A 72089-nucleotide genomic window follows, 5' to 3' on the forward strand; every position below is an offset into this window, starting at 1 on the left:
AAGACCAATTGAATGTCTGTTGAACAGGGTCTTTCCTCCTGTTTTATTTCTGCCTTCTTAAAAAGAAGGCGACTGAATGTCCTTTTTAAACTATTTGCTCATCTCCTTACTTGATGCATGATACAAGCCCCATGGGAAAACAATGTTGGATCCATTCTATTTTGAGCTGGGTAGTAGAGAGCCCTGATACCTCGTCAAGCAAGGATCCAAACTGATCCTGCGACTGTGACAGAAGCTTTCTGACTGTCCATATAGATTATGAAAACTTGTTACATCAGAGACTACAACCTAACGCCCTTATAAAAGGAAATATGTGAACATAATGCCAGTCAACATATCTTCAACTTCAAAAAAGTTTTCTAAGTACAAATTCAGAATAAAATATAATAATCGTTAAAAAATTATCATTTAACAAATTGAGTGTGAACGATATAGAAATAATAAACATTTTGCACAAAACATCTGGTCATTAGAAACCTTGTTTCTTAAATAAATTACAATTACAACATAAGCATAATATTTCAATCTATAATTCATCCTGTTTTCAGTAGTCTGTGGTACCTTAAAACTTTCTCCTTTTCAAAAAGCACTTTGAATAAACTTAATTACAACTAAACTGCACTTTTCTGTTGGAAGTTCAGTGCTGGCCTGGACTGTTTGATGTTATAAATCTTAAAATCAGAAGTAGATAACATTTCCTAGGAGCAGAATATGATGTGCAAAATAAGACAACGTTTATTGTGCTTTGTTCTGAGCTATAATTATCACATGGACTTAGTTACTCTGGAGAAAAAAAAGATTCTGTACAGTGTTCAGTCTGATATGTGTCAAGTAAAACCCGTGCCTTTCATAAAGAAGATAGGTTTCTTTGCTCTTCGAGGTCAGTTAATCAATGTGGGAGAGCACAGAGGTTTTGCACAGTTTGGTCACGAGCCTAACATTTTATCAACAATGGAAATACAGTTGACCTTCTCTCTTGTTCTAGGTCCCATAGTTTTTGGGTCAGTGAAAAACACAGAAACCATCCAGCAAAATATATAGCCCAATCAGGGGTTAGACAGTGCCTTATCTAGGGACAAATATTCCTTTAGTATAGCCCGCAACGAGCTTGTCTATTTAACTCATATGGACATCCACAATAAAATCGTGTGGATTTTAATTTGATCCCTGAAGTAGGAGAGCCCCAACGCTCTGGCAGGCAAAGGTGAAGCACCTACGTGGCACCAAGAGCCACCTTGCTCCACATGAGACCACAGACGTACATTTACTATTATAAATTGTCAGCATCAGTATCTCTTTTATTGACTTGTCCCCTACTTTGGAGGCACATCTCAACATAACCTCAATGGATCAAGAGGACTGTTGAGACCTTATGGTGTATAACTTGCCTCATTCAAGAAAAGAATGGAGTGCAAACCCTAAGTAATCAAAAGGTGTGGTCCATATATCATTGTGTATGACTTAGTTAAATCCTCCAGATGGCCCCGGAGACCATTGGCAGTCCTAGCCATCAGGACTACACCATCCTTTTACAGTTGGATGGTAATTGGGCAATGGCTTAGCTGCTGTACAGCTTTCCCAGTGCTCACTATGTATTTCCCAAGCCTGTTAATGTACAGATTGACTACAGATATCACCAGGACACAGCCTTGGTGCATGCCTCTTTCAGACGTAATAGGCCCTGTACACTCACCATTTAGACTACACATACCCTTGCTGTAACGTTAGTGTGCATGGTTCAAAGTAGGGAGATTAGGAATTTCTCCACTTCTTTTTCAGCCTAATGGACCATATCTTTGATCTTTTGACTGTATCAAAGGCACAGCTCAGGACCATAAATGCCAAGGGGCTGATTCACAGAACTAATCTGAGACAAAATTCTAAACTTACCACTTTTGGTATTCACAGAAGGCACTTACTACTTTTGGTATTCGTAGAATGCACTTACGACTACTAACTTTACGTCCGCAATCGGGCCGGAATTTCCACACGTGGGTCGGAATTTCCGCACCCATAGCGGGAATTCCGCATTTGTGCCGGGATTTCCACTTCCGGGACCGAATTTCCGATGCAAGGCTGGAATTTCCAAATCCGGGCCGGAATACCCGCACTCTGGCCGTTGATCATTTTCCTCATGGGTAAACACCTGTCCAAGTGTCTACCATCCCCCACCATGCATCAGCTGACACACTGCAGCCAAACCCAGCCCTGCAGCATGTATGAATGCAGAGCAGACACACACAACCCCTTTCAACACGTCGCTAAATTTGTTTGTTGCTCTACCCCTTGCCATGCGACAAGAAGACTTGAGGAGGAGGAGGAGAGAAGAGAGGATCTTTAGACAAAGGATCAAACTTTTTGGGATGTCCAGCCAAGATGTCAGGGCCAGATACCGTTTTCCTCCAGAAGTCATCTTGGAGATGGTATGTGAGTGGGAGCAGGAACTTGACTCTGTGACCTGCAGCTCCCATGCCATTACATCCTCTCTCAAGATCCTTTCAGCTCTCCATTTCTTTGCCACTGGGTCATTCCAAAGGGTCTCCAGTGACCATGTGCGCATTTCCCAGGCAAGCCAGTCGCGGTGCTTGCATCAGGTACTGAGATGCATCACTGCAAGAGCCCACCACCACATACGAATGCCCCATACACTGGCTATGAGACAAAGGGCAGCTAGAGATTTCTGTCTCATTGCTCGCTTCCCACATGTGCTGGGTGCAATTGATTGTACCCATGTGGCCCTCCAACCACCCCGTCGCATTGAACACATCTTCTGAAACAGACATCCATGGCATTCTATCAATGTGCAAGCTGTCTGTGATGCCAGTGGGAGATTCATTGATGTGCATGCGGTGTTCCCAGGCAATACCCATGACAGCTTCGTATTCCGCATGTCATCTCTTGCCCGGCGGATGGCTGCGGGAGAATTTGGCAACATGTGGCTACTGGGTAAGTACCAAGCACTAAAAATTAGGGATATGTGCAATTGAAGTGTCTGAATGCCACCTTACATTAACAACTATTGTACAATAAGAATCATAAAGCAACATACACGGTCTCAACAGACACTGCATGTACCAAAGTATAGATCATGTCCTGTGTAAATCAAAGAGGGAAATGTAACCAATTGCCCTTTCTTCCCTCCTTAGGCGATGCTGGGTATGCACTCTCCCCACAACTCCTCACCCCTTACAGACGTGTAAATACTGTACCTCAGCGTAGGTACAATAGGGCACATATACAGACTCGAGCCATCATAGAGCGCACTTTTGGTCTGTTGAAGTCGCGATTCAGATGACTTGACCGTACAGGGGGTGTGCTGCTGTACTCCCCTGAAGTTGTGTGCAAGATCATATTAGCCTGTTGTGTTTTGCACAACATAGCTTTAACGCATGGCTTACACATACCTCTTGTACATCGGCTAGCTCTGAATCTGGGAACCGGGCCATTGCACATAACCTAGGTCAGGGTATGCAAGTCTGTGATCAGCTGGTTGCCACGTTTTTCACATGAGCAACCTGTTGTGTCATGGACAAAATGTGGTTTGTAGTCTGTTGTCAATGATGAAAGTTGGACAACTAGGACTCTGTCCAAAAATTCCATCCTGAGACTACTTTGCAAACCACACTAACTGCATGTAAACCACAGCTGTTGACAGTAGTCAAAAGACTGACCATGCTTCAAATTATGTTCCCATGTCAGCGATCAGTGTGGTGGATGTCTCTAAGGAATCTATTGACGCAGAGGAAAAACTGTACATGTTCAGAGAGACCTCCTGAACCTTACTGGGATGGGTTCCTTAATCACAAAAGTGAATAACTATTGTATTCTCAGTGCTTTTGCCCTCAACAGATTTGACTCCCCCACAAACGATGGGCCTACAACATGAGTGACAATGTTATGGGTGAATCAGGCACAATGTGTCTGTGATACACAGCACTGCTTCCCCCCAATTTTCTGTAACACGACACACAACTCGTGCTGAGCACTAAATATGGACTACATGAACCATAATGCAAAGTAGGAGAAAACTAAACTGGGGTTTGATGTTATGTCAGCCTCCCTTGTCCGAGCCAAAATGTCATTAAGTGGTCTGTTCCCCCTTTTGTTACATGTCTATGATTCTCTTTTGCACTGTCATGTCAGGTTTTTCCACTACAGAACAGCAGGATGGCAGTGGATTTGATTTGTGATTGTGGATAGATCAGAGTGAATACAAAATGGCTGTCAACTACTTCCTGTGATGTATTTCCTGTCTCCCACTTCCTTTATATCATTTCCTGTATGAAAGAATGAATTCTGATTCAATTTCGAAGGTTACAGCCTGAAAACGTAGTTTCCGGTTCCGGAGTGTGCAACACGCATGCAGCCCCAACGCTCCGGAACCTGAAATTACGTTTTCAGGCTGTAATCTCTGAAAATGAACCAGAGCACATTATTTTATACAGGAAGTTGTTGACAACCATTTTGTGTTCATTCTGAGTCATCCACTCTCACAGATCAGATCATCTGCCATCTTGTCTTTTCAAACTTATTTCCCCCCAAAAGGCTGAGGGTTATGAGGAGAAAGCATCCCATTTTACGGAAAGGGAATTAGACATCTTGGCTGGGGGCGGTGCTGTCCAAATTTCCTCAGCTATATGGGGACCAGAGTACCAGCTGAGCAATGCATCCCAGGCCAGGCTATGGGCTGACATTGGTGAGCGCTGCAGTGCAGTGGGCATTCACACCAGGAATGTGAGGGCATGCGCCAAGCGCGGGGAGGACTTAGAATGCTGGGCCAGGCACAAGGCTGAGGAGTTACTGGGGCAGTCTTCCCAGCACCATGTGCATCATCCTCGCCTCTCCCCGCTATACAGGAGATGGAAGAGCATGAGCAGCAGATACCTGGTAAGTGCATTATACGCAATATGTGTCTGGAAGTATGATGTGACTGAAGACAGAGCTGTAACATTGTGTGTCCCATGCCTCCATTCACCTATTGTGTGTCTATGCAGCAGTTATCATGAAGCAAAGGGCTCACTCTGGCATATGGACTGTACAGGATAGAGTGCATTCTGGGAGTTGTAGTTTCTTCATGACAAGTGGGGAATTGAGCCACACACCTGCATTTGTACTGAAATTTGCACTGCCAGCACCACTAACAGTGAACCAAGGGAATCATAACTGATGTGTGCATTGGATGAGGAATGGTATAGACACTGTCCAGTGTGTGTAGAAGAGGCCAATGGGTATTGGATGCTGTGACTTGCATTGCATTTGTTGGGTTTGGGTTCTGATTGAGACAGATCATCATGTGCCATGGAGTCAAGACAGATTTTGAGATCCTTGCCTCACTCTTAAGTGTGTCCAATTTTGCCAAGTGTGTATACTGACACACGTCTTACCCTCAGTGGCTTGTAAGCAATTTTTCCTGCACAGGTAGCTGTAACAACGACCCACTACTGTTCACTGGTGCACAGCACTACCTTATCAGTCACCGGAGGCAATATGTAGCACTGGATTGTCAGCTTTTTTGAGGAAATATCAAAAGGCTAGACTCACAACATAGCAAACCAAACAGCCTTGGCCTTTGTGGACGTGTGACCCACAATCGGGATTTATCTTGCCCCATACAATGCTACACAGCAGATAACATTTGTCTAGACGTAACAGTGCTGAGACTCCATATCACAGGCCCTTTTCAATACCATCTGGACTCTCTATGATCTCCTTTTGTAGACTGGGTTTGGAACCTGCCCATTTAGCAGTGACAGGACCCACATGTCACAAGAATGCCAAAGTTGAGGGTTGTCCAATACAGTTGTGTAAGCCACAAATAATCTCGTGAGATGTCTATGTCAGACTCAAATCAGGAGATGACAGTGAACATACACGTGATGTAAGCTCATAAACACTGACAACTGTATAGTGTGAACAGAGGAAAATAAAGTCCGACCTTGGCTCATCTAGGTATGTGTCTTGTCCTGACATGTACAACCACTACATCATGATTTTTCTTACATTTCAGTGGGCACAGCTGGCCAAATGGAACAACAGCAGGACCAAGTTCGGAGCAGGAGATCTTCGGTGCGACGGCGGCTACGACCTCTTTCCAGTAGTGGGGAAGAGGACGATGAGGTGGGACTCTCAACATCAGGAGGCATGGGGATTGCGCCCACCCGGACTGACCCGGAAGACAACTCTGGTGCTACGGACTGGGTGGAGGCTTTGGACACTGGATTGGGGGGGAAGAACTGGACACCTCTGGCCGTGGGCGGAGGAGAGCTACTCTCCCCCGGACCATTCACCTGTAAGGTCTGTCAAGGAGTCCCCGGGGCAGGCCACTACACAAACTGGGCCTGCCATCACCCCCCCCCTACCTCTAGAGGCCCCCATTCATTTGGGGCTTCCAGCTGCATCCCCTGCAACCTGTCCCCCTCCTCGTAGCTGCCAAGTCAACCCCAATATTGGCTCCGAACCTGAGGCACCACACCCCTCATGTTCCACCCAAACTCCTCCCTGTGTTGTTCCATCTGTGGCTGTCCCAGAGGAATTGATTTGGGTATGTGAGGGTCAGCCAGGCATGACCTCTTGCATCATGCTGCATATGTGTCTAGAGCTACGCATGATGCGAGAGGAAATTGTCGGAGCTCTGGCCACCCTCACTGCCAGTGTTAATTCCCTGACTGCAGCCATGTTGTCTTTTGTCTCCCAACCTCCTTCCCATAGCACTCTCAATGTCTCCCCCTATCTGTTGCCCCACACTGTTTCCCCTCGTACTCCTCGTGTGTCTCGACCCCGTGTGGTGCCTGTTCCTGCACCGGCCGGCCATGTGTCCGCATCAGATTCGAAGGATCTGGACATTGTGGTATTTTTGGGTAAACAAGTTCGGTTGGCTCAGAAAGTGCAGAGCCTAGTAAGTAGGCCCATAGCGATAACATACTTTTAAAAGATTGGTGGCAAGACTGCGGCTAATTACCTTATGCTTAATATGTATCAACTACTGTTGCGCCTGTAGTTATTGACGTGTTGCCACCGTCTGGTAGTAAATGCAGTTTCAATATTACTGCATTAAAGGGAAAGACACATATGCTTGTATTAGAAGCTCAATTAAGTATCCATAAACATATATAGTACAAGTGGTATTCAATAAGTCAGAGAAAAGAAGGATAAAAGGCGCAGGGTCACAATTAGAGGCCCAGTCTTATGCTATATTGCGGTCGAATTTACCCGCAAAAAATCTCTTTCTCCTTTATTGTACTTGCCCATAATCTGACTAGCATCCACTGAGCAATTTGTAGCGTTCATATATGATGTTTGAGCTTTTTACAAGCCATATGATAAAGAAATAGAGGTCTAGAGGGATATTATTTATTTGTTGTTGTTTAACTTTTTTAACTTCATTGTGAATGTCTTGTACAAAATATGGACATGTATTTTGTGAGTCATCTGCTCTGCACATTATGGCTTGTTGCAATGATGGGGTTACACTTGTAAATGTGTCACACACACACATACATCCTCATATCTCTAGGCCACCAAAACTGGTATACATCGGGACAATGTACGCCACAGAATTTTGACTTGTGAGGATATTTACTTTTTATTTACACATATTCACAGTGGTCAATTCGTTTTTGGGATGTTGTCAATGGTGATCGTGCTTGCGACTTCGCAATTTCAGAGATGATGATCGCTGTGAGTGATCATGTCTGGCTTGTCGCCTGCGTGTAGGTGGGTGTTGTGCATGTGTTTGTACAGGATGAAGTTCAGGTGCAGGGGCAGATGGTATATGTACAGTTGGTGTTTGTGTGTGGACAAGGGCTGGTTGTGCAGGTGGTGGGAGTGCCTGTTCAAGGGTGGTGGTGGTTCTGCATTTTGTGGGAGCACCTGTTCAGATGGTGGTGGTGGTAGTGCACGTTGTGGGAGTGCTTGTTCAGGGGGTGGTGGGTTGTGCACATTGTGGGAGTACCTGTTCAGGGTGCGGTTGTGGGTGTGTACCCTTGCTGTGGTCCTGTGCAGTTGGTGGTACAGGTGTGTGGGTGTGATGTGGTGCAGGCAGATGTGATGGCTCCCCTCCCTGCGTTGATCGTGAAGGGAGAGTTTAGATCACTTTCAGCAATCTTGGACATGTCTTGCCAAGTTCTATCCATCCTATCCAAAACCTGGGTCATTCTGTTCACCACCTGAGGGAATTGGAGCATGTCCTGCAGGGATTCAGACATGTCTGACAGGGTCGCCTCTATGGCACACATGTCCTCCCTCACATCTGACTGCTGTTGGAAGAAGTCCTGCTCCCACTGGCCACCATAATCAGGTGCAGGCCCTCTTTGCAGGGGTCAGCCATGGATGAGAACAGCAGGTCCAACAGCAGTGGGGTGTGACAGGTGTACGCCTGTGGACAGGAGAATGGTGACCAGGGGATACCTGCACCACAACAGGGTTGGTGGAGAGGATGCCTGGAATACATTGTATAGGGAGGAGTGTGTAGGGGAACCACCATGTCTGTCCCGGATGTGAGGGCTGTGAGGGAGTGATGTCTGTGTTGGGATGCATGTCAGCTATGGCTGGTTAGCTCTATGTTGGGGACAGGCACTCTTAAGTTTTGGAGGAGGCTGAGGCACTTTGCTGGGCGGAGGGTGTGATGTCTTGCAAGATCTGGGCAATATGGTAAGATTTCTGTCCTTGGCATCAGAATCGTCATCCCCGGAGAGGATGGATATATAGTCACCATCATCTTCCAATCCTTCATCCTCAGGTACTTACCCTCCTCCTCTTGCGCAGTCCTTGCAGCCGACATAACTGCCTGGAGGAGCAGTGAATTTTCCCCTCTGATTGCCCATCGCCTAACACTGATGGAAGGTCCTTCCTCCTCATCGTCATCATCCCCTGGAACACAGAGGTTGCAACCGTATTAGTAATTGACCTAGCATAAGATGTGGTACAACACAAGGGTTGGATTAACTGGACTTTGCATCAACAGATGACGTACATATGACCTGGTTTGGGTACCCCTACAAATGACAGCTCACACCATAGCACTGAGGTGTTAAACTTAGATGTACGTTGCACAAGCAGACTCACCAGCTCCAGCCACAGCGTTCTGTCCCTTTGCAGTACCCCCTGATGTCAACTGCTGAACCATGCTCCTCATAGGTTTTGTTGACAAAGCCGTCCCCGATCAAGCAGCTGTAGCTGCAGAGGGAAGTGACATCATTCTCAATGATCTGCATCACTAATTTACAAACAGGCACAAGTGACACTTATAATATGTAATAGTATGTAACTTTGTAAACAACGACTGCTGATTCTATGCAGAAGGGGGTTTTGATCTTTGTCATGGTTTAGTAATCTATGATAGGGAAACACTTCACGCCACATTTACCTGATGGACAGGTGCGAGAGGGTTTCACTGCTGCAGCCAGGATGTCTTGCATTCCCCGGGATGGTGTTGTACGCTGCACTGGTGTCATCCTGTCAGCAGCTGTGGTGAGACATTCATGTCCATATTTCAGTACACCAGATGGTAGCTATGAGCTAACATGTATGTGTTATTCTCAATGACCATTGATAGGATATTCCTGGACAATGTGCAGCATGTTTACCTCATGGACTTTACATGTGGGCCCCTGCTGACATACAGCAATTGCCAGCTGTTAACTCCACACCGCACTGACATCAATGAGATGATACAGCAACAAACAAACTTGTATGAGATGCTTACTGATATTTCAAGGTAGAGGATAAATGATCAGAACTCCTCTGCATTACATTGCTTACACCTTCACCATTAAGACTAACATGTTTCATGAGTATAATGTCTGTTGACAAGTCAAAAAGAGTGTACATCACCAGTCTGACCAGTATGACATTTGCACAACAGTTCAAACATTGCATTGCAGGGTTCATGTGTGAGTTGTGCAATGGTCAGGTACAGAATGTGGCTCATTTGTGCTTCCCTACCTATGAAGTCACAAAGCTCATTTTGGAGTGAGAGATCACACATTTTTTATGTCCATCCTTTGAGTTTGGATACTCCATTTCCAACATCATGGTAGTACTTAGCTGACAACGGATGGTGTTTTGTACAGCAGACATCCTAACCTCATATGTCAATCACTCACTTATATATGTGAATACAGTAGAAGAGGAGGCAAGCAGAATGCAACATTTGACTAGGATCCCACATCGTGGGTAAGTGGAGAAGCTTTGATGGTTGCACTGGATTTGCGTTGTGCTTTTCAGCCAACTGATTTGAAATTTCACTTCCTGAAGATTCACCTTAGCAGCAAATACACCCATCTCAAAAGAACCCAACTGGCATCAGTGCGAGCCTCACCCACACCAATTTCAATATGATATCACCATTGATATTTTGCAAGAGAGTTTTCATATCATTGAATTGCAATCCAGTAGTGTGGAGGACACTTCATATGATACAATGTACTATTTAATGTCCATTCTTCACTCACTTGTCATACATTTTGTGTCATCCTTTCATCCTTTTTAATCTTTATCTTAAACCCCTCCTGCACTCCTTGAAAAACAGAAAAGTAATCATTTTTAACTACGCTGACTATTTGCAGCTGATATTCCCCCTCAACTCCCCGGATTCCGTCGAGGAATTCCAAAAGACCATGCTGCATATCCAGAGCTGGATGGATCGGAACCACCTTAAGCTAAACCCAGGAAAGACTGAGTTAGTACTCCCCTGTGACAGCGCACTCAGCTGGGGACCCCACTTCTGGCCACCTTCCATGGGCACTCCCCCTTCACCATCCCAGACAGCGAAAAGCCTTGGGGTCACTCTCAGCGCCGATCTCTCTCTGAAAACCCAGATCGGAACAGTGATCTCCTCCTGCTTCTTTCAACTGAGAAAAATTGGAAAAATCGCTTATCTGTTGTCTCACTCCGCACTCATCCAGGCAGTACTCGCGCTAGTCCTCTCGCGATTAGATTTCTCTAACTCGACCTACCTCGGCCTCCCCCTCACCATCTCTAAACGCCTGCAGATTGTGCAAAATCAAGCGGCCAGATTAATCTTCAGGAGCAACCGCAGGCAGTCAGCCAAACCTCTGTTAGCCTCCCTCCACTGGCTCCCCATCACCCATCGGATCATCTTTAAGACAGGCTGCATAATTTTCAAGGCTCTTCACGGAAAAAGCCCTAGATTCATCAACCAACTTATTATCAAACATATCCCGACCCGTGAGCTTCGGTCCGCCCACCTATTCCTTCTCAAGGCGCCGACCTTTAAAAAGAAAAGACTCGGCGGATCCAGCTTCGCACACCTCGCCCCAAAGACTTGGAACTCTCTGCCCTTGTCCATCAGGAGCTGCTCCAAGCTGATTGAGTTCAGACGTGCATTAAAGACCTGGCTATTTCAACAAGCGTACTGCTAGAACTCTACATCCTCCGAATCCTCTTCTCTGTTTCTCTAGCGCCATGAAACCCCTGGGTGTCCGCGCGCTTAACAAATTCCGCATAGAAATAGAAATAGAAATAGCCACCATGGTCTGATCTTGTATGTGGTTAAATGCCATATGTGAGCAAATTGTGATGCAGGACAACAGTGTTGTACAACACATACAACATACAGTGCAGATTAAAGGCACATTTCATGAGCATTCAGGTACATTATTCTTGGGTTTACTTACCAGGGCCCCGCACCTGCACAGTGTGTGGTCCCTGACCAGATGTCACAGCCAACCTTGTAGCATAAGTCAATGTGGGTGTTGGAATCTGGGGGGACATCATTGGACCTACAATGATAAGTGTATTTTCAACTTTACATTTCTACTGCCACATGTGATGCACTCAATTTCCGGCACAAAGGATAAGCACAAGCAGTTGTGGGCACTACCATTGCAGAAGTGTGTAGCACTAAATATCATGAGTGATCCCACATTTAACTTATAATGGCCCCACTGCCTAGAAGCAACGTTTATCAAAATGACATGACTACAAATCCTGAGGTAAGGTCCACTATCGTGTTTTGTTAATGGCCAAAAACACAGGCCATCCAATGAAAACATATGGAACCAGCTGGGTGGACTGGGCAATTTCATGTATAGTAAAAAATTATTCTAAGTTGGACAGTGGATGCATTCTTAATACTCCTGACAATAGCATCTCACTTCTTGTTCATTATTGTCATAGTTGTTAACATTGGATTTCTTGATTTGGTCTACAAAAACAATTACAATATAGTGGGGACTCCTTTTTGACTTGTTGTGGCACCCGATTCCAGGATTGAGTTCCCAGTTCTGGAACTGCTGGTGGAATACATGAGTGATCCCACATTCAACTTATAATGGCCCCACTGCCTAGAAGCAACGTCTATTAAAATGACATGACTACAAATCCCAAGGTAAGGTCCACTGTCGTGTTTTGTTAATGGCCAAAAACACAAGCCATCCAATGAAAACATATGGAACCAACTGGGTGGACTGGGCAATTTCATGTATAGTAAAAAATTATTCTAAGTTGCACAGAGGATGCATTCTTAATACTTTGACAATAGTATCTCATTTCTTGTTCATCATTGTCATAGTTGTTAACATTGAATTTCTTGATTTGGTCTACAAAAACAATTACAATATAGTGGGGACTCCTTTTTGACATGTTGTGGCACTCAATTCCAGGATTGAGTTCCCAGTTCTGGAACTGTTGGTGGAATACATGTAATGTTCCCACATTACAGAGGTATGATGAGGCAAGATATATTATATTTTATCTTTTGCTATTCACAAATGTCATTTGCTAAAGGTAAATGTCCATTAAGAATTCCAATAGTTGTAAAGCTAGTTTTTCCTCTCCGGTTACCTTTGATATTCGGGCCCTATATGTCCCTCTGTTGTCTGCTGACAGTGTATGCATTTTGACCATCTCCTGACCAGATTGACTTACCAGTGAGTGAGGGTGGTCTGCGTTGCTCTGGATGATATTGTTTCCGCCCTGACGATGCAGGGACCTCTGCTACAATGGTTGTCTGTGCTCTGGCTGAATGTATCAATGGGTGAGAAGAGAGAAAAGTAACCGAATGGAAAATGTACATGTATAACTTGTCAGACATTTCCTCATATCTTCTGCATGCTAACAGTACTGTGAAGTACTGCCACAGCGGGTGCAGGTAGGAGCAGTGTGGCATTGGGGATGTACTGGCGTGGCAGGGTGGGAAATAGACAACGGAATATGTGAATGAAATGTTTTGAGATAAGGATTCTCTCACCTTCTGCTTTGTGATTTTGGCTGGTACAAGGTGAGTTACTTTTTGGATAATTCGTATTTATTTTCCCTATTCTGTTGTCAGTTGATTTTCCTCTGCACCGCAACCCCCGCCCCATTACATTCTTGACTGACCCAGCAGCGTCTGGATGAGTAGAAGGGGCACTTTGTCAATTGCTACTTATCAGTGTTAGGTATAAACAGCAGCAGTATTGGGCCATGTTTTCAATAGTGGGAGAGGGATTTGTCATTTTTAATACAAAGGATTGTGGGACTTGTGGTGCAACATACAGAGGGAAACACATGAGCCTCTGACTGACTATATTTTATATAAACTTTGGACAACTCCCTTACTCACAATGGCAGTGCAACACAGACAATCTTTTCATATACTTATTCTTGTCATCCAATTTACCTGGTACTACCTTGCGGACATCACTCACAGGCAGCCCATGGAGCATGTAGGGGTGGATTGTAGTGAGGATATCCTCCTCTAGTGGGTTGAGACGGAGACAGGGTTTAGAATGTGAGGCAGGGAGAATCTTGTTCAACTCGATCTTCGAGTACTTCTCCTTCACCCTCTTCTTTTCATTCTGCCACTTCTTCTTGATGTCCTGGACTGTGCGCCTCTCTTCCCCAAATGCTATGACAGCAGTCGCAAATTGCTGCAATAGAGCTGCCTTCTGTGTGCCACTGGTGCAGTAAGGTGGGAGACCATATAGGTGTTGAACTCCACAATCATGGTGGTCTCCTCAGTAGTGAATTTCTTCTTCCTCCTCATTTGGTACATTTTCCTCTGGAGATGAACAGCGAATGACACCAGGAACTATCTGTGGCCAAACCTGTTCCTTGTATGTGTGCTGCTTTCATATGGTTTGTGGTGCTGGTCTTCCAGTTAATGTTAAGTGACTTCAGCTGGAGCATGGTGGGGGATGGTAGGCACTTGTAATGATCATCAGGCCCAAATGCAGGTATTCTGGCCCGTATTTGGACGTTCCGGCCCGGTATCAGAAATTCCAGCCTGGAAGCGGAAATCCCGGAACAAATGCGGAATTCCCGCTCCGGGTGTGGAAATTCCAGCCCGAGTGCGGTAATTCAGGTCTGATTGCGGACGTAAAGTTAGTAGTCGTAAGTGCATTCTGTGAATACCAAAAGTAGTAAATGGCTTCTGGGAATACCAAAAGAAGTAGGTTTAGGATTTTGTCTCAGATTAGTTCCGTGAATCGGCCCCCAAGTGTACCATGCCCCCATTTGCATTTTTGTATTTACCAATTAGCAGGTATAAATATTGTTTAATATTTCCCATCCTCTTGTGGAAACCAAACTGGGTCTCTGAAAGGGTTGAGTTCTCTGTTCCCCAGAATTTCAGTCTGGCTAACAATACTCTCTCTGTAATGTTGACAGCTGAGTAAAGCAGGGAGATTGGTCGATAGCAGCTAGGGTTTCGCCTGTCCCTCTTTAAAATTTTGGGTCAATTGTGGTCTCAGGCCAGGAGGAGGAACTTCTATTTACCATGGCAGTCTCAACAACATATGTTAGAGTTAGAATTTGCCCTTTCTGCAGGGTCACCCCCAAACCTTTTAACTTTCTCTTCCCCTTTTTGCTGAACTTGTTTCAATTTGCTATATGACTCTGGGCACTTCACCACTGCTACCCAGTGCAAGTGCTCTGTATTTAAAATGTAATTGCATTTGGTTTCTCCATGATTGGCATATTCGATATACTGATACGTCCCTAGTACTGTGCACTACCAGTGCTCAGGGAATGTAATTCAGATGCTACAAGGGGGCCTGAAGCACCGACTGCGCCACCCACATGAGTAGCCTGCAAACATGTCTCGGGCCTGCCACTGGAGAGCCTGTGTGTGCAGTTTGTTTTAAACTGCAATTTCAATCTGCCAAGATAAACTACTTATCAGGCCCAAACCTCCCTTTTTATTACATATAAATCACCCTTAAGGTAGGCCCTGGGCAGCCCTAAGGTCAGTGTATTTAAAAAGTAGTGCTTTTAAATTGTACAAGTCCTGGTAGTGAAAAAGCTATTAAAATCATGTTTCACTACTGCAAGGCCTATATCTCCCATAGGTCAGCATTGGAGCTGCCTTTTGACATTTGGTGCCTCTGTAATGACAATTTCAAAACATATCTTGTAGTGAGGTTGATTTTTGAATTACAGGTCTGAAAATGTAACTGTTAGAAAGTTGGCTTTTCTTACTTTAACCATTCTGTCCATTCTTCCTGTCTCTAGAATACATGTCTGTGTTAGGTGACAGATGGGCTTTGTGCATTCTCTCTAGACAGTCACATACAAAGGGAGCTGGGGTGTGCCCTGTATATCCTGATGGCCGATCGCCAGGCTGATGGGTCTTCCTGGGCTAGAATGAAAGGTAGGAGCTCACACCTGCACCTGAATAGGACCGTTGTCCGACCCCACATAAAGAAATGCTTACCCCCCTGTAGTGTGTCTGAGGCTAGAGCAAGAAAGGCTAGGGCCTTGTGCACTACAAATACCTTTCTTTGAAATCTACCTACTTCAAAGGCTAAAATGTGTATAAGCGCTGGATCTCTGACAGAAAACACTTCTGGAACTGATGACATTCTACCAGGAAGAAGAGCTGTTGTGCTGCCAGGAGGGACTGCCACTTTGCAGCTTGTTTTGCTGTGTTGTCCTGCTGCCTGCAGCCTGATGCTTCTTGCTTGTGAGTGAGAGGACTGAACTTGACTCTCTACATCCTGCATTTCTAAAGGTTCTCCAAGGGCTTTTTGTGCTTGCCTCCTGTTCATGAAGTCTCAGGGATTTGAAAGACTTCAGCTGCATCTTGCTGCCAGCACCTAGGCTCCACTGCTGTGAGTCCTGCTCTGCCAAGTAGTGCCAAATCCAGTCCTGGGCCCTTGGAAGTGAGTGTTTGGTACAGCAACCCAGGAAACCAATACACCAACACATCCACACTGATGCATCGATCAGAACCAGTACATTTTCCTGCGATATCGACGCAGTACCACTGCCTGAATTGAAGCCATGGCCACCGCTCGCTGACTGTGCTATGCAACGCCCTTGACTTACAACACAGATCCGACTTTGCCGACGCAGCGTCTGCACCTCACCCGATCCCCGATGAATTCCTGGCCCTATGCTTCTTCACAACAACGCATCACCTACAGCCCAGCGGTTCAACAGTAACACATCGGCCTAACACACAGCGGTCCTGACATTAATACTTCAATGACGTTGCCCGACTTCGGAAACAACACATTACCTTAGACAGCGATGCATCCCATCCTTTGCACTGTGCACCGGCCTGGAGCTTACACGGATCTAAGGTTCTGTCAGCGGGTCTGCGTGACTCCTGTATCCAGCTCACACTCCATCATGGTTGGACTGAACTTCTGGATTTGCCCTGATCAAGCGTGATCATATAACCCCAGTTGGAGCTATTGATTTCTAAGTACTGCATTTTGATGTAATCTAGCAAAATTCATAACTGCACTTGTATATTTTAGATTTTTTATCGTTTTTGTCTTGCTCTACTCAGAAAAATATTTTGGGCTATTTTTCTAAACTGATGTGGAATGCATTTGTGGCGTTTTCACTGTGTTACTGTGTCTGAGTGCACAAACACTTTACACATTGCCTCTTGAGTTTAGCCTAACTGCTCTCTGCTACGCTACTAAAGCGTGAGCACAGGTAAGTTTTAGTGTGTACTACACTAACCCTGACTTGGATTGTGGTCGCAGCTTGGACAGGGTGCATATTTCTGGTAACCAGAAACCTAGAGGCAGATTTATGTTCCCTGGCGCATCCCTGCAAATCAGCATGGATGCGCCAGGGAAGATGCGTCATGAAAGTTTACCCTTGTGCCACAATAGATGCGCCGCATTTACAATGCAGCGCATCGTGGCGCAAGGATAAACAGATGCGTGACGCATCTGATGGCGGAAGGTTGGCGCATTGCTGGAGTTGCGTCGCAAGCGTGACGCAGCTCCAGCAAGGCTCGGGGGTGCCCGATCGTTACAATGCTGCGTCAATCCTTACGCCTGCTTCAAGCTGGCGCAGGGTTTTGACGCAGCATGGCTGGAAAAGTGAATGAGTTATATCTTGTAGATTTCACTCAGCCACTTTTCGGAGGCGTTCCTGCGCCGGCACGCCCGCCCTGTGCAGGTACGCCCACATGTGGCGCAAGCTTTACAACGTGACGCATCTCCCTAGATGCGTCACGTTGTAAATGGGGCGCAACATGGCGCAGGGTTTACGCCGCCGCTGTGTCACAAAAGTGACGCAATGGCGGCGTAAAAGTGGCGCAAGTCCGTTATAAATTTGCCCCCTAGTATTTAACACTTAGTAGCTGGGCCCACAAGGGAGTCCTATTTTTGTATAAGTCCATTGGGATGTGTTTGGGCCGGGAGCGTTTCTACTGCTGCTTTGTTTTATTGCAAGAACAACCTCAGAGACCTCAGTGGGAGTAATTAAACCACAAGTCCTTGGCTGGTGAGGCGTAGCATCCAGGAACCCCTTATACTTGTCTTCATGGGATACAGAGTAGACCTTGCTAAAATGTTCTTGAAAAGAATGAGACAGGATGTTCTCTTTAAACTTTTGGCCCATCTCTTTATTTGATGCGTGAGGCAAACACTATGTGAAAACAATATTGGATTAATTACCTTTTGAAATTGAAAGTAGAAAGGCCTGATACCTTGTCAAACAGGGTTGCAACCTGGTTTTGGGATTGTGGAAGAAGAATTCTACCTGTCGATATTGATTATAAAATATTTAATTTTGTTAGGTCAGGGACTCCAACATTATCTTCATTATAAACGGAAATATCTGAACATGATTCAAGGTTATCAGATATTCATAGCTAATATATTTCAATATGTCTTTTTCCAGTCCTCATGCATTTTTAAGTTGCATGCCTAATGATTCTATGCATTTATGAGCATTGCTAGCAAGACTGATTAACTTTTCTGTAGCCATTTTCTACTGCAGAATAATTTTGAATTTTTCAGTTACTGCATAATGTGATCCCCTTGAAGTATTATTACTTCAGTTTCAGTCTATGTGCCTCTGCCACAGTGGCTGTTAAGTTTTGGATTGCAACAATCCACATCTCTCCCCAGAATGTGGCTCAGTCTGCACCATGGAGGACAGACTAAACATACAAGACAAAGACAAACACCAGGGGAAAAGGCAAATGTGATTGAGAAAAGGAGGGAGACACACACTACATGCAAGGTATTGTTCAGCACGGCTGTCTCTGATTGCAGCACAGGTATACATGAAGTCTCTATTGTAATATAATGACTCTCTAAGCAGGGAAAGTATATGCAGAATTTTAGTATCGAAGAAAAGCACAAAACGCTCCCAATAAGCCAATAGTAAACAAGTACACTCACTGACTTCATAAAGGTGAGCTGCTGTGAGCCTCACCCAGGTGGAAGTGAATGAAATAATGGGTTAGGGCTCTTCTGAGCAGGGAAGGCAAAAGGGGGAAACACAATAAGACAAAGCTAAAATCGAATCAAAAGAGCAATATCAGCATAACAGGTAGAAAGTTCAGAAACTGAGAAACGATAAAGGAGGAAAATAGCAATGGTGGGGGGGGCAGAAAGTTGTGAATGAACAAACCACAAGCAGAAAGCCAATGCAGCATGTAAGATTGCAAGGCAGCTTCCTACGGTCTTCATTTTCTTTAAATACTGCCACTGCCCGGTCTGACCCGGAAGTTCCACCTTTGATGCAGACTGGCCTACTTCTCTCCATTCTCCAGCCACCAAAAGCCAATCTGCCGCACCCTTGAACCAATATGCATCACTGGTGTTCTCATGGCCATCCTCAAACTCTGGATACCTCCTGATGCTAGAATTGACATATTTTGTTTGCGATCTCTCGGCTTGTGGAAATCAGATGTCTATCTCTGTGTTATCCACTGGCACCTCTACTGAAGATTCTTCACTTCTCTAGTACTATCACACTGGGTGCTTACCTGTGATCTACAGATCTCCTTGTGTCCTTATTCTAGCTGACTGTGATGATACCCACAGCTGTGCCTGTGGTTCTCCATTTGACAGGTCTAGGGAGACATTCACGATAACAACACTCAGAGGCTCGGACTTCCCGTTGAACATTGGCCAAACCACCATGTTTCTCTGTCGCAACAAATAGGCCCAGAAAGGCAGAAGGGCAAGTATTATCTTTAAAGGGGATGGGCTGCTCAAGATGAGTCGAATCCCTATACCATTCCAAAGACAGTTATCACCGATTCTCGCAGAAGGGAGAACGATGAGGCACACTGAATCACTTAATGTGCAAGATAGCCCTGCTGCCTAAATGGGGACCCCTCCCCCCATAGATACCTCATGTTAAAGACCTGTATTCTAAGATTTGGAGTGTACTGGCAATCAAGAAGATTGCTTGTGGCTTACAAGCATAGACATAAAATTAATGTTTGCAGCAAATTGGTGCCCTCCTATGCAGACTGTTGCACGGATCCTGCTGATAAAGCAGGGCAGTGTATTAGGACAACAGGACACCAGAGTGTAGGGACTGAGGGCCAGATGTAGGACCATTTTTAGCGGTCGCAAACATAAATTCGGGCCGTTTGCAACCACTAAAAAGGGTTGTACCATGTACAAGCCTCATTTTGCACATCTGGAACCTATTCCTGACTCGCAAATATGGTTTGTGAGTCGCTATTAGGAAGTGGCATGCCAAGGGCATCCCTTCCTAATAGCAATGTGGCGGTGGGTGTGGAATTGTTTTGTGACCTCATATGTGGTCGCAAAATTATCGCAGTTTACCATCTACTTCTAGTAGTTGGTAAGCCAGTCGCAAACGGGAAGGGGTCCCCAGAGGACCTATTCACCTTTGTGAAAGAAACCTTTTCATTTGTTTTTTTAAAGGCATCTTGTTTTCCTTTAAGTAAAATGGGTTGAATTTGAAAAAAATAAGAAGTTGCTTTATTTGAAAAGCAAACTCAGGCGTGGTGGTCTGCTGACACCTCCAGGCCACCATCCCTGTGATTGTAGCCCATTCCCAATGGGTCGCAAAGTGTGACCTGCCTCATGACTAGTGATAAGGCAGGTCATTTGTGACCCCATTGGGAATCCCTAAATGTGTTTGAGGCAAATTAGTACATTCCGTTTTGTGAGTCATAAAAAATTGCATTTTACGATGGAATGGTCGTACATCTGGTCCTGAGTCTCTACACCGTCCGTACCTGTCGGCTCACATCCTAGCTAGCTCACAGGGCCTCCCTGAACTCCTAACTTATCTAGAGTAGCAGGTGATGTCGGCAACCTCAAACATGGCACTCCAGTCCCCGAGGGAACCGTGGAAACAGATCCTACCCCTTTTGTTGTTCACACACATATTCATGCCCATGGTAAGCACAAGAAAGACGAGAAGAAAGTTTACAATATATTTATTGAAACTATTATGTAGCAAATTTACGGTCATCATTACTCCAATGTAACTAAGCAGAGTAAATAGCACTACTAAGAAAATAGCACTACTAAGTAAATAGCACTACTAGCAAGGAATATAGGACAAACATCCAAACCATGGCAAATTGTCAACCTGGCTAATCTACCTTCACTGTATGAGCACAGGGATTTATATGTGATCTCTGGGTTTGGCAGGGCTGCATGTCAGGCACTGTTTTAGTTTCAGAACAGTCCTCTCTGCTGAAAGCTCCTCTTCGCCCCCCAAGGGGTTAAGACACAGCTTTTATGATAAAAACAATTGCTTTAGAAGATGCAGATGTGCAACCATGTTATGTCTAAATGTTAGGAACTGCTGCTGAACTACCAGAGAAAATAGTATGCTATGATGTTTTGTATTCCGATCAACCTTCTACTGAGCGAATCTCAAGAAGAGTCCCTGAATAACAAGCATACTGCATATTCCTAAAATAATGTTGTGAAAACAAATGTATTATATGTGGCTATGCAGAGCAGGGTCAGCCTTAAACATGTAAAACGCTAAACTAAGTGAGACCAAAGTGGCCCAGAAGAGAACTCACTGCAATATCTTGACAAAGGTTGTAGGGAGATGCCTCGGATAATGACCCTGTGAACCTTAATGATACTACAAGATCAAAGCAACCTTAGAAATTTGGGAACAATACCTTCAGAGCATCAAATGCATTTTCCTAAAATGTCCATTTATCATTAGTCTAAAAACAAAATGGCAAGTGACAACACATCTTTTATAAGATGCATTATTTGGACAAGCAAGGCTAACGTTTATGCTCTATACTTGTACCACTCACTGTAATATATTTACTTAACAAACAGTGACAATGTAAGCATAGAACCAGGCTTGTATTTTAAGCAACTTTAAGGAATACATATAGAGTTCTTGCAACACATGTCACCTCTGCTCCTGTTGCTTGTTTTGAGAGACCGAAATTCAGCTTGGATTCACCTGAATACATATAGCATTTTGTTCCTTTCAAATGGAAGAATTTGGCTGTGGGATGCATGTATATCTTGAAATAAAAAGGATGTAACATTATAGTTGATAGTTGATAGTGGGACTGGAAGTATAATGACTGTCTCAGTTTCCAATGTATCTAGATGGATTAACTTAATCACGTTCATTTTGCAGAGATCACTATAGGAACTTGATTTAAGAGTCTGCAATTAAAACCATCTCTTACAGAGTGATGCAAAAAAAACGTACATTATTGATTGTACAGTGCATATTTTTCTTTGAATTAGCAACTTTTGTATCAGCAGCAGAATGCTTGACTGTATGGTTCTTACTGGATATGACACATTCTAGTGAAAGTGTGATCATTGCATAACTAGTCAGTGAATCAGGCAAGTCGTTGATGATTCTGCAACTATTTTTAAAAATATTTTCTGTTCTAGAAGAATGGACCTAGATTTCTGTACATCTGCTCTGTGTTGACTACCTAGACTATCCATTTAATTTAAAAGTAAATATTGACTAATTCTGGAGTAACATTAGACTAGTTCTGTGTAGTTTCTGTCACTTTCTGTGGATATGAATTAGAGATTGAATTACTAATTAGTAGATAATCTGTCAAAATTATAGTGATAGTCTATAGAATAATATATGGTCAGGTAGAGTGTGAAGATACACCTTTATGTGAGCCTTTTAGAATGAGTAGGTTCCGAAATTATTTCAGTAAGATTTGAGGATGATAGTAGCTCATTGAATGTATAGGTAAAATTGTCCTTGGTGGAATCTTCCTGATAATTGTAATTGCCAATTAAGATGAACTAAGAAGTGGAGATCAAACTCAAAGCCAGGTTTTCCAAAATCATGAATTGGAAACAGAGGTATATTTAGCAGGTATAAGGTAAAAGGAGAATGCAGATGTAGGATTGTCAAGACCAGGATGAGGATTTTCAGTGTTAATAATGTTGTAAATCACCAACACTTGTTTCACTACTGAGTGTATGTTTACATAGTTAACACTAATTCTAGAAGTAGAATGAGCTCTGTTGGATGAATATTATGATAACAACCTGGGCATGGGGCAGAAACTAAAAATGCCTAATGAATCAAGCTGATGATAGAAAGCCTTGGTGAAGGGCATAGCAAGAGTCTTGAAAAGACCTTAACAAAATCAAAACAATAAGCAAACGTCTTCTAGGGAGGTAGTCAAGGCCCCTGTCAGGTCCAGGAGGGCTCGGACATGCTTGCTTTAAGCTCTGAAGCACTATTACTTTGTAGCTATATGGCTTGTTGAGAATGTAAGGGAAGCAGCACGAGCAGGTTGAGGAATCTCTCTGACTTTTCACTGTGTGAGTAAATAGTAAAGAGTTGCCATCTGGAAGAGGAAAAAACAAAGCAATTGCAAGCAAGCTGCTCCTGAAACTATTACAGTAAGAGTGGCTCTTGCCATCATCCCATGCGAGAAATCATTACATTTTAAATAATCTATTTGTGTTTTGTAAATGTTTTATTTAACTACTGAGAAAGGAATAAGGCCTCCAGAAACAGCTTTGAACATCCATTCCATTTGCCCAATATAAATTGCCTTGAATAATTCTGTTACCAGTGGCATCCTACAACCAGTAGGAAACACCCAAGCTAATGTAAGCCAGAGAGCTTCTCTCCAGGGGTTAATTATTGCATGAGGAATCTTCAGAAGTACATTGAGGAGATGAGTTTTCTGATGTCAGCTATTGAAGGTATATCTACAATTATTAGAGGTTGTACACACCATGGGTAGCAGCAGTAGACATTGGTAATTGTGGCAACAATGAGATCTTATGATAGACCTAGCTGAAGACAGATGTGTGCTTCATGGCTAGGTGTCTTCAGAGAGGTACATCAAATTCTTACCTGGAAAAGGATAACCCTATGATCAGGAAGCTTAGTGATAGTAATCAGTCAAGGACATGTATGCTCAGCATCATTGCTTACTGGCTGACTCTTTGCAACCTATTAAGAGGTGCCTGTGTTTGCCCCCATTACCAGTCCCTCGCATACACAGAACAATAAGCACCGCACAACACATGGAATGTGGCTCCAGCAAGGCTTCCTTCGATATACTCATTATTTGAGGTCATATCCTAGTGACTGGTCAAGCACAGATGCAAATGTGGCTACACGAGAACCCTCATTGATTCCAGTGGACATTTCTTTGTGCTGCAGCCACCAACAACCCACATAAAATTGTACTCATTTCTTATATTTTATTGAGATATGTATATAGTCTGGGCTGTCATGTCATGCTAACAAGTCAAAGTAAAATATTAAGCACCTAGAAAATCGGTATCATATGTTTGGTCCTTGGCACTGGCAGGTGAATATTTGTTTTGGTAGCTTTAACTTTTTCTCTTTTGAAGTCTCCATTAGGAGGCTACATTTCCCTGTGGCGCTTCCATGGACAACGATCGACCAAAATGCCAGAGCTAGCAGAAGTGGCATAGCATGCCCTTTGACGTGTGATGATTTCATAGGAAATTACATCATATACCATGCCCCTTGGTAGCATTAGAGTAATTAATAGTAGGTCCAGTTCATTTTTTAGTATAAGGTAGACATGAACTTGGGCCAACAGGGCATTAATTATCATTTATTTTAAAATAGTATTAAGATAGAAGATAGAGAAGTGTGTATGTAGGTTTAAATTTGCCACCACTTGATCACTTAGAGATTGGTTCACAGTTCAAAGGTACACAAGGGTTGGGAACTCATTGCTTTCTCCACTCTGGCAAGGGACCCTCTGCATGTTTTGGAACTCCCTGTCTGCCTTGCTGGGGTCTGTGAGCTTTGAAGAGCCCTGCTGCTGCTGCAGGTTCTATGTCAGAAAATGAACATCAGAAATATAGTCTGCATAAAACTTGGGTCCTCGATATCATTTACAAAAAGATGCCCTCATTGGGAGCAGCCCTTCTATCATTATCTCCAGCGGGATGATATTTTTGTAAACACTATTCAGGACACATTATTAATGTCAGATGGTATTCTGGCTTTATTATTCGGGAACGCCTTCGGGCATTTGTTCGCACTTTATAAATTGCCAAATTAAATCAAATTGAATTGCTCTCTGCTGCGGCGCCACAGCATTGCAAGACTGCCAAGCACCCATGTTTGAGCTATCAGCTTTGGAAATATTATTGAAAGTTCCAAAACTGAAGTTTGTCATCTCTAAATAACAGACAAATAGTGTGGTGTTCTGCATTCTGAAAATTGGTGAAGGTCTCCCAGCCCTCAATAGGGTGGGATAGGACGACCCTTACTCTGGCCTGTCGACCCTTTGGCAGATGTTCCACCAGTGTACACCTGGCTCATTCCCCAAATCTACATAGAGTGGAGAACTGTGAGTTTGGTGGGGCAGGACCACACGGATTTACAATGATGCTATCACTCCACCAAAATGTAAATAAGGCCCTAACTGCACTGGGAACAGCAATAAATTTACAGGATTGCACAATGTTACTATTATGTCAAAAATACAACACAAATGTTGTGGACACATTATCATGATGAAAAGAATTTTGTGGAGCAGAACGTTGCAGCTAAAAATACCAGGCTTTAAGTGTTTATTATCATTTTATTTGAAATATAGTTGTATGTAATATTGATCTTTTAATTATGTTGTAAGATGTTATGATGTTGAGTGTTTTATGTTTTTCATGTTATTGTCAGTGGTCTGAAATTGGTTACAGTCGTTATGCTATTGTTTTGGTAATAATATTTTAGCTTTGTTTTGGGGTTTATTTTGATGTTCTTTTGTTGTGGTTGTGTAGGGGTGTGCAGTGGGAAGCTATTTTAACATAGTTACAATTTTGTATATAAAAAATGTAATTGTTATGTTGTTATTACATTAATAATATCTTTTGAACATTAACATGTATTTTTATTACAGTTGGTTAATTAGATTATTCGTTATGCAAATAATAAATATAATAAAGTAATTCAGATACATTTTTATTGACCTCAACAGAACCTGAGCCATAAAACATTTAATTAAAATACATTATTAGAAAAAGCATCTAAGAAATACACTAAAACGAGGCAGGTATATCAGTTGAATAACTAACATGCAGTCCACGGCTGACATATTAAAACTCAGACCTACAATCCCCTAAAAAGTTGCATTATGTAAAATCCCATATCACTAGATTACACGCAGTCATTATACACAACAATATAATCCAGCGGCAAAAAACTGCAGATCTGTCTCACTTCCCCCAAACATTTTGCAATTAAAAAACAAATAAAAGGAGTCGAAAGTTGTTGCTGATACTCAAGATCTGGCATACATTGAGTAAAGTGTAGACATTTTAACATACAGGGGTATAATATAACTTTTACGTGGTTTTGCATAAAGCCCACAAAAGAAAATTAAATGTATGGTGCCTTGCTACGAGTGAAAATGAAATGAAATGAAAAGTAGATTTATACAGCGCAAACAAATACCCGAGGGTGTCTAGGTGCTAGCTCACAGAACATCTGAACTTTGAGACCTGACCTGCAGGATCAGAGATTAAAAAGCCAGGTTTTTAGAGCTTTTCTAAAGGCAAACAGTTGAGTTTCCCTTTTTAAATCTAAGGAAAGAGAATTCCATAGTCGGTGGTGCCGACCAGAAAGCTTCTGCCGCCCCAGGCGGTTTTCCTAAACCTGGGAATCACCAGATTATGGGCAGGAGAAAATCGAAGCGACCGAGTTGGAATGTACCATTGGAGATTTGGTTTAACCCCTTCAGTGCCACGCCCTTTCCCCCTCCTGTGCCGGGCGTTGCACTAGTGGGTGGGGTTCATGACGAGATAGTCTCGTCATGGGCACAGCGCAACCGTGCTCCATGACGAGACTATCTCATCATGGGCACTGAAGAGGTTAAAAAAGCTTGGTCCTGCACCTTGCAATGCTTTGAAAGAGATGCAAAGAGCCTCAAACTCAATGTGTCTCTTTACTGGAAGCCAGTGCAGATGTCTGACCGCAGAGGCAGCGGATTTATGCTTGGGAATATCCATCAGTATGCGAGCCGCGGCATTTTGCACAAACTGAAATTTTTGTGCAGCTTTTTTTCCTAAGATTGATAAAAAAGACCATTACAGTACCAGCCCTGGACAATACAGAGCTGAAATGACAAGTTTGCAAAGGTTGTGGGGAATAAAAGGAAAAACTTTTCTTTGAAGCTTTAGAGTTTAGAAGGATGCTGAGGTAACGTTATTCACATGCCCTTCGAACGGAAGCTTGGAATCAAAAGTGACTCCCAAGTTTTTTACTTTGTTTGCTGGGACAGTAAGAGAGCCTAGTTCCTGGTGCCAGAAAGAGGGAGACCAAAAAGAAGAACCTCGGTTTAATCAGAATTAAGCCTTAAACAGTTCACGGCCATCCACTGTTCAACATGAAGAAGACAGTCATGAAACTGTGAGGCTGTATCCAAGGGGTTACTTGCCACAGATACAATAATTTGGGTGTCATCCATGTAAGAGATAGCTGAGAAACAATGAGCATTTCACTTGTGCCAAAGGGGCCACATAGATATTAAAAAGAGTAGGGCTTGGTGAAGAGCCCTGGGAAACCCCACAAGGAGGTGTGAAGTTGGATGATTCAGATTCGGACAGTGCCACAAATTGTTCTCGATCCGACAGGAATGACTAGAGTAATGCCAGAGCTCTCCCCTTTATGCCTTTCATCTCCAGACACTCCGGCACTTTTTTATGGTTGATGGTGTCGAACGCAGCGGAGAGGTCAAGCAGCACCAGTGCTGCATTGCCACCGGCGTCGACTGCCTAATCTGTTCTGATGCAGAGATCAGTGCCAGTTCTGTACTGTGTTGTTTCCTGAAGCCATACTGGGTGACATCCAGATATCCATGCTTCTCAATATAATTTGATTATCACAAGCACCAGGTGAAAGGGCAACCGGTCAGCCTTGGTTAACTAGAAGGGTTACTAAAATGTGGATAGTGTTTAAACGAAATCTGGTTAAAACAAATCTATGCTGTTGGTTATTGACCAAATTAATTCATGGTAGTATGCTACTGCAGGTTAGTAGAGTATCATGATGGGATGCTGCCACCTTTAATTCATCTGTTCGTCTCCTGCTATTGACACTATATGTATTTAGTAGGGTTTTATAATCTGCCCTACTAATGGCTAGCAGGGTTTTGGGGACTTAAAAAAATTTAGGGGCAGATTTACAAGCCCCTTGCTCTGCCGGTGCATCACCTTGCATGGCGCACGAGCAGCACAACCTGCTGCGTGATATTACAAGCACAGGTAAAGCCACCCTGCATGGCTTTACCTGTGCTTGTAAATATCTCCACTTTGTCATGCAACACTTTGCATGTTAGGGGCGTGACATGGGTGTTGCTTTGGGTGTACCCATGCAACACCCATGTCCACTGATGCATTTTTTGGTTTACGAGCAATCGTAAATCTGAAAATGTGTCAGAATGCTATGCCACCCTAGGGGTGGCGTAGAGAGGTGGAACGAGGAGAAATGTTTTCATTTCTCCCCGTTTTGTTCCTCTTTCAATGCATGCTGTATTTTACAGTATGTACTGGACTGGAAGAGGAAATCACCTCAATTGATTGTTTTTGTGCAGGAAGGTGCCCCACGACGCAGGCATCCTTGCACCAAGGTGCAAGGGTGCCAGCGCATGGCAGCAGTGTGGGCACCAGTGCAGGAGGAAGCACAGAGATGCAACATATTGTTGTAAATATGTCACATCACTGTGCTTCGAAACTAACGTAGCGCGGTGGAGCAAAATGACTTGCGGCACCGCGCTGCATTAGTTTCTTGTAAATCTGTCCCTTAGTGACTCCCATCTCCTTGCACACCTTTCTAGTGTACTGTAACCAGGGGATATCCCCTGCTGAGTCTCATCTTATGTAGTCCTTCCCTATGCCCCTATTTAGCAGTAAGGGTGCTGTAGCAAAACCATCTTCTATAAAAGGCGCCCCTAACTCCTGATGGCAAATAGTGGATGGACAATTTAAAGGGCCTGCTAAAAGACTTTTAAAATATTGATTTTCAACCATCAGTAAATCATTAACATTTGCATGTCCCCAAAGCCCTGCACCATAGCTTGCTACTGATACACATTTGGCTGCAGAAATATTCAGTGACTCTCTTATCAGCTTTTGACCCAACTTTGCAGCAAACCTTTCACTTCCATGATCGCTTTCTCAAAGTATGATTTTTTGATGTTCCTTAGGTGACCCCAGTTATTCAAGTCATGAAACGGTAAGCCTAGGTAAGACATGGTATAAGTTGTGTCACTCTTTTGACTACTGTAAAAATGGGAACAGGATTTCTTCTTTGACATAAGATCACAGTAAAGGTCTTGCCACTGTTAGCACTCAAATCAAGATTCTGGTTAAATGTCACAAGATTGTCCAGAAGGCGCTGTTATCCGATTCCTGTCCATACCATGAGTACAGCATCGTCCGCATAAAGCATAATAGGCAAGGGACATGAGCCTACGTCAACATAATCACCCGCCACTGAGATAAGAAACATTTTAATATTATTGATATATAGGGAGAAAAGAAAAGGAGCCATAATGCAACCCTCCCTAACCCCTCTGTGAATCCCAAATTCATCCGTACACTTCCCATTATTCTTATACCTAACTCTGGCCTTAGTATTAGCATATAACTGCATTACAAATGTTAATAGGGCCTGCACCACCCCATTTCCTTCATGATCTTCCACAATTTGTCATGGTTTTAGACAGTCAAATGCGAAACTAAGGTCCATAAATGCTAAATAAACAGCCACATTTTTTGCTCCTAAATATTTATTTATCAGAAGGGAAAGATTTAAACATTGTTCAACTGTGCCAATCCCCTTCTGAAAACCATATTGTGACTTAGTTATAAAAAAATGCTCGTCTGCCCATTCCCATTCCTGAAGACGGGACAATGCATTTCTCTCCCCGCTCCCGCCTCCCAGCTGTCCAGCCCTCCCAGACCGCTACGTAATGGCGGTCACTGCGCGGCGGCGCCGCTGTCGCGCCGAAGGTGCGCCAAAGGCAAGCCAATCTGCACCCGTCCACGACCAGCGCCAGGAACCCTGGATCTCCGCACCGCCAACGCTACGACCTGGCGACACTCCACACCTTCAACCCAGGCATCAACAACAACTGCAAGCTAGTGTCACCGGCCGACACACACGGACCCTTCAGCTGTCACCGCTGCTGGCACACCTGCAGCGCTGCCAAGACCACGGACCCAGCGCACCTCACCCACAAGAACACACCCAAACCAAAGACCCTGCAATGCATCCTCAATGTCTGATCCCTCCACAAACACACCACCGAAATCGGGGACCTCCTCAACAGCACCTCCCCGGACGTAGCATTCTTCACCGAAACCTGGACCAAGACCTTCTCGGGACCGGACATCGCCATCGCCATCCCCCAAGGATACAAGATCTACAGGAAGGACCGCCCCAACCTATCGTCCACAAATCCACCCTCTGCCTGAGCACACTCCCCAGCGAGCCCACAGACCTGTGGAAACACCTTCACTTCAAGATACTGGCCAGCCCAACCACCACCCTCGGAGGAACCCTCATCTACCGACCCCCTGGACCCCGCGGACCTTTTGTCGAATCCATCATGGACATCATCTCCCTGCAGGCCATCGCATCCACCAACTACACCCTGGTGGGAGACCTCAACTTCCACCTCGACAACCAACTGGACCCCAGCGCCACATCCCTCATGGACAGCCTCCACAACATTAGACTCTGCCAGAGCATGACCGAACCCACGCACTCAGCAGGTCACACACTCGACCCCCTCTTCACAACAGGAAACTCCATCACCTTCAGCCACACCACCGAACTCCTATGGACCGACCATCGATGCGTCCACTTCACCTTCATCCACAGACACCAGCACCTGCTCCCACAAAGAAATTGGACCAGAATCACCGACGACCAGGTAACCTCATCACTCAGCAACTCCACCCCTACAGTTGCGGAAAATGACGACCTCAACGCCGCAGCCCAAACCCTGCACAGATGGATCACCGACAGCGACAACACCTTGGCCCCACTTAAGAAAAACAACAACACCCATGCCAAGAAAGCTAGATGGTTTACCACCGAACTTCGAGAATCCAGACGCACTTGCCGTCACCTCAAAAAGGACTGGAGGAACACCAAATCTACAGAAGCCCGCAAAAAAAAGAGCCGCTACCAAAGTCCACCACCAACTCATCAGAAAACGAGGAAAAAAACGATTGAAGATAGTACCTCCACCCACGCACACAACAGCAAAGAACTCTTCAACATCATCAAGGAGTTTGCCCAACCTACCAGCAAGTCCACCAACATCACACCCTCACAAGACCTCTGCGACAAACTCAGCACCTCAGCAACAAAATCAAGAGCATCTACGAAAACTTTGACAAAGACAACCAACACACTGAACCCTCACCAACCACCCCCAACACCATGAAGCCAACGATCGACAACTGAACAGCCCTCACCACCGAAGACACACTGAAGACGATGAACTCAATCCACTCCGGGGCCCCCACGGACCCCTGCCCCCACCACATTTTCAACAGAGCCGCCGACACCATCGCACCCATGCACCGCCACACCATCAACCGCTCCCTGGCAACCGCATCGATCCCCGATGACTGGAAACATGCCAAGATCAACCTCCTCCTCAAGAAACCCTCAGCGGACCCCACCGAACTAAAAAACTACGGACCCATCTCCCTGCACCCATTCCCAGCGAAAGTCATCGAAAATGCCATCAACAGCCAACTCGTCACATTCATCGAACAGCACAACAACCTCGACTCCTCCCAATCGGCTTCAGAAAAAAACACAGCACAGAAACCACCCGCCTCGCCACAACAGATGACATCCGCACCCTACTGGACAAAGGAGAAACAGCAGCCCTCATCCTCCTCGACCTCTCAGCGGCGTTTGAAACAGTCTCTCACCGCACCCTAATACGTAGACTCCATGACGCAGGGATTCAAGACAAGGCCCTCGACTGGATCCGCTCCTTCCTCTTCGGCAGAACGTAGACGGTGAGACTCCCCCTTTCCTCTCGGACCCTACACCAACCACCTGCAGAGTCCCCCAGGAGTCATCCCTCAGCCCTACGCTCTTCAATGTCTACATGGCTCCAATCGCCCCTATCGTCAGAACCTATGGACTCAACATTGTGTCATACACCGACAACTCATCCCCTCCCTATCCAACGAATCCAACACCACCAGACACAATTTTCGAGAAGGCATGAAAGCCGTCACCAAATGGATGAAAAACGGCTGCCTTCAACTAAACACCAACAAAACAGAAGTACTCATCATGGGCCAACACCCCGATGCCTGGAATGACACCTGGTGGCCCCCCGCCCTCAGAAGCCCGCCCACCCCCATGGACCACGCAAGCAACCTGGGAATCATCCTGGACTCCGCTCTCAAAATGGACCGCCCAATCAACGCCGTCTCGTCCTCCTACTTCCACACCCTCCGCCTCCTACGCAAGACCTTCAAGTGGATCCCCCTCGAACACAGAAAGACCGTCACTCACGCCCTGGTCACGAGCAGACTAGACTACGGCAATGCACTCTATGCCGGAATAAACAAAAACCTCACACGCAAGCTACAGAACATCCAGAACACCGCCGCCAGACTGGTCCTCAAACTGCCAAGAAACTGCCACATCTCCCAGCATCTCTACTGGCTCCCCATCAAAGCTAGAGTCACCTTCAAGATGCTCACCCACGCTCACAAGGCCCTCCATGACACCGGACCAGCATACCTGAACAGCTGACTTAAATTCCACGCACCCCAAAGGACCCTACAATCCGCCCAGCTCTCCTACACCGTGGTCCCCCGCACCAGAAAGACCAGATCGGGCGGCCGCTCCTTCTCTTTTTTCGCGGTCAGAGCCTGGAACGCCCTCCCTCTCCACCTCAGACAGACAACATCTCTCCCCATCTTCACAAGAAACTCAAAACCTGGCTCTTCAACAGACCCCCTCCTTGATGGACTGGAACCTGCGAAACCCCCCCTCCCCAGCGCCTTGAGACCCTCACGGGTGAGTAGTAGCGCTTAACAAACGCATGATTGATTGATTGATCGATAGTGTAGAATCTAATAAGGAAATTGGCCTCTTGCAGTATGGATTTGCTCTGCAACCCTGTTACAAAATTGACACAATAAGAGTTTGGTTAGTGGTGGGCAAGGCACCCTCGGTAACCACTGAATTTAAAACATTTGCCAACACGGGTACCCATAGGTCTATATTTCCTAAAAAGAAATCTAAGGGACCCATTCGGGCCCGAAAGCTTTACCATCAGCTGCAGCCCGTGCAGGTAAGAGCGATGGGGCCATGCGGCCGGGTTGGAGGTGGATTCGACAGACAACCACGAGGGAAATTTAAATAATTAATTGATTTTCTCTCGTCGTCGTCTGTTGCAATGCACACCCCGCTCCGCCCCACCGCTCTTACCTGCACGGGCTGCAGCTGCTGCCTATGATAGCACTGGTGACTTCTTGAGTCGAGAAGGCAATACACCCCAAGCTGTCAGAATAGGCTGTTTCTTTATGTATATTAAAAACAGTTTCTAACGCAGGGGACAGAATAGATAGAAGAGAAATGATTATCCCAGTTCTCTGGCAGAATTATAATTTCGATAATTAGGTCACTAGACTCCTTAAAAAATGGTGCATTGATCACTTTCCAAAAGGCCAAACTATCACTCAATTTTCTGTCTTGAGTTTGTGCCTGTCTGGCGCCGTCTTCAATTACTTATTCCACCTAAACATAGCCGCTTAATAAAACTGTTTGCAATTTTCCTCGGCTTAACATAAGGCTGTTTAATGCATTGCTACACTCATTGTGCATAAAATGAGACATACCAGTTCTGTCAGCATCCTCCAGCCCACAAACCTCTTTTGCAGGATATATACATCTGTGCAGATTAAAATCCCTTAATCATACAAAAAGTTGGTTCCCATCTACCATATATAAAAGCTCATTCAAATTGTTTTCCAGTTTGATAATTGCACTAGCACTGGAATGGAAAAGGTTAGAAAAAAAACTAATAAACACGATTTTTCTCTCTCCTCTACAGTCAAGTAGCACAAATTGGTAAAACTGAGAGCCTAAAAACACATCTCACAATACCCAGTGCAGTAGTTAGCCCTCCTTTGTGCCCCCCTGACTAGAGGGGATAGCATCAGTACAGTATGAAGAAAACCTGTCTAAATAATAAGGACTCCCGGCCCATGGTTCTTGTAACCACAGGATGGCGTAATCTCCTCCAATCTGGGATGTCTAACTTTGATAGAATACCTACAATATTCCAGCTCAAAATCCCCACTTTCTCATTCTTCTCTCCTGCTAAAGGTACTAATGGAAACACCATTCAGTTTTGTGAGAGCCCCATTGGCCCCAACAGCACTCATATTTGTAGACGCTTGAAGTAGATGAATTGTGTAAACAATACAGGAGCCTCTTCACGGTAGACAGGATATTTATTCCAAGAACATAGATCAAGCGTCCACCACCCCAGCTGACCGAACACCAACTGCCTCAGCTAGAATCCAGCTTCGGTTACATGCTAGCACTTAGAACACCACAAGTGTTCCAAAGGCAGAACGGGGAAAGGACACAAAGGAAGGGCTTATATATAACAAGAAGCAAGGTAAGTACAATACAGATGATAAATGTTTACAACACATCTTCTTCCCTAAAAACTAAATCAATTAAACTACCATAAAGAAAGTTCAAGTCAATCACAATAACATAAGTAGTCATTCAGGTAGGCCGGAGGTCTGCGAGATCTCACAACTCTAGTTTCATCAGATTGATGAGAACCATTATTATGATGAACTTGACTCTGCGCATCATTGGAATTAGAAGCATCACCACCACCTTCCTCCCTACAACGAATTACATTAGGAGATGGGGTAGAAAACTCAGAAGTAGATAACAAGTAACCACTACTGGATTGAACAGATTTTGCTGACCTTGTGATATCATCAGATAATGCAGACTTGCAATAAAGTGCTACCCTTCAAAGATTCCATTTCTCACCATTGTCAAGTACGACATAGTGTTGAAAAATTTTCTTAACCACATGTGGACCTCTAAATTTGGAAAGACCTTTGGTCACCCTACCTGGTTTGACTTTAACCAAGTCACCTACGGAAATTGTTTTAGAGGTATAGGCACTTGACTCAGAATGAGTGCTTTCAACAAGACAATTTTTAATCCAGGAGGGTACAAGCTTGGTGCCAGGACGTCTGCCCCGCATGAGTTCAAAAGGAGATTTACAATCTTCTTTATGAACAGTGGTCCGGTAAGCCCACACCATATCTTTGACCATCTTATTAGCAAACCCACCTGAAGCACAAGTCATTTGAATAATCCCTTTAACTACTCTGTTAGCCCTCTCACACACACCATTTGCTTGTGGATTATATAGAGAAGTACGATGATGAGTCACACCACACCCAGATAACAATAAACGCATTTTCTGAGAAGTTAGTTGAGTACCGTTATCCGTGATCAATACTGAAGGATAACCCTCATTGAGAAATATGCCTTTAAGAAACTGTATAGTGCAATCAGTGGTTATGTCTTTAACACATTCCACCGCAAGCCACTTAGAATAAACATCAACAATAACAATGGTAAAACGTTGACTGGACGGTAACTCATCCATCGGACCAATGAAATCAAGACATACATTATGCCATGGTAAATCTGGAGTAATAATGTGGCTCAGCGTTGAACTAGAGCCAACTTTGAGTCTCTTTTCGCTATCACAACAAACAGAGCAATTTTCCACCCAAGATGCCACTTGAGTATCCATGGCCGGCCACCAGAAATCTACCTTTAGTCTACACTGTGTGAGTGTTTGCCCTAAATGACCTTCATGAGTCAGTTTTACAAGTTTTGTCTTAAACTGCATGGTGGAATATACCTGTCACCTCTCATTAGAATGCTATCGCCACAAGTTGATAATTCATCTAACACCTTAAGAAAGGGTCGCACAGGTGGCTGAACACAGCTTTCCCGTCTGGATCCTAATTTTACCATCTCAATCACCCTATTAAGAACTATGTCTTTTTCCATTGCAGCAAACCATTCGTCCTTGGTAAAACTACCATCACTCAAAGCTACTACATCATGAATACTGGCAACAGCCCCATCATTATGCACATCAGAAAACTCATTCATAGTATTCTCCCCTTTAATAGGGAGTCTTGATAGGCAATCAGCCTGTATATTGCGCCAACCTTGAATATAGAAAATGTCATACTAATATTCTTGAAGCCTAGAAGCCAATCTTGCCAATCTTGGTGAACCTTTTCCAGCTCCACCTGGCGACAAAACTTTTAACAAGGGTTTGTGATCAGTTTTGAGTTGAAATTTTGTACCCCACAAATATGTCCTAAAATATTGTACTCCCCAGGCAGCAGCTAATGACTCGTTCTCTATTACCGAATAGTTTTGTTCAGAAGACGAGAGGGTGCGAGACCCCGATGCCTGGAACGACACCTGGTGGCCACCCGCCCTCAGAAGCCCGCCCACCCCCATGGACCACGCAAGCAACCTGGGAATCATCCTGGACTCCGCTCTCAAAATGGACCGCCCAATCAACGCCGTCTCGCCCTCCTACTTCCACACCCTCCGCCTCCTACGCAAGACCTTCAAGTGGATCCCCCTCGAACACAGAAAGACCGTCACTCACGCCCTGGTCACGAGCCGACTAGACTACGGCAATGCACTCTATGCCGGAATAAACAAAAACCTCACACGCAAGCTACAGAACATCCAGAACACCGCCGCCAGACTGGTCCTCAAACTGCCAAGAAACTGCCACATCTCCCAGCATCTCTACTGGCTCCCCATCAAAGCTAGAGTCACCTTCAAGATGCTCACCCACGCTCACAAGGCCCTCCATGACACCGGACCAGCATACCTGAACAGCTGACTTAAATTCCACGCACCCCAAAGGACCCTACAATCCGCCCAGCTCTCCTACACCGTGGTCCCCCGCACCAGAAAGACCAGATCGGGCGGCCGCTCCTTCTCTTTTTTCGCGGTCAGAGCCTGGAACGCCCTCCCTCTCCACCTCAGACAGACAACATCTCTCCCCATCTTCACAAGAAACTCAAAACCTGGCTCTTCAACAGACCCCCTCCTTGATGGACTAAAACCTGCGAAACCCCCCCTCCCCCAGCGCCTTGAGACCCTCACGGGTGAGTAGTAGCGCTTAACAAACGCATGATTGATTGATTGATCGATAGTGTAAAATCTAATAAGGAAATTGGCCTCTTGCAGTATGGATTTGCTCTGCAACCCTGTTACAAAATTGATACAATAAGAGTTTGGTTAGTGGTGGGCAATGCACCCTCGGTAACCACTGAATTTAAAACATTTGCCAACACGGGTACCCATAGGTCTATATTTCCTATTAAGAAATCTAAGGGACCCATTCGGGCCCGAAAGCTTTACCATCAGCTGCAGCCCGTGCAGGTAAGAGCGATGGGGCCATGCGGCCGGGTTGGAGGTGGATTCGACAGACAACCACGAGGGAAATTTAAATAAATAATTGATTTTCTCTCGTCGTCGTCTGTTGCAATGCACACCCCGCTCCGCCCCACCGCTCTTACCTGCACGGGCTGCAGCTGCTGCCTATGATAGCACTGGTGACTTCTTCAGTCGAGAAGGCAATACACCCCAAGCTGTCAGAATAGGCTGTTTCTTTATGTATATTAAAAACAGTTTCTAACGCAGGGGACAGAATAGATAGAAGAGAAATGATTATCCCAGTTCTCTGGCAGAATTATAATTTCGATAATTAGGTCACTAGACTCCTTAAAAAATGGTGCATTGATCACTTTCCAAAAGGCCAAACTATCACTCAATTTTCTGTCTTGAGTTTGTGCCTGTCTGGCGCCGTCTTCAATTACTTATTCCACCTAAACATAGCCGCTTAATAAAACTGTTTGCAAATTTCCTCGGCTTAACATAAGGCTGTTTAATGCATTGCTACACTCATTGTGCATAAAATGAGACATACCAGTTCTGTCAGCATCCTCCAGCCCACAAACCTCTTTTGCAGGATATATACATCTGTGCAGATTAAAATCCCTTAATCATACAAAAAGTTGGTTCCCATCTACCATATATAAAAGCTCATTCAAATTGTTTTCCAGTTTGATAATTGCACTAGCACTGGAATGGAAAAGGTTAGAAAAAAAACTAATAAACACGATTTTTCTCTCTCCTCTACAGTCAAGTAGCACAAATTGGTAAAACTGAGAGCCTAAAAACACATCTCACAATACCCAGTGCAGTAGTTAGCCCTCCTTTGTGCCCCCCTGACTAGAGGGGATAGCATCAGTACAGTATGAAGAAAACCTGTCTAAATAATAAGGACTCCCGGCCCATGGTTCTTGTAACCACAGGATGGCGTAATCTCCTCCAATCTGGGTTGTCTAACTTTGATAGAATACCTACAATATTCCAGCTCAAAATCCCCACTTTCTCATTCTTCTCTCCTGCTAAAGGTACTAATGGAAACACCATTCAGTTTTGTGAGAGCCCCATTGGCCACAACAGCACTCATATTTGTAGACGCTTGAAGTAGATGAATTGTGTAAACAATACAGGAGCCTCTTCACGGTAGACAGGATATTTATTCCAAGAACATAGATCAAGCGTCCACCACCCCAGCTGACCGGACACCAACTGCCTCAGCTAGAATCCAGCTTCGGTTACACGCTAGCACTTAGAACACCACAAGTGTTCCAAAGGCAGAACGGGGAAAGGACACAAAGGAAGGGCTTATATATAACAAGAAGCAAGGTAAGTACAATACAGATGATAAATGTTTACAACACATCTTCTTCCCTAAAAACTAAATCAATTAAACTACCATAAAGAAAGTTCAAGTCAATCACAATAACATAAGTAGTCATTCAGGTAGGCCGGAGGTCTGCGAGATCTCACAACTCTAGTTTCATCAGATTGATGAGAACCATTATTATGATGAACTTGACTCTGCGCATCATTGGAATTAGAAGCATCACCACCACCTTCCTCCCTACAACGAATTACATTAGGAGATGGGGTAGAAAACTCAGAAGTAGATAACAAGTAACCACTACTGGATTGAACAGATTTTGCTGACCTTGTGATATCATCAGATAATGCAGACTTGCAATAAAGTGCTACCCTTCAAAGATTCCATTTCTCACCATTGTCAAGTACGACATAGTGTTGAAAAATTTTCTTAACCACATGTGGACCTCTAAATTTGGAAAGACCTTTGGTCACCCTACCTGGTTTGACTTTAACCAAGTCACCTACGGAAATTGTTTTAGAGGTATAGGCACTTGACTCAGAATGAGTGCTTTCAACGAGACAATTTTTAATCCAGGAGGGTGCAAGCTTGGTGTCAGGACGTCTGTCCCGCATGAGTTCAAAAGGAGATTTACAATCTTCTTTATGAACAGTGGTCCGGTAAGCCCACACCATATCTTTGACCATCTTATTAGCAAACCCACCTGAAGCACAAGTCATTTGAATAATCCCTTTAACTACTCTGTTAGCCCTCTCAAACACACCATTTGCTTGTGGATTATATAGAGAAGTACGATGATGAGTCACACCACACCCAGATAACAATAAACGCATTTTCTGAGAAGTTAGTTGAGTACCGTTATCCGTGATCAATACTGAAGGATAACCCTCATTGAGAAATATGCCTTTAAGAAACTGTATAGTGCAATCAGTGGTTATGTCTTTAACAAATTCCACCGCAAGCCACTTAGAATAAACATCAACAATAACAATGGTAAAACGTTGACTGGACGGTAACTCATCCATCGGACCAATGAAATCAAGACATACATTATGCCATGGTAAATCTGGAGTAATAATGTGGCTCAGCGTTGAACTAGAGCCAACTTTGAGTCTCTTTTCGCTATCACAACAAACAGAGCAATTTTCCACCCAAGATGCCACTTGAGTATCCATGGCCGGCCACCAGAAATCTACCTTTAGTCTACACTGTGTGAGTGTTTGCCCTAAATGACCTTCATGAGTCAGTTTTACAAGTTTTGTCTTAAACTGCATGGTGGAATATACCTGTCACCTCTCATTAGAATGCTATCGCCACAAGTTGATAATTCATCTAACACCTTAAGAAAGGGTCGCACAGGTGGCTGAACACAGCTTTCCCGTCTGGATCCTAATTTTACCATCTCAATCACCCTATTAAGAACTATGTCTTTTTCCATTGCAGCAAACCATTCGTCCTTGGTAAAACTACCATCACTCAAAGCTACTACATCATGAATACTGGCAACAGCCCCATCATTATGCACATCAGAAAACTCATTCATAGTATTCTCCCCTTTAATAGGGAGTCTTGATAGGCAATCAGCCTGTATATTGCGCCAACCTTGAATATAGAAAATGTCATACTAATATTCTTGAAGCCTAGAAGCCAATCTTGCCAATCTTGGTGAACCTTTTCCAGCTCCACCTGGCGACAAAACTTTTAACAAGGGTTTGTGATCAGTTTTGAGTTGAAATTTTGTACCCCACAAATATGTCCTAAAATATTGTACTCCCCAGGCAGCAGCTAATGACTCGTTCTCTATTACCGAATAGTTTTGTTCAGAAGACGAGAGGGTCCGAGACGCAAAGGCAATGGTCTTCTCTCCTTCCTGACATTTATGCAAAAGAATTGCTCCTAACCCTGTGGCACTAGCATCCACCATCAATACAGAAGAAGTTCACAAGAAACTCAAAACCTGGCTCTTCAACAGACCCCCTCCTTGATGGACTGGAACCTGCGAAACCCCCCCTCCCCAGCGCCTTGAGACCCTCACGGGTGAGTAGTAGCGCTTAACAAACGCATGATTGATTGATTGATCGATAGTGTAGAATCTAATAAGGAAATTGGCCTCTTGCAGTATGGATTTGCTCTGCAACCCTGTTACAAAATTGACACAATAAGAGTTTGGTTAGTGGTGGGCAAGGCACCCTCGGTAACCACTGAATTTAAAACATTTGCCAACACGGGTACCCATAGGTCTATATTTCCTGAACATTACATTGAGGAGAGGAGTTTTCTGATGTCAGCTATTGAACGTATATCTACATTTATTAGAGGTTGTACACGCCATGGGTAGCAGCAGCAGACATTGGTAATTGTGGCAACAATGAGATCTTATGATAGACCTAGCTAAGGACAGATGTGTGCTTCATGGCTAGGTGTCCTCACAGAGGTACATCAAATTCTTCCCTGGAAAAGGATAACCCTATGATAACCCTATGATCAGGAAGCTTAGTGATAGTAGTCAGTCAAGGACATGAATGCTCAGCATCATTGCTTACTGGCTGAGACTTTACAACCTATTAAGAGGTACCTGTGTGTGCCCCCATTACCAGTCCCTAACATACGCAGGACAATAAGGACTGTACAACACATGGAATGTGGCTCCAGCAAGGCCTCTTTCGAAATACTCATTATTTGAGTTCATATCCTAGTGACTGGTGAAACACAGCTGCAAATGTGGCTACACAAGAACCCTCATTGGTCCCAGTGGACATTTCTTTGTGCTGCAGCCACCAACAACCCACATAATATTGTACTCATTTCTTATATTTTATTGAGATATGTATATAGTCTGGGCTGTCATGTCATACTAACAAGTCAAAGTAAAATATTAAGCACCTAGAAAATCTGTATCATATTTTTGGTCCTTGGCACTGGCAGGAGCATATTTGTTTCAGTAGCTTTACCTTTTTCTCTTTTGAAGTCTCCCTTAGGAGGCTACATTTCCCTGTGGTGCTTCCATGGACAACGATTCACCAAAATGCCAGAGCTAGCAGAAGTGGCATTGCATGCCCTTTGACCTGTGATGACATCATAGGAAATTACATCATATACCATGCCCCTAGGTCCAGTTCCTGTTATAGTATAAGGTCAATATGAACTTGGGCCAACAGGGCATTAATTATAATTTATTTTAAAATAGTATTAAGATATAAGATTGAGAAGTGTGTATGTAGGTTTAAATTTGCCACCGCTTGATCACTTAGAGATTGGTTCACAGTTCAAAGGTACACAATGGTTGGGGAAGTCATTGCTTTCTCCACTCTGGCAAGGGACCCTCTGCTTGTTTTGAAGCTCCCTATCTGCCTTGCTGGGGTCGGTGAGCTGTGAAAAGACCTATCTCCAACGGGATGATATTTTTGTAAACAATATTTAGGCCACATTATTTATGTCAGATGATATTCTGGCTTTATTATTCAGGAACACCTTTGGGCATTTATTTGTGCTTTATAAATTGCCAAATCAAATTGAATTGCACTCTGCTGCGGCAGTCCCCTTCACAACATTGCAAGACTGCCAAGCACCCATGTTTGAGCTATCAGCTTTGTAAATATTATTTTAAGTTCCAAAACTGAAGTTTGTCATCTCTACATAACAGCCAAATCATGTGGTGTTTTGCATTCTGAAAATCACTGAAGGTCACCCAGCCCTCAATAGGGTGGGATAGGACGACCCTTACTATGGCCTGGCGACCCTTTGGCAGATGTTCCACCAGTGTACACCTGGCTCATTCCCCAAATCTACATAGAGTGGGGAACTGTGAGTTTGTTGGGGCAGGACCACACAGATTTACAATGATGCTATCACTCCACCAAAATATAAATAAGGCCCTAACTTTGCACTGGGAGCAGCAATAAATTTACTGGATTGCACAATGTTACTATGATGTCAAAAATACAACACAAATGTTGTGGACACATTATCATGATGAAAAGAATTTTGTGGAACAGAACATTGCAGTTAAAATACCAGGGTTTAAGTGTTTTTTTATCTTTTTATGTGAAATATGGTTGTATGTAATATTCATTTTTTAATTATGTTGTAATATGTTATGATTTTGAGTGTTTTATGTTTTTCATGTTATTGTCAGTGGTCTGAAATTGATTACAGTCGTTATGCTATTGTTTTGGTAATAGTATTTTAGCTTTGTTTTGGGGTTTATTTTGATGTTCTTTAATTACTGGTGGTTGTGTAGGGGAGTGCAGTGGGAAGCTATTTTAATATATTTACAATTTTGTATATAAAAATGTAATTGTTATGTTGTTATTACATTACTAATATCTTTTTAACATTAATATGTATTTTTGTTACAGTTGTTTAATTAGAGTATTAGTTATGCGAATAATAAATATAATAAAGTACTTCAAATCAGATACATTTTTATTGGCCTCAAGAGAACCTGAGCCATAAAACATTTAATTAAAATACATTATTAGAAAAAGCATCTAAGAAATACACTAAAACGAGGCATGTCTATCAGTTGAATAACTAACATGCAGTTCACGGCTGACATATTAAAACTCAGACGTACAATCCCCTAAAGAGTTGCATTAAGTAAAATCCCATATCACTAGATTACACAGAGTCATTATACCAAACAATATAATCCAGCGGCAAAAAACTGCAGATCTGTCTCACTTCCCCCAAACATTTTGCAATTCAAAAACAAATAAAAGGAGTCGAAAGTTGTTGCTAATACTCAAGATCTGGCATACATCGAGCAAAGTGTAGACATTTTAACATACAGGGGTATAATCTAACTTTTACGTGGTTTTGCATAAAGCCCACAAAAGAAAATTAAATGTATGGTGCCTTCCTACGAGTGAAAATGAAATGAAACGAAAAGTAGATTTATACAGCGCAAACAAATACCCGAGGGTGTCTAGGCGCTAGCTCACAGAACATCTTAACTTTGAGACCTGACCTGCAGGATCAGAGATTAAAAAGCCAGGTTTTTAGAGCTTTTCTAAAGGCAAACAATTGAGTTTCCCTTTTTAAATCTAAGGAAAGAGAATTCCATAGTCGGTGGTGCCAACCAGAAAGCTTCTGCTGCCCCAGGCGGTTTTCCTAAACCTAGGAATCACCAGATTATGGGCAAGAGAAAATCGAAGCAACCGAGTTGGAATGTACCATTGGAGATTTGGTTTAAAAAAGCTTGGTCCTGCACCTTGCAATGCTTTGAAAGCGATGCAAAGAGCCTCAAACTCAATGTGCTTCTTTACTGGAAGCCAGTGCAGATGTCTGACCGCAGAGGCAGCGGATTTATGCTTGGGAATATCCAGCAGTATGCGAGCCACAGCGTTTTGCACGATCCGAATTTTTGTGAGGCATTTTTTCCTCAGATTGATAAAAAGACCATTACAGTAATCAACTCTGGACAATACCAGAGTTGAAATGACAAGTTTGGGTAGAGTGTGGGGAATAAAAGGAAAACCTTTCTGAGATGCTTTAGAGTGTAGAAGGATGCTGAGGTAACGTTATTCACATGCCCTTCAAACGGAAGCTTGGAATCAAAAGTGACTCCCAAGCTTTTTACTTTGTTTGCTGGGACAGGAAGAGAGCCTAGTTCCTGGGGCCAGAAAGAGGGAGACCAAAAAGAAGGACCTCGGTTTAATCAGAATTAAGCCTTAAACAGTTCACGGCCATCCACTGTTCAACATGAAGAAGACAGTCATGAAACTGTGAGGCTGTATCCAAGGGGTTACTTGTCACAGATACAATAATTTGGTTGTCATCCACGTAAGAGATAGCTGAGAAACAATGAGCATTTCACTTGTGCCAAAGGGGCCACATAGATATTAAAAAGAGTAGGGCTTGGTGAAGAGCCCTGGGAAACCCCACAAGGAGGTGTGAAGTTGGATGATTCAGATTCGGACAGTGCCACAAATTGTTCTCGATCCGACAGGAATGACTAGAGTAATGCCAGAGCTCTCCCCTTTATGCCTATCATCTCCAGACACTCCGTCAGTTTTTATGGTTGATGGTGTCGAACGCAGCGGAGAGGTCAAGCAGCACCAGTGCTGCATTGCCACCGGCGTCGACTGCCTAATCTGTTCTGATGCAGAGATCAGTGCCAGTTCTGTACTGTGTTGTTTCCTGAAGCCATACTGGGTGACATCCAGATATCCATGCTTCTCAATATAATTTGATTATCACAAGCACCAGGTGAAAGGGCAACCGGTCAGCCTTGGTTAACTAGAAGGGTTACTAAAATGTGGATAGTGTTTAAACGAAATCTGGTTAAAACAAATCTATGCTGTTGGTTATTGACCAAATTAATTCATGGTAGTATGCTACTGCAGGTTAGTAGAGTATCATGATGGGATGCTGCCACCTTTAATTCATCTGTTCGTCTCCTGCTATTGACACTATATGTATTTAGTAGGGTTTTATAATCTGCCCTACTAATGGCTAGCAGGGTTTTGGGGACTTAAAAAAATTTAGGGGCAGATTTACAAGCCCCTTGCTCTGCCGGTGCATCACCTTGCATGGCGCACGAGCAGCACAACCTGCTGCGTGATATTACAAGCACAGGTAAAGCCACCCTGCATGGCTTTACCTGTGCTTGTAAATATCTCCACTTTGTCATGCAACACTTTGCATGTTAGGGGCGTGACATGGGTGTTTTGCCTCGGGTGTACCCATGCAACACCCATGTCCACTGATGCATTTTCTGGTTTACGAGCAATCGTAAATCTGAAAATGTGTCAGAATGCTATGCCACCCTAGGGGTGGCGTAGAGAGGTGGAACGAGGAGAAATGTTTTCATTTCTCCCCGTTTTGTTCCTCTTTCAATGCATGCTGTATTTTACAGTATGTACTGGACTGGAAGAGGAAATCACCTCAATTGATTGTTTTTGTGCAGGAAGGTGCCCCACGACGCAGGCATCCTTGCACCAAGGTGCAAGGGTGCCAGCGCATGGCAGCAGTGTGGGCACCAGTGCAGGAGGAAGCACAGAGATGCAACATATTGTTGTAAATATGTCACATCACTGTGCTTCGAAACTAACGTAGCGCGGTGGAGCAAAATGACTTGCGGCACCGCGCTGCTTTAGTTTCTTGTAAATCTGTCCCTTAGTGACTCCCATCTCCTTGCACACCTTTCTAGTGTACTATAACCAGGGGATATCCCCTGCTGAGTCTCATCTTATGTAGTCCTTCCCTATGCCCCTATTTAGCAGTAAGGGTGCTGTAGCAAAACCATCTTCTATAAAAGGCGCCCCTAACTCCTGATGGCAAATAGTGGATGGACAATTTAAAGGGCCTGCTAAAAGACTTTTAAAATATTGATTTTCAACCATCAGTAAATCATTAACATTTGCATGTCCCCAAAGCCCTGCACCATAGCTTGCTACTGATACACATTTGGCTGCAGAAATATTCAGTGACTCTCTTATCAGCTTTTGACCCAACTTTGCAGCAAACCTTTCACTTCCATGATCGCTTTCTCAAAGTATGATTTTTTGATGTTCCTTAGGTGACCCCAGTTATTCAAGTCATGAAACGGTAAGCCTAGGTAAGACATGGTATAAGTTGTGTCACTCTTTTGACTACTGTAAAAATGGGAACAGGATTTCTTCTTTGACATAAGATCACAGTAAAGGTCTTGCCACTGTTAGCACTCAAATCAAGATTCTGGTTAAATGTCACAAGATTGTCCAGAAGGCGCTGTTATCCGATTCCTGTCCATACCATGAGTACAGCATCGTCCGCATAAAGCATAATAGGCAAGGGACATGAGCCTACGTCAACATAATCACCCGCCACTGAGATAAGAAACATTTTAATATTATTGATATATAGGGAGAAAAGAAAAGGAGCCATAATGCAACCCTCCCTAACCCCTCTGTGAATCCCAAATTCATCCGTACACTTCCCATTATTCTTATACCTAACTCTGGCCTTAGTATTAGCATATAACTGCATTACAAATGTTAATAGGGCCTGCACCACCCCATTTCCTTCATGATCTTCCACAATTTGTCATGGTTTTAGACAGTCAAATGCGAAACTAAGGTCCATAAATGCTAAATAAACAGCCACATTTTTTGCTCCTAAATATTTATTTATCAGAAGGGAAAGATTTAAACATTGTTCAACTGTGCCAATCCCCTTCTGAAAACCATATTGTGACTTAGTTATAAAAAAATGCTCGTCTGCCCATTCCCATTCCTGAAGACGGGACAATGCATTTCTCTCCCCGCTCCCGCCTCCCAGCTGTCCAGCCCTCCCAGACCGCTACGTAATGGCGGTCACTGCGCGGCGGCGCCGCTGTCGCGCCGAAGGTGCGCCAAAGGCAAGCCAATCTGCACCCGTCCACGACCAGCGCCAGGAACCCTGGATCTCCGCACCGCCAACGCTACGACCTGGCGACACTCCACACCTTCAACCCAGGCATCAACAACAACTGCAAGCTAGTGTCACCGGCCGACACACACGGACCCTTCAGCTGTCACCGCTGCTGGCACACCTGCAGCGCTGCCAAGACCACGGACCCAGCGCACCTCACCCACAAGAACACACCCAAACCAAAGACCCTGCAATGCATCCTCAATGTCTGATCCCTCCACAAACACACCACCGAAATCGGGGACCTCCTCAACAGCACCTCCCCGGACGTAGCATTCTTCACCGAAACCTGGACCAAGACCTTCTCGGGACCGGACATCGCCATCGCCATCCCCCAAGGATACAAGATCTACAGGAAGGACCGCCCCAACCTATCGTCCACAAATCCACCCTCTGCCTGAGCACACTCCCCAGCGAGCCCACAGACCTGTGGAAACACCTTCACTTCAAGATACTGGCCAGCCCAACCACCACCCTCGGAGGAACCCTCATCTACCGACCCCCTGGACCCCGCGGACCTTTTGTCGAATCCATCATGGACATCATCTCCCTGCAGGCCATCGCATCCACCAACTACACCCTGGTGGGAGACCTCAACTTCCACCTCGACAACCAACTGGACCCCAGCGCCACATCCCTCATGGACAGCCTCCACAACATTAGACTCTGCCAGAGCATGACCGAACCCACGCACTCAGCAGGTCACACACTCGACCCCCTCTTCACAACAGGAAACTCCATCACCTTCAGCCACACCACCGAACTCCTATGGACCGACCATCGATGCGTCCACTTCACCTTCATCCACAGACACCAGCACCTGCTCCCACAAAGAAATTGGACCAGAATCACCGACGACCAGGTAACCTCATCACTCAGCAACTCCACCCCTACAGTTGCGGAAAATGACGACCTCAACGCCGCAGCCCAAACCCTGCACAGATGGATCACCGACAGCGACAACACCTTGGCCCCACTTAAGAAAAACAACAACACCCATGCCAAGAAAGCTAGATGGTTTACCACCGAACTTCGAGAATCCAGACGCACTTGCCGTCACCTCAAAAAGGACTGGAGGAACACCAAATCTACAGAAGCCCGCAAAAAAAAGAGCCGCTACCAAAGTCCACCACCAACTCATCAGAAAACGAGGAAAAAAACGATTGAAGATAGTACCTCCACCCACGCACACAACAGCAAAGAACTCTTCAACATCATCAAGGAGTTTGCCCAACCTACCAGCAAGTCCACCAACATCACACCCTCACAAGACCTCTGCGACAAACTCAGCACCTCAGCAACAAAATCAAGAGCATCTACGAAAACTTTGACAAAGACAACCAACACACTGAACCCTCACCAACCACCCCCAACACCATGAAGCCAACGATCGACAACTGAACAGCCCTCACCACCGAAGACACACTGAAGACGATGAACTCAATCCACTCCGGGGCCCCCACGGACCCCTGCCCCCACCACATTTTCAACAGAGCCGCCGACACCATCGCACCCATGCACCGCCACACCATCAACCGCTCCCTGGCAACCGCATCGATCCCCGATGACTGGAAACATGCCAAGATCAACCTCCTCCTCAAGAAACCCTCAGCGGACCCCACCGACCTAAAAAACTACGGACCCATCTCCCTGCACCCATTCCCAGCGAAAGTCATCGAAAATGCCATCAACAGCCAACTCGTCACATTCATCGAACAGCACAACAACCTCGACTCCTCCCAATCGGCTTCAGAAAAAAACACAGCACAGAAACCACCCGCCTCGCCACAACAGATGACATCCGCACCCTACTGGACAAAGGAGAAACAGCAGCCCTCATCCTCCTCGACCTCTCAGCGGCGTTTGAAACAGTCTCTCACCGCACCCTAATACGTAGACTCCATGACGCAGGGATTCAAGACAAGGCCCTCGACTGGATCCGCTCCTTCCTCTTCGGCAGAACGTAGACGGTGAGACTCCCCCCTTTCCTCTCGGACCCTACACCAACCACCTGCAGAGTCCCCCAGGAGTCATCCCTCAGCCCTACGCTCTTCAATGTCTACATGGCTCCAATCGCCCCTATCGTCAGAACCTATGGACTCAACATTGTGTCATACACCGACAACTCATCCCCTCCCTATCCAACGAATCCAACACCACCAGACACAATTTTCGAGAAGGCATGAAAGCCGTCACCAAATGGATGAAAAACGGCTGCCTTCAACTAAACACCAACAAAACAGAAGTACTCATCATGGGCCAACACCCCGATGCCTGGAATGACACCTGGTGGCCCCCCGCCCTCAGAAGCCCGCCCACCCCCATGGACCACGCAAGCAACCTGGGAATCATCCTGGACTCCGCTCTCAAAATGGACCGCCCAATCAACGCCGTCTCGTCCTCCTACTTCCACACCCTCCGCCTCCTACGCAAGACCTTCAAGTGGATCCCCCTCGAACACAGAAAGACCGTCACTCACGCCCTGGTCACGAGCAGACTAGACTACGGCAATGCACTCTATGCCGGAATAAACAAAAACCTCACACGCAAGCTACAGAACATCCAGAACACCGCCGCCAGACTGGTCCTCAAACTGCCAAGAAACTGCCACATCTCCCAGCATCTCTACTGGCTCCCCATCAAAGCTAGAGTCACCTTCAAGATGCTCACCCACGCTCACAAGGCCCTCCATGACACCGGACCAGCATACCTGAACAGCTGACTTAAATTCCACGCACCCCAAAGGACCCTACAATCCGCCCAGCTCTCCTACACCGTGGTCCCCCGCACCAGAAAGACCAGATCGGGCGGCCGCTCCTTCTCTTTTTTCGCGGTCAGAGCCTGGAACGCCCTCCCTCTCCACCTCAGACAGACAACATCTCTCCCCATCTTCACAAGAAACTCAAAACCTGGCTCTTCAACAGACCCCCTCCTTGATGGACTGGAACCTGCGAAACCCCCCCTCCCCAGCGCCTTGAGACCCTCACGGGTGAGTAGTAGCGCTTAACAAACGCATGATTGATTGATTGATCGATAGTGTAGAATCTAATAAGGAAATTGGCCTCTTGCAGTATGGATTTGCTCTGCAACCCTGTTACAAAATTGACACAATAAGAGTTTGGTTAGTGGTGGGCAAGGCACCCTCGGTAACCACTGAATTTAAAACATTTGCCAACACGGGTACCCATAGGTCTATATTTCCTAAAAAGAAATCTAAGGGACCCATTCGGGCCCGAAAGCTTTACCATCAGCTGCAGCCCGTGCAGGTAAGAGCGATGGGGCCATGCGGCCGGGTTGGAGGTGGATTCGACAGACAACCACGAGGGAAATTTAAATAATTAATTGATTTTCTCTCGTCGTCGTCTGTTGCAATGCACACCCCGCTCCGCCCCACCGCTCTTACCTGCACGGGCTGCAGCTGCTGCCTATGATAGCACTGGTGACTTCTTGAGTCGAGAAGGCAATACACCCCAAGCTGTCAGAATAGGCTGTTTCTTTATGTATATTAAAAACAGTTTCTAACGCAGGGGACAGAATAGATAGAAGAGAAATGATTATCCCAGTTCTCTGGCAGAATTATAATTTCGATAATTAGGTCACTAGACTCCTTAAAAAATGGTGCATTGATCACTTTCCAAAAGGCCAAACTATCACTCAATTTTCTGTCTTGAGTTTGTGCCTGTCTGGCGCCGTCTTCAATTACTTATTCCACCTAAACATAGCCGCTTAATAAAACTGTTTGCAATTTTCCTCGGCTTAACATAAGGCTGTTTAATGCATTGCTACACTCATTGTGCATAAAATGAGACATACCAGTTCTGTCAGCATCCTCCAGCCCACAAACCTCTTTTGCAGGATATATACATCTGTGCAGATTAAAATCCCTTAATCATACAAAAAGTTGGTTCCCATCTACCATATATAAAAGCTCATTCAAATTGTTTTCCAGTTTGATAATTGCACTAGCACTGGAATGGAAAAGGTTAGAAAAAAAACTAATAAACACGATTTTTCTCTCTCCTCTACAGTCAAGTAGCACAAATTGGTAAAACTGAGAGCCTAAAAACACATCTCACAATACCCAGTGCAGTAGTTAGCCCTCCTTTGTGCCCCCCTGACTAGAGGGGATAGCATCAGTACAGTATGAAGAAAACCTGTCTAAATAATAAGGACTCCCGGCCCATGGTTCTTGTAACCACAGGATGGCGTAATCTCCTCCAATCTGGGATGTCTAACTTTGATAGAATACCTACAATATTCCAGCTCAAAATCCCCACTTTCTCATTCTTCTCTCCTGCTAAAGGTACTAATGGAAACACCATTCAGTTTTGTGAGAGCCCCATTGGCCCCAACAGCACTCATATTTGTAGACGCTTGAAGTAGATGAATTGTGTAAACAATACAGGAGCCTCTTCACGGTAGACAGGATATTTATTCCAAGAACATAGATCAAGCGTCCACCACCCCAGCTGACCGAACACCAACTGCCTCAGCTAGAATCCAGCTTCGGTTACATGCTAGCACTTAGAACACCACAAGTGTTCCAAAGGCAGAACGGGGAAAGGACACAAAGGAAGGGCTTATATATAACAAGAAGCAAGGTAAGTACAATACAGATGATAAATGTTTACAACACATCTTCTTCCCTAAAAACTAAATCAATTAAACTACCATAAAGAAAGTTCAAGTCAATCACAATAACATAAGTAGTCATTCAGGTAGGCCGGAGGTCTGCGAGATCTCACAACTCTAGTTTCATCAGATTGATGAGAACCATTATTATGATGAACTTGACTCTGCGCATCATTGGAATTAGAAGCATCACCACCACCTTCCTCCCTACAACGAATTACATTAGGAGATGGGGTAGAAAACTCAGAAGTAGATAACAAGTAACCACTACTGGATTGAACAGATTTTGCTGACCTTGTGATATCATCAGATAATGCAGACTTGCAATAAAGTGCTACCCTTCAAAGATTCCATTTCTCACCATTGTCAAGTACGACATAGTGTTGAAAAATTTTCTTAACCACATGTGGACCTCTAAATTTGGAAAGACCTTTGGTCACCCTACCTGGTTTGACTTTAACCAAGTCACCTACGGAAATTGTTTTAGAGGTATAGGCACTTGACTCAGAATGAGTGCTTTCAACAAGACAATTTTTAATCCAGGAGGGTACAAGCTTGGTGCCAGGACGTCTGCCCCGCATGAGTTCAAAAGGAGATTTACAATCTTCTTTATGAACAGTGGTCCGGTAAGCCCACACCATATCTTTGACCATCTTATTAGCAAACCCACCTGAAGCACAAGTCATTTGAATAATCCCTTTAACTACTCTGTTAGCCCTCTCACACACACCATTTGCTTGTGGATTATATAGAGAAGTACGATGATGAGTCACACCACACCCAGATAACAATAAACGCATTTTCTGAGAAGTTAGTTGAGTACCGTTATCCGTGATCAATACTGAAGGATAACCCTCATTGAGAAATATGCCTTTAAGAAACTGTATAGTGCAATCAGTGGTTATGTCTTTAACACATTCCACCGCAAGCCACTTAGAATAAACATCAACAATAACAATGGTAAAACGTTGACTGGACGGTAACTCATCCATCGGACCAATGAAATCAAGACATACATTATGCCATGGTAAATCTGGAGTAATAATGTGGCTCAGCGTTGAACTAGAGCCAACTTTGAGTCTCTTTTCGCTATCACAACAAACAGAGCAATTTTCCACCCAAGATGCCACTTGAGTATCCATGGCCGGCCACCAGAAATCTACCTTTAGTCTACACTGTGTGAGTGTTTGCCCTAAATGACCTTCATGAGTCAGTTTTACAAGTTTTGTCTTAAACTGCATGGTGGAATATACCTGTCACCTCTCATTAGAATGCTATCGCCACAAGTTGATAATTCATCTAACACCTTAAGAAAGGGTCGCACAGGTGGCTGAACACAGCTTTCCCGTCTGGATCCTAATTTTACCATCTCAATCACCCTATTAAGAACTATGTCTTTTTCCATTGCAGCAAACCATTCGTCCTTGGTAAAACTACCATCACTCAAAGCTACTACATCATGAATACTGGCAACAGCCCCATCATTATGCACATCAGAAAACTCATTCATAGTATTCTCCCCTTTAATAGGGAGTCTTGATAGGCAATCAGCCTGTATATTGCGCCAACCTTGAATATAGAAAATGTCATACTAATATTCTTGAAGCCTAGAAGCCAATCTTGCCAATCTTGGTGAACCTTTTCCAGCTCCACCTGGCGACAAAACTTTTAACAAGGGTTTGTGATCAGTTTTGAGTTGAAATTTTGTACCCCACAAATATGTCCTAAAATATTGTACTCCCCAGGCAGCAGCTAATGACTCGTTCTCTATTACCGAATAGTTTTGTTCAGAAGACGAGAGGGTGCGAGACCCCGATGCCTGGAACGACACCTGGTGGCCACCCGCCCTCAGAAGCCCGCCCACCCCCATGGACCACGCAAGCAACCTGGGAATCATCCTGGACTCCGCTCTCAAAATGGACCGCCCAATCAACGCCGTCTCGCCCTCCTACTTCCACACCCTCCGCCTCCTACGCAAGACCTTCAAGTGGATCCCCCTCGAACACAGAAAGACCGTCACTCACGCCCTGGTCACGAGCCGACTAGACTACGGCAATGCACTCTATGCCGGAATAAACAAAAACCTCACACGCAAGCTACAGAACATCCAGAACACCGCCGCCAGACTGGTCCTCAAACTGCCAAGAAACTGCCACATCTCCCAGCATCTCTACTGGCTCCCCATCAAAGCTAGAGTCACCTTCAAGATGCTCACCCACGCTCACAAGGCCCTCCATGACACCGGACCAGCATACCTGAACAGCTGACTTAAATTCCACGCACCCCAAAGGACCCTACAATCCGCCCAGCTCTCCTACACCGTGGTCCCCCGCACCAGAAAGACCAGATCGGGCGGCCGCTCCTTCTCTTTTTTCGCGGTCAGAGCCTGGAACGCCCTCCCTCTCCACCTCAGACAGACAACATCTCTCCCCATCTTCACAAGAAACTCAAAACCTGGCTCTTCAACAGACCCCCTCCTTGATGGACTAAAACCTGCGAAACCCCCCCTCCCCCAGCGCCTTGAGACCCTCACGGGTGAGTAGTAGCGCTTAACAAACGCATGATTGATTGATTGATCGATAGTGTAAAATCTAATAAGGAAATTGGCCTCTTGCAGTATGGATTTGCTCTGCAACCCTGTTACAAAATTGATACAATAAGAGTTTGGTTAGTGGTGGGCAAGGCACCCTCGGTAACCACTGAATTTAAAACATTTGCCAACACGGGTACCCATAGGTCTATATTTCCTATTAAGAAATCTAAGGGACCCATTCGGGCCCGAAAGCTTTACCATCAGCTGCAGCCCGTGCAGGTAAGAGCGATGGGGCCATGCGGCCGGGTTGGAGGTGGATTCGACAGACAACCACGAGGGAAATTTAAATAAATAATTGATTTTCTCTCGTCGTCGTCTGTTGCAATGCACACCCCGCTCCGCCCCACCGCTCTTACCTGCACGGGCTGCAGCTGCTGCCTATGATAGCACTGGTGACTTCTTCAGTCGAGAAGGCAATACACCCCAAGCTGTCAGAATAGGCTGTTTCTTTATGTATATTAAAAACAGTTTCTAACGCAGGGGACAGAATAGATAGAAGAGAAATGATTATCCCAGTTCTCTGGCAGAATTATAATTTCGATAATTAGGTCACTAGACTCCTTAAAAAATGGTGCATTGATCACTTTCCAAAAGGCCAAACTATCACTCAATTTTCTGTCTTGAGTTTGTGCCTGTCTGGCGCCGTCTTCAATTACTTATTCCACCTAAACATAGCCGCTTAATAAAACTGTTTGCAAATTTCCTCGGCTTAACATAAGGCTGTTTAATGCATTGCTACACTCATTGTGCATAAAATGAGACATACCAGTTCTGTCAGCATCCTCCAGCCCACAAACCTCTTTTGCAGGATATATACATCTGTGCAGATTAAAATCCCTTAATCATACAAAAAGTTGGTTCCCATCTACCATATATAAAAGCTCATTCAAATTGTTTTCCAGTTTGATAATTGCACTAGCACTGGAATGGAAAAGGTTAGAAAAAAAACTAATAAACACGATTTTTCTCTCTCCTCTACAGTCAAGTAGCACAAATTGGTAAAACTGAGAGCCTAAAAACACATCTCACAATACCCAGTGCAGTAGTTAGCCCTCCTTTGTGCCCCCCTGACTAGAGGGGATAGCATCAGTACAGTATGAAGAAAACCTGTCTAAATAATAAGGACTCCCGGCCCATGGTTCTTGTAACCACAGGATGGCGTAATCTCCTCCAATCTGGGTTGTCTAACTTTGATAGAATACCTACAATATTCCAGCTCAAAATCCCCACTTTCTCATTCTTCTCTCCTGCTAAAGGTACTAATGGAAACACCATTCAGTTTTGTGAGAGCCCCATTGGCCACAACAGCACTCATATTTGTAGACGCTTGAAGTAGATGAATTGTGTAAACAATACAGGAGCCTCTTCACGGTAGACAGGATATTTATTCCAAGAACATAGATCAAGCGTCCACCACCCCAGCTGACCGGACACCAACTGCCTCAGCTAGAATCCAGCTTCGGTTACACGCTAGCACTTAGAACACCACAAGTGTTCCAAAGGCAGAACGGGGAAAGGACACAAAGGAAGGGCTTATATATAACAAGAAGCAAGGTAAGTACAATACAGATGATAAATGTTTACAACACATCTTCTTCCCTAAAAACTAAATCAATTAAACTACCATAAAGAAAGTTCAAGTCAATCACAATAACATAAGTAGTCATTCAGGTAGGCCGGAGGTCTGCGAGATCTCACAACTCTAGTTTCATCAGATTGATGAGAACCATTATTATGATGAACTTGACTCTGCGCATCATTGGAATTAGAAGCATCACCACCACCTTCCTCCCTACAACGAATTACATTAGGAGATGGGGTAGAAAACTCAGAAGTAGATAACAAGTAACCACTACTGGATTGAACAGATTTTGCTGACCTTGTGATATCATCAGATAATGCAGACTTGCAATAAAGTGCTACCCTTCAAAGATTCCATTTCTCACCATTGTCAAGTACGACATAGTGTTGAAAAATTTTCTTAACCACATGTGGACCTCTAAATTTGGAAAGACCTTTGGTCACCCTACCTGGTTTGACTTTAACCAAGTCACCTACGGAAATTGTTTTAGAGGTATAGGCACTTGACTCAGAATGAGTGCTTTCAACGAGACAATTTTTAATCCAGGAGGGTGCAAGCTTGGTGTCAGGACGTCTGTCCCGCATGAGTTCAAAAGGAGATTTACAATCTTCTTTATGAACAGTGGTCCGGTAAGCCCACACCATATCTTTGACCATCTTATTAGCAAACCCACCTGAAGCACAAGTCATTTGAATAATCCCTTTAACTACTCTGTTAGCCCTCTCAAACACACCATTTGCTTGTGGATTATATAGAGAAGTACGATGATGAGTCACACCACACCCAGATAACAATAAACGCATTTTCTGAGAAGTTAGTTGAGTACCGTTATCCGTGATCAATACTGAAGGATAACCCTCATTGAGAAATATGCCTTTAAGAAACTGTATAGTGCAATCAGTGGTTATGTCTTTAACAAATTCCACCGCAAGCCACTTAGAATAAACATCAACAATAACAATGGTAAAACGTTGACTGGACGGTAACTCATCCATCGGACCAATGAAATCAAGACATACATTATGCCATGGTAAATCTGGAGTAATAATGTGGCTCAGCGTTGAACTAGAGCCAACTTTGAGTCTCTTTTCGCTATCACAACAAACAGAGCAATTTTCCACCCAAGATGCCACTTGAGTATCCATGGCCGGCCACCAGAAATCTACCTTTAGTCTACACTGTGTGAGTGTTTGCCCTAAATGACCTTCATGAGTCAGTTTTACAAGTTTTGTCTTAAACTGCATGGTGGAATATACCTGTCACCTCTCATTAGAATGCTATCGCCACAAGTTGATAATTCATCTAACACCTTAAGAAAGGGTCGCACAGGTGGCTGAACACAGCTTTCCCGTCTGGATCCTAATTTTACCATCTCAATCACCCTATTAAGAACTATGTCTTTTTCCATTGCAGCAAACCATTCGTCCTTGGTAAAACTACCATTACTCAAAGCTACTACATCATGAATACTGGCAACAGCCCCATCATTATGCACATCAGAGAACTCATTCATAGTATTCTCCCCTTTAATAGGGAGTCTTGATAGGCAATCAGCCTGTATATTGCGCCAACCTTGAATATAGAAAATGTCATACTAATATTCTTGAAGCCTAGAAGCCAATCTTGCCAATCTTGGTGAACCTTTTCCAGCTCCATCTGGCGACAAAACTTTTAACAAGGGTTTGTGATCAGTTTTGAGTTGAAATTTTGTACCCCACAAATATGTCCTAAAATATTGTACTCCCCAGGCAGCAGCTAATGACTCGTTCTCTATTACCGAATAGTTTTGTTCAGAAGACGAGAGGGTCCGAGACGCAAAGGCAATGGTCTTCTCTCCTTCCTGACATTTATGCAAAAGAATTGCTCCTAACCCTGTGGCACTAGCATCCACCATCAATACAGAAGAAGTACGTCTGATATCAAAGGGAGTCAAAACCTTAGCCTGACACAACTCTTTTTTATCAAATTAAAACATTCTTCATGGTTATCATTTCAACAACATTTTACACCTTTTTTTAGTAACAATCTCAACGTCAATGTTTTGTCTGAGAAGTTCTTCAGGAATTTAGAATAAATCTCTATGAGTCCCATAAATGACCGAAGTTGTTCTTTGTCTGTGGGACAGGGAGCCAGATTTATGGCCTCTAGGAGATGTTTCTTTGGCTTGACTCCCTGAGCTGAAATCTCATAGCCTAAATGCTCTATGTGTTGAACAAGGAAACAGCATTTCTCTTTGTGTAGAGTCAAACCAGCATCATCTATTCTTTGCAACAAATTTTTTAGAACCACATTGTGTTCTGAGATAGTATCACCAAACACAAGTATGTCATCTTGAAAGAACACAGCTTTCTTTATTCCTTTAAAAATCTCAGTGACCATGCGTTGAAAAACACTAGCAGCAGAGATTAAACCAAAAGGGAGTCTCGTGAACTGAAACGTGCCCTCCGTGGTTATGAATGCTGTTAAGTGTTTTGACTCATCATGGAGGCGGATTTGATGATATGCACTCTTCAAATCTAATTTCGTGAAGAACTTCGCCCCTTGTAGAGTAGAGACTAACCCACCTATATTGGGAAGAGGAAGAGTGTCCGCCACCACGTATTTATTCAAATATCTTAAGTCCACACAGAACCTAATTTTGCCATCCGCCTTCTGCGTGATGACGACCGGAGACACCCATGAAGAAGCCTCAACAGGTTCAATGACACCACTCTGTAACATTTCATTAATTATTTTTTTAACCTCATCTTTGACTGACAGTGGGATTCTTCTTACTTTATGTTGTACTGGGACAGTGCTATTATTTGTAACTATCTTGTGGACATAACCCTTTAATTCTCCTAATTCGTCCCTAAACACATTTCCTGCTTCGTTGAGTATGTCACTGATAGTATGGTCACCCACTACCATTACTTGGTTGGGTGCTCTCGGATTCACTATTATATGCAAGTCGTATTGATGGATCCAACCAAGAATTGGTGGACCATCTACTGCAACATATACCTTTCCTTTAATTGACATGTCTTTAAAATAAATGTCTGCATCAAAGTACCCCAACAAATCTATACTCTCACCTTGGTATCAAGTTGGAGAGATATCACTCTCCTTCAAGACTGTATTCCCCCAATCTGAAAGAAACACGTTAGTTAGATTCCTCACCTTAGAATAATATCCCCAGGCGTCAGACTGGATCCAGAAGATTTTTCGTCAGCAATACCCCTTGCGCGTCGCTAGGCGTCGTCTGCGGCTCCGCGTCCGTCGTCGGCGTCGTGCGCCGGAATGACGCCGTCGGAGTACTTAGATGCCGCCCTCGCGCGCTGACGTCAGTTCTTCTTTTTTCCGCGCCAGTAAGCGCAGATCCGGGAGAGCTACCCCCTTTTAGTCTTTTTTGACTAAGTTTTTTTGATCCTTTTTGATCTTGTCTCGACTCCGGTGCCGGTAGCATGCCTGGTTTCAAAGCCTGTGCTGACTGCAACCGCTTGATGTCGGTTACGGATCATCACCGCCGGTGCCTTTACTGTTTGGGCCTCGACCACGACGCGGAGTCGTTCTCGGACTGCAAGGCCCTGACCTCGAAGGCTAGACGGGAGCGGTCCCGTAAGCTCCTCGAGCTTCGCCACTCGGCTCCGCGCCCCTCTCGATCCCGGTCTAGGAGATGGTCCAAGGATCGGTCGCGGAGCCGCAGCCGACGTCATCATCGCTCGTCTGGCTCCAAGTCTTCGGGTAAGTCGAAGCACTCAAAGAAGTCCAAGAGGCGACACCGCTCTTCGGACTCCCCTCGCCGGTCGCACGACCCGGCCGAGGGTCAGGGTGGTTCCACCCCCGCGGCTCCAGCGGAGCCGCAGGCGCCGCGCAAGTCCCCATACCCGCCGGTCCCTGGGACTGACGCGACGCCGGCGGAAGTCAATGCCTTCCTCTCGGCCATGAGGAGCCTGGCTCCGCCGTCGACGCCCGCTGGCACGCCTTCGGGCCCCGCGGACCCGACTGGGCAACCTTGCATGCCGGCGGCTCCGGCCCCGGCGCCGTCGCCGGCTCCGGCCCCGACGCCGCAGATTCCCGAGAGACTCGTCCCCGAGTCCCCGCCGACGCCGGTCGACCTCGTCACGCCGGCTCCGCTCGGCGTCGAGCCCCAGTTCAGCCCCGCTCCGGACCCGACGCCGGTACGGCGTCGATGGACGCCGCGTACGGCGCCGTTAGAGACACATTATGTCTATCGTCCGGCTCTGATCCTTCCTCCTGTTTACCAGAAATTGGATGACGGGGACGTCTGGGAGGGGTCCGAGGATCCTATGGCCGTTCAGGCTCAGCTGTCACAGGACTGGGCAGATGAACTGGGGGCGGCCAGTGGTCTGGATACCTCACCAGACACTGGATTCATCTCTCCTCCGACTGTGGCTTCGGAGGAGGGTGCTGCTTTCTCTGTGGTGCTGCGCAAGGCGGCCGCAGCCCTTGGGCTCGAGCTGCCTGCCGTGGCTGTGAGGACTAACGTCCTCACTGAGGTGCTTCAGTCTGCAGCAAGCTCCACTGAGCCTCTGCTGCAATTCAATGAGGCCCTCATTGACGTTCTGCAGGGCACCTGGTCCAAGCCCTCCACAGTCCCTCCTTTGGACAGGAACGTCGCCAGGCGCCACCGCCCTGCTCCGGGCGACCCCAGTTTTCTGTCCCAACACCCCACCCCCGAGAGCCTGGTTATCCAGGCTTCTACCTCCCAATCCTCCTTCCCGACCGCTCCGCCGGACCGGGATTCCAAGAGACTGGAACAGTTTGGCAAAAAGCTGTTCTCCTCCCTTAGTTTGGGTCTGCGGTCCTTGAACACCGCCTGTCTTTTGGACCGTTATTTCCACTCTCTGTGGGATACGGTGGAGGACGTGCTGCCCCAGTGCCCGGAGGAGGCCCAGACACAGCTTACCCAGGCTCTGGCCGATTGGAGGGATGCAGCACGACATGCAATCCGATGTGGGCTTGACACTACGGACTCGCTGGGTAGGGCGATTTCTACCACGGTGGCGCTTAGACGTCACGCCTGGCTGCGGTCCACGTCCTTTTTGGGGGATGTCCAGAGCACTGTCATGGACATGCCCTTTGATGGCACTCGCCTTTTTGGTGAGAAAGCGGACAGTGCGCTGAATCGCTTTAAGGACTCTCGGGCTACGGCCAAGTCCTTGGGCCTCTCCGCCTTTCGCCCCTTTTGTGGCCAAGGAAGGGGTGCCTCCTCACGTACGCCTAGCCACCAGCCGCAGAACCGACCTGTGCGCGGTCGCGGACGTGGTTTCCGCCGAGGCGGTTCTGGAGGATGACGCGGTCACCCCACATCCACCCCGGCAGCATCCTCCTCCAAGCCTTCCTAGTCCGAGCTTTCCGGCCCATTCCTCGCCAGTGGGCGGCAGAGTTCACCATCACCTGCTCCACTGGCGTACCGTCACTTCGGACAGGTGGGTGCTGCAGATCGTCCGAAGGGGCTACTCCCTCCCCTTCGAGACGACCCCTCCAGCCATGCCACCGCAGCACCACCGTATCTCGGAGGATCATTTGAATCTTCTGCGAGAGGAAGTTTCGGCCCTCTTGGCCAAAGAGGCCGTCGAGCGCGTTCCGAGCCCAGAAGTAGGTCGTGGTTGTTATTCCCACTACTTTCTGGTTCCCAAGAAGGGCAAAGGGGGCCTACGCCCTATCTTGGACCTCCGGGACGTAAATGCCTTCCTCCGGAAGGAACGGTTCAAACTGTTGACGTTGGCTCAGGTTCTAGCTGCCCTCGACCTTGGAGACTGGATGGTAGCGTTGGACTTGCTGGACGCATATTTCCACATCCCCGTCCTGCCGGCCCACCGGCGTTACCTGCGGTTCACGGTGGGCCAGGAGCATTTTCAATTCACCGTGCTCCCCTTCGGCCTCACCAGTGCCCCTCGGGTGTTCACGAAAGTGATGGCGGTGGTTGCAGCTCATCTGCGCAGGTCAGGGGTCCCAGTCTTCCCCTATCTCGACGAATGGTTGTTGAAGGCGGGCTCGACCCAGGCAGTCGTCTCCCACCTCCAGACTACGGCGGATCTCCTGCATTTGCTGGGGTTTTCCATCAACGTGCCGAAGTCACACCTGAGCCCCTCTCAGAAGCTCCTCTTAATCGGAGCGGTTCTCGATTCGGCGCAGTTCCGGGTCTATCCACCGGAACAGCGGGTCCGGGATATTCAGGCCCTGATTCCCATCTTTCGGCCTCTATCCTGGGTTTCGGTCAGGCTAGTGTTGCGGCTTCTGGGGCTGATGGCCTCCTGCATCCTACTAGTGCATCACGCCAGGCGGCGCATGCGGGCTCTGCAGTGGGACCTGAAGTGTGTTTGAGGCCTCCCACAAACACAGGGGAGCCCGAGGCACCGACGGACAGAGCGGGGTCTCCCTATCCCTGAGTTAGTGACCAGGTGAGGTGAGGTCTGTATCTAGAAAGGTACAGGAGTGAAGATCACCCTGTCCTTTTTGAGATCTCATCATATAAGGTTGTACTTTTTGACAATTTTTGGATTTTAAATCACAAATTCACTGGTGCAGTAGCACACCTTGCTATATAGGTCCTGAAGAAAGCCGGACAATGTTCCATCTGGCCATGATTGAAGGATGACCAGATGATGACACTGGCCTCTCTTTGGCAGTTGATGGAAATCCTGACAACTCTCGGTGTGTCTTGTCTAAACGTTTAATTGGTAATGTTTATTTGGAGATGTATAGTTACTTTTCTCTTTATACACTAGAGGTGGTGTAGTTTCTTACAAGCCTTTTTCCTTTAGACCATCAGTTCCTACATGTTTGTTTAATATAAGTATGGGGGATTGGAACTAGATCAGGTCGGTAAATCTTCCCTCAGACCCTTTTGTCTCCTTCTCGGAGCAGTGTATAATATCATTCTGGCAGCCAGGCGTCCCTCCACAAAGACGGTATACGCCTGCCGGTGGAACAAATTTGTGGCATGGTGCACAGCAAAGGCTGTGGATCCCCTTTCCGCCCCTCTTTCTGAGGTTCTCCTCTTTCTTCTTTCTTTGGCCCGGCAGGGCTCTGCCCTGGGCACCTTGAAAGGTTATCTTGCTGCCCTCTCTGCCTTCTTACGGCTTCCTGATCAGCCTTCTCTTTTCAAGTCCCCTGTGGTTCAACGCTTTCTTAAAGGCATTACTCATATGTTCCCTCCTGTTCCTTTCGTAATGCCTCAGTGGGACTTGAATCTTGTTCTCACATTTCTGATGTGCGCTCCCTTTGAGCCTCTTCACAATTGTCCTCTTCGTCTTCTGACGCTTAAGACTGCTTTCCTGGTAGCCATCACCTCGGCTAGACGGGAGAGTGAGCTCCAGGTTCTATCGTCCAAGCCTCCTTTTCTCTCTGTTCATCCGGACAAGGTTGTCCTTCGGCCTCGTCCTACTTTTCTACCGAAAGTGGTGACTCCCTTTCATCTTGGGCAGTCTGTCGCCTTGCCCACCTTCTTTCCGCCTCCGCATCCTTCCAAAGAGGAAGAGAGGCTCCACCGTCTGGACCCAAAGCGTGCGCTCTCTTTTTATTTGGACCGCACAAAGCAGTTCCGGGTGGACGACCAACTTTTCGTTGGATACGTGGGTGCTAAGAAGGGAAAAGCTGTGCACAAACGGACCATCTCCCGGTGGGTCGTTTTGTGCATCAAAATCTGTTACTCCTTGGCGAAAAAGGACCCTCCTGTTGGGCTGCGCGCCCATTCCACTCGGGCTACAGCGGCTACTACTGCTTTGGGATGGGGAGTCCCTTTGCAGGACATCTGTCAGGCGGCTATGTGGGCTTCGCTACACACGTTTGCCAGGCATTATTGCCTAGACAGCCAAGTCCGGAGGGATGGCTTCTTTGGCCGTTCTGTCCTCCAGGACTTTCTGGTGTGATCTTGGTTCGCAGACCCTCCACCGGGGATGGTATTGCTTGGGTATCTATTCTAAGGTGAGGAATCTAACTAACGTGTTTCTTTCAGATGAACAAGTTACTTACCTTCGGTAACGATGTATCTGTAAGAAACATTAGTTAGTTAGATTCCTCACCGACCCACCCATCCTCCCCGTTCTGCGAACTGACATCTAGGGTTAAGGATATCCCTTTCAGGGCCCTAGAATTTTTTGGCACCATTGTCGGTATCTTGCATGGCTCTGAGTTCCTTGGCGCGGAAGGCTATGTACAAGAACTGACGTCAGCGGGCGAGGGCGTCGTCTAAGTACTCCGACGACGTCATTCCGGCGCACGACGCCGACGACGGACGTGGAGCCGCAGACGACGCCTAGCGACGCGCAAGGGGTATTGCTGACGAAAAATCTTCCGGATCCAGTCTGACGCCTGGGGATATTATTCTAAGGTGAGGAATCTAACTAACTAATGTTTCTTACAGATACATCGTTACCGAAGGTAAGTAACTTGTTCCTCATCCCTAAATAAAGGCTCAGGAATAATTGTGTGTCTTGAACCAGTATCAACCATCAGAGTTACCTTGCGACTATTAATCATAAACTCTGCTTTGGGTCTTATTTCCCTCTTCTCATTGCAACTGTTGGTACCACCATCCTCCACACACAAAATGTTGTCTTTTTCACGTTTCAGTTCCTTGGGTTAATCTTCAATAACAGCCACATTAGTATTACCTTTACTCCTGCACATTCTTGAAAAATGGCCCAACCTCCCACACTTGAGACACTCTTTGTTGTTCGCAAAACAAAATTTTGCATCTGAACTGTGGCTATTACTACCGCATCTAGAACAAAATCTGGTGTTGGGATATTTTACAAAATTACTTTTCTTTAAAGGATTTTTCCCTTTAGATTTAATCATACCAACCGCCTCTTCATATCGTGTCTCGCACTCATTCTTGGATTTCTCCGACACTACTGAAACTGACACTTGTTGAGAACTATATCTTTCTAACTCTTTCATACATTTTTCTGATTCCTCCACTACTTTCGCCAAGTCTGTAGCTAATTTCAAAGACGGATTCTTGGCTGCCCACAACCTCTCCTGAAGTTTCCTATTGTTACACTGTACTATGAGCTGATCACGTATCAACTCATCACTCATTGCTCCGAAATTACATTTAACAGATAATTCTCTAAGGCGTGCTACAAAATCGCCAATCGATTCTTCAGAGCGCTGTTTATGGGTGTTGAACTTATATCTGTTCATAACAAGGTTCTCTTCCTTGCCAAATCTCACTTCCAGTCTTGTTATGGCCTCCTTATACTCATTTGGAATAGGTTGTCCACTTGCTTGCAACGCTTGAGGAAGATACTGAAATTCACGTTGGCCCTCTTTGCCTAAGGCGCTCAGTAATAACGCTTTTTTCCATTTAGCAGAAAATTCCTGACCATCCAAAGCGTCTAAGTAGTTATCAAACATGCGTATCCAGTCTTCCCATGAGATTGACGGTGTGCCTGGTTCACTGAGAAATTGAGGAGGTAAAGACACATTGACTTGTTGATTTAATTGTTGAGACATGGTGTCGTTTGGCAACAAATTAAGATGTTCTGGAATGCGTGGCAAGAAAGATTGTATGACAATAAAAGTGTTATGAAAACCCTTGCCAATAATATGTCCCAAAACCAAAGACTTCCTATCCTTTTGTTTGTTATATTTAAATGTAAAATATATATATATATATTTTTAATGAGTGTATCACCTTGTCCACGTAACACTCATGGAAGTATCACACGCAGAATGAAAAAAAAAAAAGTAGTCTATTTTGGCTTCGACTCTACTACTGGGCTTTTTTTTAAAAAATGTATTTGTTTCCCAAGATGAAACACAGCTTCTTCATCTCTCATACTACGCGCATCACTGTTGCGAAAACATGCGCTAGATTTCCTCTATTCCGAGAGGTTCTACTTGAAGTGGTTTATCAACCGATAACTGTGCACTACGATGAGTTTTCCTGATCCAAGATGGCCGCTCGTCTCCGTGGAAGTACGTCGTCACGTTGCGCAGCTACGCGAAGGATTGGAATGCAGCTGAGATGAATAGACGCTGAGTCCTGCTGCCTAGCAACGCTCGATACAAGAGCGTATTCACGCACTGATGATCAAAGACGCTGCCGCCTAGTGACGTTTCACTTGTGACGAATATGCGCATGCAGATTGAATCCCGAACTTTAACTGACTCACTGTTCGTCGTGTGACGTCAGCACTGCTCCGCAATGTCAATAATTCATCACTTTCCTTCGCCGAAATCCTGGATCTGCCGCATCGTCTCAAAACTCAAGTGTAGCGCTGCACGTCGTGAATTCTTGTGGAGGGTGTCGCTTGTCATCCGTCTGCTCCAAGGAAGGCTCGCACTCTCGTCCAGTCAGCATCCGAAATCCTTGCCAAATTGAAGTAGATGAATTGTGTAAACAATACAGGAGCCTCTTCACGGTAGACAGGATATTTATTCCAAGAACATAGATCAAGCGTCCACCACCCCAGCTGACCGGACACCAACTGCCTCAGCTAGAATCCAGCTTCGGTTACACGCTAGCACTTAGAACACCACAAGTGTTCCAAAGGCAGAACGGGGAAAGGACACAAAGGAAGGGCTAATACATAACAAGAAGCAAGGTAAGTACAAAACAGATGATAAATGTTTACAACAGCGCTATTCCTGGAAACCCCTATCTGTCATTATTCACTGCTCTATGACACTTAATAGTTGTGCCAAGATACAAATCTCTATGAGCCCAGTTTTCCAGAACAGAACACATATTTCTAAGCCCATCACTGAGAGTAGAGGTTATGTTGACATAATCATGTTATCTGCAGCCCTAGTCTTGCCTGGCGCTTCATGGGCAAATCTATTTGACGTGGATTGGGAGAGCACTATTGACGTACCTATAGTGGCCACAATGTATGGTGAGTGTAAATGGATGTTCGTTCCTCCCCAGTGGTTTACTAGAACCACCAGATGGTTCAACATCCCTACTCTGCCCAAAATCCTAGACAAATGTGTGCACCTACAGCTCCTAAATCACATTGAACAATTTCATCTTTTAGATCATTACCAATCAGGCTTCCGTTCCAGTCACAGTACTGAAACTGCCATGGTCTTCATTGAGATGATGCTTGCGCTCGCTTGACCAGAATGAACCTTGCCTCCTTATCCTACTGGATCTTTCTGCAGCCTTTGACATCATTAACCATGCTACCCTGCTCGAACTGCTAGAACATTGGGTGGGTCTCTCTGGCACTGCACTAAAATGGTTCTCCTCCTTTCTACACCACAGTTCACAGCTCTTTCTAGTTAATCATTCTCTATACAAGCATGCTTCTCTATCATTGGGCATCCCCCAAGGCTCTATCTCCCCTCCAACACTTTTCAACTTCTAGATGGAACCTCTAAACGATATCCTCAATTGCTCCTTCATCTCCTACCATATGTAAGCTGATGACACTCAACTCTACATGAGAATAACCTCCCTTGAGGACATCCACACTGTGAACGACACCCTAATATAGACGCAACAATGGCTGACTCGCAATCACCTCTAACACTCTTAAAACTGAATTCTTACTGATCGCACCTCTCACTCCCACCTCCAACGTCAAATAATGGCTTCACCTTCTCTCTGCCTTGGACTGCACTCCACATATCATTAACTCCACCAAATCCCTATGTATGACGTTAGACAAAGACCTCTCCATGCAAAAACACATCAGCACCATTACTAGAAGAGCCAACCAACCTGCTGCATATCCTTAGGAAACTAAAACCTTTCCTCCCCTCTCCTTCCCTACCTCTCAACCACGACTCATGCACACATGCTTTCAAAACTTGACTATAGCAGTGCTACCATTGCGGGCCTCCCAAAAGCCTCACTTGCTCCTCTTAAAGCCACTCTTAATGCAGCCCCTAGACTCTTAACTGGATCAAAAGAAAAGTGATCACATTACCCTTGACCTTAAGCCAGGATAGATTTCTAAATTGCCTGCGTGACTCATAAAGCACTGCACCACTACATTCCCTCCTACCTGTCCCAGAAACCCCTTTCTGGTGGAATCTGATCCTCCAGAAGTATTAGCTCCCTACTGCTCAAGCCACAAATATTCAAGAAAAAGAAAACCTACTATCGATTCTTTTCTGGCATTGTGACAAATATCTGGAACTTTCTCTCCACTGAGATCAGGTGCAACCCATCCACATCCTTCTTCAGGAAAGAAGTAAAAGATTTTCTATCCAAAAATTCCTCTCCGACTGAGGACTTGGCCATGCACTGTTTCCTGTTGCCCGCTGCCTCCTGTCACGCCATTACATGTCGAGTTATGGTCCTAATTTTTGTTTTAAAATAAGAGAGACCCATATGTCCATGCGAACTGGGTATTAAATTACAGCTTGCAACAAGTGTTCACATGGAACTCATTTCGGAAACAATCTCATTTAAGAATAACAACAAGGCAGGCTATATCTGCTTCAAATGAACACAAATACAATTATTTTTTAATTAAAGGAAAGTAGCCAACTGAATGTATTAAATTATACTCAATTCAGCCGAACTGAGTAATACATTTATTCATTAGTTTATCCAAATATTATGAAACATTAATTTTAATTATGACGTAAAAACTCAGTGAGAAGTGGTTTTAGAGAGACGAGTGACATAAAGAACCCCTGAGAAGTGACCATACCCAAACATATATTTACAAAGACATTATAGTAACTTAAAGTTGGGAAAGGGTTATAGGTATATACGAGGATGTCTATGTATTTTCTTTTCAATTCCACAGAAGATGCACCAGATTGTTTTCTGGTGCTTTCTTTAATAGACTATCCCTAGGTGTTGACGACGATGTTTCGACCCTACTTGTAATAGGAGGGTCACTTCAGGACAGGAATACCCTGGGGACTGTAAGAGGTGCCAAATTAGAACTTTGTCGCAAGAGTTATTTTGTAAAAGTAATAAGGAATGAGGGCTACTTTCGGTAAGTTGGCTAACCTTACCTAGGAGGCAGCTGTTCTCCTGTTAGTGCGCACAGAGCAAGTTCTTTTAACATCTACTGGACTATGAGTGGATAGTCCTCCTTTGTGACAGGTGTGGGAGTACTTAGGAGGAGGAGGACTGTATTGTCATTGTGTTAAGGACTTATAGTGAACTTTTCTAAGTATGTGCAGGGTGACAATCTTGTTATAGAAACTCACCATGTAGTTAATGACTTCTCGCCATGAACCATTTTCTGGGTATGGTCACGCAAGAGGATGTGATAACTACTTGATAATCAGGCTGTACCCCTGTCGATCATAATGCCTAAAAGAGAGCATGTGCACATAATTGCAGGATGTCCGTGTACTTGTACTGCACTGACATACACTCTGGTGCAGGGATTATTCACTTCAGAGGACACACCATCAGGAATTAATTACCGATCGGCTTGTCAATAGTAAAGATGCAAATTATTTCACCTAAATTGCACCTTTTTGGTCATACTCATCAAAGGAGCGAGGTTTTCCTTTACGATTTTCATCCGTGTTAGCCGTTAAGCTAACACCCAGTTACACAGCATTTTTAACAAACCGGGCAACTACCATTGCTAATATCTCATTAAAAATCATTTGTGTCTTCCACCTGTTTAAAGAGTACCCCAAGATGTCCCCAAATCTCAGAGCCTCTTCTTCAATGACCTCCATGGTTGTATACGGATTAGGGTTCCACAAAGCAAAGTTGTTGGTATATGACAAAATTATGGGGCCGATTCCGATCCTGGAGAAACCGGGTACAAACTGTCGGACGGAGCATTTTCTCCGTTCGACTCGTACCCGGCAAAAATAAATTACAAAAATGCAAGTACGATTCACATGGAAACACTATTTCCGTGCGAATCGAACAAAACACCGACCGACGAAAAAATACATACAAATATGATCCGGAAAAGCGCCGACGTGACGTCGGGACGCATTCTGGCTGCGTTTCACGAACCAGGAAGTACGATCCGCACCGACGTCACCCCGCACGGATTATATTCTCCGGCTGCCAAAAACTGACGGGAAATCAGGACGACGCGCACAAGGAGCACCTGTACGCGACAGACAACCATGGACCCCAACCTACGCGTCATCCCGGCCCTCATAGCAGTCCACCTGCTCTACAGGAACCGACGCAGATGCCGCAGATGGTCAGAACAACACCAAGGGGCAAAGGGGGGGGCAGGGGCAGGAAACATAACCCCCACCCAAGTCCCAAATCAGACATGCCCTGGACATACCTGACCTGCAGGACCTGGTCACCTCGAGGGGGTGGGGGCGTGTCCAGCAACGCAAGCGTCCGCCACGACAGAAGTGGATGTTGGTGCGAACCGGCAACACAACAATCCCGGTACGTACCGTACCCACGCCTGAAGAGCGTGGGCACGGGTCGTACCACGCCCACCCCTACGTCACCCCAACAATGGCGGTACGGCCCGTACCCACGTTCCAAAGGCATGGGTACAAGCCGTACCAGCATCGTTGGGGTGATGTAGGGGTACCCGTGGTACGACCCGTACCCACCCTCCGAAGGCCTGGGTACGGTGCGTACCCCTACGGCACCCCATTGGGGGTCCGCACCCTACCCAGGCCTCAAGAGCATGGGTACGGGGCGTACCACGCGTACCCCTATGGCACCCCAACAATGCTGGCACGCACCGTACCCACGTTCCAAAGGCATGGGTACGGCCCGTACCCAGGCCTGCAGATTGTGGGTATGGGAATGTACGGAGCGTACCCCCACCCGTGTATGTATGGAGCGTACCCCCACCCGTGTATTAATGGAGCGTACCCACACCCCACCAGTGTATGTACGGAGCGTACCCCCACCCGTGTATTAATGGAGCGTACCCACACCCCACCAGTGTATGTACGGAGCGTACCCACACCCCACCAGTGTATGTATGGAGCGTACCCCCACCCGTGTATCAATGGAGCGTACCCACACCCCACCAGTGTGTGTACGGAGCGTACCCCCACCCGTGTATGAATGGAGTGTACCCCCACCCGTGTATGAATGGAGCGCACCAACACCCCACCAGTGTATGTACGGAGCGTACCCACACCCCACCAGTGTATGTACAGAGCGTATCCCCATCCGTGTATGTATGGAGCGTACCCCCACCCGTGTCTGAATGGAGCGTACCCCCACCCGTGTATTAATGGATCATACCCACACCCCACCAGTGTATGTACGGAGCGTACCCCCACCCGTGTATTAATGGAGCGTACCCACACCCCACCAGTGTATGTACGGAGCGTACCCACACCCCACCAGTGTATGTATGGAGCGTACCCCCACCCGTGTATTAATGGAGCGTACCCACACCCCACCAGTGTATGTACGGAGCGTACCCCCACCCATGTATTAATGGAGCATACCAACACCCGGGTATGTCCCGAGCGTACATGCCCAAACACAGGAGGGGTGGGTGCAGAGTCCTCCCAGCAGTGCCCAGACACAGGAGGGGTGGGTGCAGAGTCCTTCCAGCAGTGCCCAGACACAGGAGGGGTGGGTGCCTATCACTCCCAGCAGTGCCCAGACACAGGAGGGGTGGGTGCAGAGTCCTCCCAGCAGTGCCCAGACACAGCAGGGGTGGGTGCAGAGTCCTCCCAGCAGTGCCCAGACACAGGAGGGGTGGGTGCCTATCACTCCCAGCAGTGCCCAGACATAGGAGGGGTGGGTGCAGAGTCATCCCAGCAGCACCCAGACACAGGAGGGGTGGGTGCAGAGTCCTCCCAGCAGTGCCCAGACACAGGAGGGGTGGGTGCAGAGTCCTCCCAGCAGTGCCCAGACACAGGAGGGGTGGGTGCCTATCACTCCCAGCAGTGCCCAGACATAGGAGGGGTGGGTGCAGAGTCATCCCAGCAGTGCCCAGACACAGGAGGGGTGGGTGCAGAGTCCTCCCAGCAGTGCCCAGACACAGGAGGGGTGGGTGCAGAGTCCTCCCAGCAGTGCCCAGACACAGGAGGGGTGGGTGCCTATCACTCCCAGCAGTGCCCAGACATAGGAAGGGTGGGTGCAGGGTCCTCGCAGCAGTGCACAGACATAGGAGGGGTGGGTGCAGAGTCCTCCCAGCAGTGCCCAGACACAGGTGGGGTGGGTGCCTATCACTCTCAGCAGTGCCCAGACATAGGAGGGATGGGTGCAGAGTCCTCCCAGCAGTGCCCAGACATAGGAGGGGTGGGTGCAGAGTCCTCCCAGCAGTGCCCAGACACAGGAGGGGTGGGTGCCTATCACTCCCAGCAGTGCCCAGACACAGGAGGGGTGGGTGCAGAGTCCTCCCAGCAGTGCCCAGACATAGGAGGGGTGGGTGCCTATCACTCCCAGCAGTGCCCAGACACAGGAGGGGTGGGTGCAGAGTCCTCCCAGCAGTGCCCAGACATAGGAGGGGTGGGTGCAGAGTCCTCCCAGCAGTGCCCAGACA

The sequence above is a fragment of the Triturus cristatus genome, chromosome 2_1 (assembly GCF_964204655.1).
Source record: "Triturus cristatus chromosome 2_1, aTriCri1.1, whole genome shotgun sequence".
Lineage (NCBI taxonomy): Eukaryota > Metazoa > Chordata > Amphibia > Caudata > Salamandridae > Triturus > Triturus cristatus.